General features: G+C 32.5%; 5 protein-coding genes across 8 annotated transcripts in view; 1 reads left to right on the top strand and 4 right to left on the bottom strand.

The window, feature by feature from the left end:
- Positions 1 to 17442: 17442 nt before the first annotated feature.
- Positions 17443 to 27691, bottom strand: LOC145040705 (transportin 1). The gene is made up of 29 exons (XM_078988632.1): positions 27299 to 27691; positions 25385 to 25672; positions 25210 to 25299; positions 25017 to 25094; positions 24843 to 24923; positions 24430 to 24480; positions 24167 to 24252; positions 23268 to 23334; positions 23107 to 23163; positions 22995 to 23024; positions 22841 to 22900; positions 22606 to 22719; positions 22410 to 22523; positions 22078 to 22176; positions 21745 to 21870; positions 21582 to 21656; positions 21424 to 21495; positions 21057 to 21167; positions 19737 to 19820; positions 19546 to 19653; positions 19369 to 19470; positions 19214 to 19276; positions 19056 to 19130; positions 18892 to 18963; positions 18658 to 18782; positions 18526 to 18577; positions 18384 to 18452; positions 18256 to 18315; positions 17443 to 17936 (listed from the first exon to the last, which is right to left on the bottom strand). Exons 1-29 carry the CDS (start codon positions 27479 to 27481, stop codon positions 17853 to 17855), a joined length of 2676 nt encoding a protein of 891 aa, XP_078844758.1. The 5' UTR covers positions 27482 to 27691; the 3' UTR covers positions 17443 to 17852.
- Positions 27692 to 37287: 9596 nt separating this feature from the next.
- On the bottom strand, positions 37288 to 44820 carry LOC145002109 (uncharacterized). Its single transcript, XM_078961405.1, has 19 exons — positions 44689 to 44820; positions 44315 to 44517; positions 44182 to 44224; positions 43318 to 43439; positions 42861 to 42968; positions 42528 to 42672; positions 42343 to 42434; positions 42140 to 42233; positions 41289 to 41769; positions 41063 to 41205; positions 40762 to 40870; positions 40542 to 40662; positions 40259 to 40426; positions 39692 to 39982; positions 38828 to 39271; positions 38680 to 38730; positions 38504 to 38580; positions 37768 to 37873; positions 37288 to 37653 (listed from the first exon to the last, which is right to left on the bottom strand). The coding sequence occupies exons 2-19, from the start codon at positions 44492 to 44494 to the stop codon at positions 37555 to 37557; spliced, it is 2874 nt and encodes a 957-aa protein (XP_078817531.1). The 5' UTR covers positions 44495 to 44517; positions 44689 to 44820; the 3' UTR covers positions 37288 to 37554.
- A 4122-nt stretch (positions 44821 to 48942) lies between these two features.
- PEX1 (peroxisome 1) lies at positions 48943 to 55359 on the bottom strand. 2 transcript variants are annotated; one of them, XM_078988568.1, is made up of 18 exons: positions 55055 to 55359; positions 54384 to 54557; positions 53888 to 53987; positions 53328 to 53744; positions 52487 to 53224; positions 52182 to 52273; positions 51978 to 52051; positions 51677 to 51899; positions 51483 to 51576; positions 51258 to 51412; positions 50922 to 51152; positions 50599 to 50799; positions 50370 to 50495; positions 50226 to 50287; positions 49935 to 50052; positions 49374 to 49658; positions 49195 to 49282; positions 48943 to 49091 (listed from the first exon to the last, which is right to left on the bottom strand). In XM_078988568.1, exons 1-17 carry the CDS (start codon positions 55334 to 55336, stop codon positions 49244 to 49246), a joined length of 3411 nt encoding a protein of 1136 aa, XP_078844694.1. In that variant the 5' UTR covers positions 55337 to 55359; the 3' UTR covers positions 48943 to 49091; positions 49195 to 49243. The 2 variants fall into 2 exon arrangements, with proteins under 2 accessions (XP_078844694.1, XP_078844654.1); XM_078988528.1 differs by lacking the exon at positions 48943 to 49091 and having other exon boundaries at positions 49099 to 49282.
- Positions 55360 to 66612: 11253 nt separating this feature from the next.
- LOC145040507 (putative magnesium transporter NIPA6) lies at positions 66613 to 69970 on the top strand. 2 transcript variants are annotated; one of them, XM_078988445.1, is made up of 9 exons: positions 66613 to 67015; positions 67246 to 67302; positions 67388 to 67499; positions 67595 to 67755; positions 67890 to 68017; positions 68261 to 68398; positions 68659 to 68751; positions 68879 to 68996; positions 69420 to 69970. In XM_078988445.1, the coding sequence occupies exons 1-9, from the start codon at positions 66895 to 66897 to the stop codon at positions 69551 to 69553; spliced, it is 1062 nt and encodes a 353-aa protein (XP_078844571.1). In that variant the 5' UTR covers positions 66613 to 66894; the 3' UTR covers positions 69554 to 69970. The 2 variants fall into 2 exon arrangements, with proteins under 2 accessions (XP_078844571.1, XP_078844604.1); XM_078988478.1 differs by having other exon boundaries at positions 66614 to 67015; positions 67409 to 67499.
- A 1692-nt stretch (positions 69971 to 71662) lies between these two features.
- The window catches only part of LOC145040402 (SH3 domain-containing protein), an 11236-nt gene continuing 10809 nt past the window's right edge, over positions 71663 to 72089 (bottom strand). For both annotated transcript variants that reach the window (XM_078988356.1, XM_078988386.1), the window contains exon 27: positions 71663 to 71998. In XM_078988356.1, the coding sequence (XP_078844482.1) occupies positions 71924 to 71998 (75 nt within the window). In that variant the 3' untranslated portion in view covers positions 71663 to 71923. The remainder of the gene's footprint in view (positions 71999 to 72089) is intronic.

The raw sequence follows: 72089 nt of genomic DNA, 5'->3' as shown, positions 1-72089 counted from the left end.
GGCTAGTGGGAGTATAGTAACTTTTCTGGTGTTATATTTTGATGACAAATTACTCACTGGTAACGACGTTCCGACCTTGAAATATGTTTAGTCTTGGCTCAGAAAGTGTTTCTCCATGAAAGATCTCGGAGAAGTTGTCTATATTCTTGGGATTAGAATATTGAGAGATAGAAAGAAGAGACTAATTGGACTTAGTCAGAGCAAATACTTGGACAAGGTACTAAAGAGGTTTAGTATGGAAAACTACAAGAAGGGAGAGCTACCTATCCAAATCAATACCAATTTGAGTAAGATGCAATGTCAGAGTACAGTTGAGGAAATAGATGACAAGAATCGTGTACCTTATGCTTCCGCTGTCAGATCAATCATGTACGCTATGACATGTATTGGCCCTGATGTGGCCTTTGCTTTGAGCATGGTCAGTCGCTATCAAGAAAATCCAGGTAGAGCTCGTTGGATAGAGGTTAAGAATATACTCAAGTATTTGCGAAGGACAAAGGAATTGGTCCTTGTACTTAGTGGCAATGATACTTTGAGAGTAGATGGTTACAGTGATGCCGGCTTTCAAACAGATAGAGATAACTTCCATTCTCAATCTGGCTGAGTATTTCTATTGAACGGAGAAGCAATTACTTGGAAAAGTTCCAAGAAAGATACAGTGGCTGGTTCTACTTGTGAATCAGAGTACACAGCAGCGAGTAAAGCGTTGAAATAAGAAGCTTGGTTGAGGAACTTCATCGGAGATCTTGGAGTTGTTCCAACCATCCAGGAGCCTATGGAACCATTCTGCGATAATAAAGGAGCAGTTCCCTTAAAAAAGGAACCCATAGATCATGGTAAAACCAGACATATCGACAGAAAGTACCATTTCATAAGACATAGAGTAGAAGGCCATCTTGTTGTAAAGACGGTATCATCTGAGGATAGCCCAGTAGATGCCCTCACAAAGGATCTGAGTAGGGTTAAGCATATTCAGCATGCTCGGAGAATTGGACTGAGAGATGATATTAGTTTTAGTAGTTAGATTAGTTTTATTCTGAAACTTGTTACAAAGTAAATGTAATTGACTTTTAGTGATTAAATAATAAAGTATTATTTATAACTTTTGTTTACTAACTTTTGTCAATTGTTTATTATTGCATTTCATATTTTGCAAGTTTTTACTCCCCGAATAATGTGATTATTCAAACTCCACATTCGATCGTACTTTTAGGAGTAAGTAGTGAATTAAGAGCGTCATGAATTGGATTGCAGATTGTCTAAGGTTAGACATAGAAATAGAATTGTTGTAATGTTCATGAGTACTTAGAAATTGAGATTTGAGTATCAGATAAACCCTCGCTCAGAGTATTACTTCATGGAATTCATCACGAGTAATACTGAGATGATAATATCTTATAATCTTGAAACGGAGAAATATGAGTTGTAATTTACAAGTCGGTCATGAAATGGTGATAGGAAAACGCATCAGTAACTTGGTGTTATAAAATGCATTTCCATGTATGGTTTCATAAGTAAAACATGCAAGCATATGAGTCAAAGTTTATTCATTCCTTTTTCCCTAACGGGAAAAGCGATATATGTGAGCCCCTAGATGATTTAGGGTCAACTTATGTGATGGGCCCAGCCAGGACTAAATTGATATGCTCAATTAGAAGTCTTATATCATCACAAATCAGAAATTAGGAAACATAGATTCTGGACAAATAGATTGATTACATTCCATGTCCTATGTCTAGGGATATCTTGTAGAACGAAGGATTATATGATCACTTATCTTAGGACACGTTACTGACTGGATCAGAGTTCGGCAGCAGCTTTTGGAAGCTATAATTTGCTGGTCAATTTAGAAGTCATACTAGCAATTATAGTTACTGACTTATCCAAGTGGGAGACTTTTGGATTAGGTGTCTAAGCCCATAACTATAATTGGTATATACTTGAATTGATAGCAGCACAGTCATTCTAGGTTGCCCTCAAACCTAGCAACTGGACAGGGAATTTCTGAAAGGAGAGATATTAATTTATTATAAGATTAATAAATTAATATAAATGATTTATTAATATGTTAAAAGATTAATATATTAAAAAGAAATCATAATGTTTAATTAATAGTTAGCCAAAAATTAATTAGAATTGATTTTGGGGTTAATTGTATTAATTATAAAGTGCATGGACTAACTTGCAATTATCTAATAGTTGAGTGGAAGGTTCCAGAACCTCCTTGGAAGGGGGGGAAGAAATCTATAGGGGAAACCCTAATGATTTCGTCTAAGGGGCTTGGATAAGGCCTTTGGATAAGCATAGGCCCTAAGCAAAGGAACATTAGGGTTGTACCTAAACCCTAGTCACCTCAGCTATATAAGGAGGCCTCTGGCTCCCAAAATCGGTCACTCATTCCTTTAAAGAAACCCTAGGATGAAAATTGCATACCCTAGCTTCTCTCCTCATAAGTTTCCTTCTTGCTAGTTCTTGGGTATGATTCCATTAGAGGCATTGCATTTGTGGTGCTAAGCTTCCGAGAAGATCAAGATCAAAAGGATTACCAATTATTTACTATAACAATTGAAAGGTTTTTAACTTTAAAACCCTAACTGGTTAATTTCAAAAATAGCCTCCTCTCTTAGGGTTCTTGTTTTGCAATTCAAAGGTATATGTTCAATAGTTAAAACATAGATCCAAAGTAGGTTGCATGTGAACTTAGGAATTGTTTTTCTAATTTTTTTTTTGTTTTACCCAAAACCTAACAAGAATATCATACAACATACATATAGTTGCCATGGGCTCCCCCCATGGTCTTTACCCGGAATGTCATAGGTTTCCCCCATGGTCTAATATCCAAGTGTCATCGGCTCCCCCCATGGTTTTTTCTTGGAATGTCATGGACTCCCCCACGGTCTAATATCCAAGTGCCCTAGGCTCCCCCATGGTCTTCCATGCAAGTATCATAGAGACAACTACCATTCCACATAACGCTTAAAGGCCCAGCATTGGTGCCTTCGACCCATGGATATAGTGAAAAGGCTCACATCGCACTATTGGATCTCGCAAATAAATATTTGGTTGCTGGCTGACCAAACCCCAAACTATCAATATCAACACAACGACCAATTAACAATCAGGTTCCAATCCATAAGCATAATTCCATACTTGGGTAAAAAGACCGTTTTACCCCTAACCTAGCTTAGTCCAAGACTAAGGCCCAAACTCACAATTTGCAAGACTTAAAGGCCAAATAATCAACCAATGCCCAAATATGGCCCAATAAGCAAATAGGTAAGATCAATATGGGACACGTTGCGGTATGTCAAATAGTAGTCTTTAACAAACTAACTATACGACTTAGTAAGTGGATGAAGAACCAAGACAACAGCCAACTTCCTCGACACAATGACTCTTAACATTCCCAGCATGTCAATATGTGACTTACTCTCCAAGACATGTGCACACACAGACCTTCTATCTTGGTGTTTGCTTGCTAATAGAGTTTGAGTGACCTTGAACTTTTCAAGTCTTTGAACTTGTGGGTCAGGGAGAATTATTGGAGGAGGTGGAGGAAGTGAAGTATGATTTCCATTTCCACAATCCAATCGTGGGACATCATCTTCATAAGAAAAGATTTTCCAAAAGATTCGGGAAGACCATAGTTGTCTGACCTAGACATCTATAATGGGAGAAATTAAAGTTAGTTTATTTAAGTTCTTAATATAACACCCGAAAAGAAATATTAAGGCTAGGACCCAACACAATATTCTACAATTCGAAGGAGGGATGCCGTAATCCAATTGTAAAATATTTGAAGGTAGGTAAATGACGATTTACCAATTTCCACTATGAAAAATGAAAATGAATTGAAACTCCTAGATTCTTTTGAAATTCATTGAAGTTTTCAATGGCATGTTTAAATCTCGATTAATCCCTTCAAGTTTGTGACCCGAATGCCAAGGATCACAAACAAGTTGTGAATAACCATGCAACTTAGCTTGGTACACTTAATGTTACAAATCACATAATCAATGTGTCAGTTAACCACACACGCTCCACTAATCCATGATTAACATCGAGCTACCCATTGCCATCCTTCATTAGTCTCAGATTAGTGTGCCGGTTAACCACACACGCTCCACTAATGACTAATAAGGTGCAATGTGCAATTTCATAGGTTAGCATCAAATTCACATTTTTCCTAAGTAACTAAGATTGGGAATTTATAAAAGTATTTAGTTACTTGGTATTTCATTATACTTTTAATGAGAATTAATGTCTTATCCTATCCATTCGGCTAACGACCCTCCATCAGTCAAGGAACCGGTGGATGAGAGTGGACACCCATTAAACCACCATTTTATAGGCAGTAATCTTATACCCCCTTATAGACCGGCTTCGTGAATGAGGCATACTAACGGTAAGAATGACCTTTTACTTATAAATATATAATATATTAAACTTTTAATTTTATGTTGTATAAGGGTGTATTTTTAATCTTTTAAAATACTAAGCGGCTTAATCTATTAATAAATTATACTCTTAACTTAATTAATCTTAAACCATGTTATTATGGATTTATTAAACTTCTCTTTTAATTAAACACTTTAATTTATGTAATAAAGTCCATAAGGTGTAATTGAACTATTCAAAGTATCTAGTTATTAGAAATTCAAAATTAAAACTAGTAATTAATTTTTAAGTTATGAACCCAAGAGCTGCATCTTTTGAAACCTTTCAATTACTAGATGTTTTAGAATTCAATATTACAAATTAAAACCTTTTAATTAAACTTTTCAAATTCCAAAACTTGAGGGAAAGTTGTGAAACTCTTCAAAACCTTTTGGATTCCAAAACTTGATGACAAGTTTTGTAACCATCCAAGACTCTTGAATTCCATAACGTATGAGTCTAATGTTGTTTTAATGGATGAGACTTTTCATGTTCCATAACTTGAGGACAAGTTATGAAATTCATTAAAAAACATTAGATTAATTTCAACAAATAAATTTATCATATAATTCATGATTGATCTAACTAAACTCATATAGCAAGATAATATCAAATCAACAATTTCCAAGTAACTTTTTTTATCATATAAAGCAACAATTATCTTAAAACTTTGACAATTATCTTTTGATTGGATGAGTATAATCACCACCATATCAGAAAAAATCGATTTTTTATGATTACTAAGCAGTTTGTGGTAATGATCATAATCCAATTCTATCCAAAAACTTGAAATTCTGCAACCAGGAGCCTCTACTCGACGAGTACATGAACAGGACTCGTCGAGTTGCCTTTTTACTGAGTGGACTCGTCGAGTCAGCCAGTGGACTCGGCGAGTTCATCAGTCAAAGGCCAGAAAATCAATTTTTTCAGCTTTGAAAAATAACCAAGCATCAAATATAATAGAAAACTACTTGTCGCTCTGATACCAATGTTAGGTTTTAAGTACTATAACACTCCTATGGTTCACATACAACTCTAATAGCATTGAATCTAAGTTTTCTCAAGTTATACATGCAATAAAATTTTCAAAGCATGAAGCCTACAACTAGCATACAATTATGGTACATGATTCATAAAATCAAATTAGACGAATACGTCTTTATTGTAGCTTGTAGTTTTGGCCTTTCAAGAGCTTAGCGCCTCAAGTGTGATGCCTCAAATGGTTCACAAACACCATGAACAAAGGAGGACTTTGAGAAAGAGGTTAAACACCACTAAACTCGGCTAGGGTTCTCTTAGAACTCATTAGGTCTGATTGTTAGCCCTAGGGAAATACATATATAATGTAGGATTCCAAGAGTCATAGGTAAACCCTAATCCATACACTTAGGTTATGATCCATGTCTCATGTGGGCTAACTCTTCATGGATACTTACATAAACTTAGCCCATCATGGATCAATATCCCAAACATTATATATATATATATATATATATATATATATATATATATATATATATATATATATATATATATATATATATATCACTTATTTACAAAATCAGTCCATATTAATCTAATTAGTCTCTTTTGATCACTAAATTAATTCCAAATTAATTTTTGATCAATACTAATTAAATAATATGATTTAACAATTAATATATTATATTTATAATATATTAATAAATCATAAATAACCTCTTTCTCAAATATCCATCCTATCAAATTGTTTTGTTAAAGGCAACCCAAATGGCCCATGCTACTCTCAGGTCAAGTACATACCAATTATAGTTGTGGGCTTAGACACCTAATCTAACAAGACCTTATATCTCACGTCGTGAGAACGGTCTGAAGCCAAAACCACCTTTTCTAGGTTTTTAATCCATTCAGTCCTTAATTTCACCCTTTCCAGAAGCTAAAGGGGACCTTAATGGTCCATCAAAATGCTTGCTTTATGGACATGAATGCACCATGCAGGTCCCTTCACCATTTTAGGTCTAAAGTGCAAATATGGCCTCAAGTCCTCATGCAAGCTCTAATAATCCACCAAATCCCAGATAAGAATGATATAAGACTCAAAAGACCATTTGAATCCATAAATTTGCCAAGTTTATGGATCTACTCCACTCTAATAAAGCCAAAACATAAGAAAATGGGCCAAAAACCTAGATCTAGCCATGAAATAGAGTAAATCTTGAGTCATGATACTTATAATGGTCCAAACAAGATGAGAGTTGATGATGATGAAGATCCAAAGCAACTTCCTTCCCAAGATGCTTATTCTTCTCTCCTTTTCCTTCCTTTCCACAAGAAAAAAATACCAAAATCTAGGGTTTCCAGAGGCTTAGAGGGTGAGATACGTTCAGGATGGGTAACCCTAGCCTCTCATTGCCTAAAATACCTAAAAATTAGGGTTTGGGGGTCATTAAGCCATGCTCACGTCATGAAACCTTATGTCTCAAGTAGTGAGATTCCAAGAATGTGGGTCAATGGGTCAATGCTCACTCACGAGATGACCCCTAATATCTCATGTCGTAAGGACCCTTAAAATGAAAAAATGAATGAATTTAGTACCTTAGGGTTCCAGATGTTACAATTTAGACCCGTAACCCCCAATATATTGAGCAACAAGTTGTTCCTCTATCTCCTGGATATCATTTTGGGAAATCAATTGGTAGAATTCAGTTGCATAATCGTCAACCAACTTAGAACCCTGCTTTAGGTTCTGCTAACGTTGGTACATCAACCTTTGAAAAGTATGGGGTAGGAATTTGGACCATAACACTTTTCCATCTTCCTCCAAGTCACGACCTTTGACTTTCTAAGCCTATTTCTTGTCAGTTTCAATTGTTGCCACCATGCAGTTTCCCGGCCACGTAGCCTGGTAGCGATCAATGACACTCTTTTGTTCTTAAGAACTTCTTTAAACTCAAAAACTTCCTCAATAATAGACAACCAGTCGATGAAACCCTCCGGATTCAAACTGGCCCCATCGAATGTTGGGATATCAATTCTCATTTCGGCCTCCCAACACCTATTTTCACCCCCATGATCACGCCTTGGCTGCCTTTCCAGATCATCTTTAGAATACAAACCATCACCGTTGTCGAACGGGTTCCCAAACTCATCATCCTCCACTTGCGATTGAGTTCGAGACATTTTCCCTCCTCGATTCATTAGTTTGACCATCCGGACAAGCAATTGATCAACCATCTGATCCATCCTCTCCTCCATTTGGGACATAAGACGTTCTTCCAGTTCTTATTCATAAACGTTGGCGGGTGGCCTATTTCTCCTCGGAGGCATTTTGAACCAGGAATTTGGCTTTGATATCAACTGATGCAACATGCAAAACAGGAAAAAAAAAAAAAAAAAAAAAAAAAAAAAAAAAAAAAGATAAATAAGAGTGATCCTATTGATTATAACAGAATACCAAGTACAATCTCTTAAGAACCACGTTGATTCTACAAATATCGTGGGATTAGCTTCAAATCTGGTCTAACACACACAAAATTTTGGGAGAAAACTGAAAGTTTATAAAACTGATGAATGATCATCCAAATTACATCAGTTACACATAAATAAGGATCAGAATTTAAAACGGGGCTCAAAACAACCATGGGCCAAGCACAAACCAAAAAACAAAACCCAAAAATAATGAAAAAAACCATAAAGTTGTTTATAACTCTATTTAGAAAGAGATTTTTGGACTCAAAATGGGTAAGTCCCCTTTGGTACGTGTCATGACGTGCTCCTTGTTCCAAACTTAGATTTGATTGGTCGTAGGCCCAAAACGAAGTCTCGTGGCCAAAGTTACGGCTATTTTCGTGAAGCCCCTTTAGTCACTCGATTATAGACCTCTGGGAACATAAGGGTCCGATCCTCCACACTAGGGCCTACATCACTATGTGTCACCCCTTTTAAAGCGCCCAGCTTTGGGAGAGCATTCCTAATGTAGCAGTCATATTTGAAATATCACTAGAGATAAAAATAAGCCTTTGATATAATAAAGTGGGCAGCAGAAACCTTGATAGTGACCTTGACATTTTGAATTAAGTTTGTTAGGATAATACATCTATGCCAACTACTTTAACCTTAAAATTTAAATGTTTATGTACTAATAATAACGTTACGATCTAAAACACAAATCCTATAAAAATTTAATTTAGTGGTTGTTCGTTCCTAAACCAAGCTATTGAGATAGTGGCCTTGACTTAACTGGGTTATTGGAATTGGAAAAAAATGACAAAAGTGAAAGGAGGGAGTCTATTCCGTTGATCAGTCCATTTATCTAGGTGCAGCTTCATTCGTTCATCAACCATTGAATTGCTTTAGATTATATCAAAATTGCTTTATGTATGAGTATATCAAGTGTAACCATAACTTAGGTCCTATTTCATGCCTCTCTTCATCACCTATTACATCAATTGCCAAAAAGAAACCAAGAACATAACCGAATAAAATTTTGATTTAATATCGGCAATAATAGCACAGTCGATCCTACTAAAATTGACTTTGATGATAGTTGGTGCATTTTTAGGTGGACAAAATTGCAAAAATGGTCCATGTGGTTGTCAAAATTATGTGGTTTTGATCCAAAAACTTTTGTGGTGCAAAAATTGTCCAATTTTGAATATCTTATGCATTTTTGGTCCAAAATGTTAACATTAACAGCATGACTGTTAACTTTTTTTAAATGATATTTTTACTCTCAGAGACTATTTCTGCAACCAAACTACAATGATTATTTCCGCATCTCTTCTTTTTTTTTATTCAGTTATTATACATTAATTTTTTTTATTTCTTTTTATTGGATTACTTTTTGTTGTATTATTATATATTAACAAATATTATTTTTAATATGTAATATTTATATATTAATAACTATTACTTTATTGGATTATTAGTTACATTTAATTAATTATCTTTTTAATTTCTTTTCTAATTGATTATTTCTTTTCATTTGATTATTATATGTTAATAAATATTGTGTTTATTATATAATATTTATATATTTAAAAAAATCTTTATCGGATTTTTTATGTGATTATAATTTATTAATAATTAATCTTATTAATATATAATACTTATATATTAATAAATATTATTTTATTAGATTTCTATTTTTTTTAATTGTTTTATTTATTCTTCTAAATCAAAAAGCCAAAAAAATAATCCCATCCATCCCACATCTTCTAATTTATTTTAAATATTTGAAATATAACATATTTTGGACAGCAACATCACCATTACCCAATCCAAAAGCGGCAGGATTTGTGAGATTTTTTTTAAATAAATTAGGATAGTGGTGATGTTATCCAAAAAATTAATTAATCCAAACAATATGGTGAGGGTCGTGCAACGAATAACTTTAGAGTATATGTGATGAGGGAGACATATAATGTTGAACAAGAGTCAAACTACTACGACATATGGCAAGAGATCTTAGAAATTGGGTATTATGATCACCAACCCTTGATTGTTGTACTGATTAATTTTAATTGGTTTGATAACAAGACAATGTAATAGTCAACAAAAACAAGTTGATTGGTTTCAAACCTAACTCTCGACTTCAAACTGACGACCCTTTTTGTTTGGCATCACAAGTAGAACAAGTTTTTATACACCATACCCTTCAGTTACAAAAGAGATGAAGATAAGTGGATGGTTATCAAGTAAAAACCAAGATGGGTATTTAAAGTCACTAAAATTGAAATGAAAGCATATGAAACATTTCAAGTTGAAGAGCAATTTAAGTCACCATTTACTATAACTCGTACAAAACGATTGTGCCTGACATCAACTACAAATATATATATATATATATATATATATATATATATATATATATATATATATATATATATATATATATATATATATATATATATATATGACCAAATATTTTACATCAAGAATGAGAGATCTGAAAAAGAAGACGAAGAAGATGAAGATTTTCAAATGATGAAATTAAGTTGTTTTACTTAGACTATTAATTTCTTTTAATTAATTTTTTTTAATTTTATTTTTATCAGATCTTTTTTGAACACCACCATCACAGTCCTAATTTATTTTTAAAAAATCTCACCTATCCCACCACCACCAACTTAATTTATTAATATATGAATATAAATATTATATATTAAAAACAATAGTTATTAATAAATTATAATCCAATAAAAATAAATAATCTAATACAAAAAAAATTAAAAGAGATTAATAATCCAATAAAGTTATACTTTTAATATATATATATATATATATATATATATATATATATATATATATATATATATAATAATCTAATAAAAAATAATCTGTTAAAAAAAATTAAATATAATTAACTAAATGTAGTTAATAATCCAATAAAGTACTATTTATTAATATATATGTATATTATATATTAAAAATAATATGTATTAAATATAATAATATAGTAAAAAAGTAATCCAATAAAAAATTTAAAAAATGATTAAAACAATTAATGTATAATAATTAAATAAAATGAAAAAGAATATATGTATAAATGGTTTTTGTAGCTTGGTTGTAGAAATTGTCCTTAATGTTAAAATTATTATTTTAAAAAAGTTAACAAACAAACTATTAAAGTTAATATTTTTAGACCAAAAACACACAAGGTATCTAAAATTGGACCATTTTTGCACCACAAAATATTTTTAGACAAAAACCATATAATTTTGACAACGACAATGACCATTTTTGCAATTTTATCTTTCACGTGTGATGTTAATACCATATTTATGCTTTGAGTTACCATCTTTTCCATGAGGTTTGTTTTGGAAAGTCCCTTGAAGACAATGGATCTTTGTGTTGTGAGATAAATTATTTTTTTGAACGGTGGACTTCAATAAAAAATCTAGCAAGAAGCTAAAATAAAAACATTATAAAAAACAGTTTAATAAAAGAGCGCAACACTATTGATTCCAATCCAACATATTAAATTTAGACCTATGTTTTATTATTAAAAAAACAATGACAAAGATTGGATGTCATCCACCGTTTTTGTTGAATTACCTTATTATGCTCATTGATATTTTGATGATTATAACAACGTAGTTTGCTTTGCAATGTTTTTCCCCTATATTGAAGTTACACTTAAGAGTTTTTAGATGTTTTTGAGGATTTTAGATTGTGTATGGATTTTATGAGCATCCACATACTATATAGATGTCTAATGCTCACTATATTCCTCAAACCTAACATAACATATTCTTTTGACATGGGTTTAGGTCAGTCACTCATTTAGTATCTTTGGAGATTGATGAACTTAAGAAGTTTTAGAAGATTTGTAGTTTGAAATGGTAATTTCACTTTACATTTGTTCTTATATTGGTTGTAATGTTCTCACATACATTTTGACAAATTATTTCATTATTAAAAGATTTGATATTATTGGATTGGATGTTTTCTGCACAATTTTACTTAAAATAAAACATATAACTGATTTTTCTTCAAATAAAAAACTATTTTTGAATTACTCATAGGAAGATTTGTTTGTATTTTAACCAATATGTGAATTGTGAAATTTCATCATTTATCACAACTACATGGCCAGACACATGAGGGCATCAAACACTTCTATAGGATCAAACATTGATATTCTTTTAACATCATGTGTTAAACTATCATGTAAATAAACAATTGTATCCTATTTGGAAGGGAGGGTAAGAGGTGGAACATTCTAATTCCAATGATAAAGTGAGATGGTCCAAATATCTTTATGCCTAATATCGACAAGGAAGAAGATGCCGATTGCCGAGACATTTTTCCCTTCCATTAAGCTACGAATCATAACCAAATAATATGGAGACGTAATGGATGAATCCATTGACTCCCACATTCATACTCGAAAGGATAACCCCACCATTAATACCAACCACCACTCACTTATTCCCCTTCCCCTATCCTTGTCAATTCTAAAATATACTCGGTGCATTTTTATTTAAAAGTTAAAGATGTTAAATTTATATTTTGAAAAATAAATGTGCCAATGTACCTTAATTATATATATATATATATATATATATATATATATATATATATATATATATATATATATATATATACACACACACACACACACACACACACACACACACACGTAAATGTACCTTAAATTTTAATGTACAATTACAAGTCGGATGATTGTATCGTATTTTACTTGACACTACGTGACATGTCAATTTTTCATATGACAAGAACGCGACATGAAACAATGTCAGGTTTTTCGTTACCAACATTAAACGAGCCAATTAATACACGAAAAATGATCAAGAGTACAAAAACAAAAGGATAAAATAAAATAAACATTTAGTTTATGTAATTCATAATTAATCTTACAAAATAAGACAAACAAATGTTAATATCATATTGAAATTTAAACATGAACACCACACAACATCGTATTTTTTAAACTTGATACGAACACGAATTTAAAAATCAATGTCATCCCAATTTCCTTTCATATTATTTATATTTTTACCCTTAACTAAAATATCAAATATGAAAGCCATATGTTTTAAGATGATTACTCTTTCAACTTCCACAAACTTCACTAAAAAGCTTCCCGTGAATTCGCTATGTTGCTTTTCCACAAAAGTGATATTTTTAGGTATTCACGGCATACATTTACTACGCGAAATTAATTTTATAGCATATCTACTCAACTATCAAATTTATGGCTCACAAACAAAATATTAATTACACCAATTGCAATGCATCAAAAACTAAAAAATCCAAAAGATGAGATCTCACAGCTTTCTTATATATCTTTAATACATTTCAATATTGTTTATCGCCTTTATTCGTGTGTCACGACACATTTTTTGTCCAAAAATGGCCTGAATTCAAGTTTTGAGTTGACCGTTTTATGCAAACTTTTTTTACAGTGTTAATATCTACTTTGAGGATGGAGAAATTGTGTTGGATAAAAATAGGCTACTGCCTTTACGATATTAATCATACAAAATATAAAGTTCATTGATTTCTTTGACATGTTAATAAATCATATTTTATGAAACATCTCTCCTATGGACGAAAAGAAAGGATGTTATCTTTTAAAATATTAAAAGCATTTAAAAAATTATCAATGTAGAATTTGGTCCCAAAAACTTATGTTATAGTTTCAAGTTCAAAAGTTTTAAGTACCATGGTGATTTGATAATTATCATAACAAAAGTTATAAATGAGGCACCACATATTTGAGGCCTTCTAAATGTCCTAACTCCTAAGCTAGATTTGTATCACCAGTTTCCGAGATTATCCAATTGTTTGTTGGAGGATTTCAAGTTTTAGAGGTTTTGGGAAAAGTCTGAAATCATGGGGTGACCTTAGGATAGACACAGCATGAGCTTTAATGAAATTCAAGGCGTGAGTCTTGTGATTTTCGGCACGACCTTGTTGAAATGAGAAATCCTAATTTTCGAGTCTTGTGTCCTATTTAAAGGCACTTATCTCTAGGGTTGCCTCATTTAGACAACCTTCACTATCAAAACGTTCCTCTTTGCAAACAATAGCCTCCCTTTGTGTTCTTGAGTTGATTTCATCCTTTTTGGTGGAGCTTAAATGTGGTGAAGGTGTTCTTTGGTGCAAAAAAGTGTTGTAGAAGTTTAGATCCAACAAGTGCTTCTCATCTTTGGATCTTGGAGGGTATAAAGCTACCACATTTATGTTCTTTATGTTTAGATCTAGCTAGTTTTAGGAGTTTTGTTCCCCTAATCATGTTATTCTTGGAGTTTGAGCAACTCCAAGATCTTGCATCAATTATGAGTTGATTTCTGGACATTTTGGTGTTAGAAAGTTGAGTCGAGACTATTTGGAGTTCTTTTAATTTTAGGGTTTGAGGTTTTGTTCATTTGAGCCCAAGGAATGGATAAAGTTGGAAACTTGATCCATTCAAGCCTTTAGAAGATTCAGATATGAGATTTTAAGCTCTGGAATTAATGGTTTAAGGACTTAAGGAAATGTTGGTCCAGACGAGTTTTTGAGCTATGGACTTAGTCACGACTATTTTGTCTCCTAGTAGTCATGGTGTGACCAAGATTTGCCACAGTGTGAAGACCATTGATCGTTGACTTTTTGACCAATTTGAAATTGGTTAAATTGGGGGGGGGGGGGGGGGGGGGAGTTATAGACTAGGTTTTAGCTTATGATTGGTAAGACGGTTTGTGTAGCTGATTTGTTGGACATCAGGTAGTTAGATCTAGCTCTTTAATTTAGGTGAGTCTTCTCACTATACTATGTAGGACACTAGGTGCAATGGTATGCTAGACTAGTAGGGTCTTGTTGCTTGTTTATATGCTTACATATTTTGTTGGGCAAGGCTTGTTCGGTTAAACGGGCCCATTGAGCGAGTCTCGTTAGGTCGACACAACTTCTCTATCTTAACTTGTGATTATGAAATTAGTATCAAATTCGCCAAACGAAGTTGGTGTACAATATCTAATAGCTTAAGTAGGACTTCTCATCACCAATTCCATTATTAGAGATGGAATAACTCATTCTAATGGTGAAGTGGTGATACATGATGGGTTTCATAGGTTATCAAAATCATGTAAAGCAGAAAATCCTAACACTTAAGTTCACATGCAATCCATAAAGGATCTATATTTTCTCTAATTCATAGCAACATACTATGAATATCAAGAACCCTAATGAAACCCCAATAATTTCAAGAATCATACAAGAGTTAGGGTTACATACCTTTAGATTTATTATAGCAAATAAATATTTGATCCTTTCATTTGTGTCTTTAGAAAGCAAGCATCAAAAGTATGATGCCTCTAATAGCTCTCTAAAGACAATCTCTCTTATTTTGGAAGAACACCCATAATATATACTCTCATACTTTGACATATGACAAAAATAATCCCTTATAAATCATAATTCCAATATTTGACACCATTTCCCCAAATTCTATGCAGACACCAAAATGTTTCACTTATGGTCCTTCTCTAGCACATTCTATGACATTTAGGTTATACTCATTTAATTTAGTCACACACATTCTCTAAATTTTCTAATTATCCAAATATCACTACTCTGATATTTGTTTTTAATTAGGTAGAATTTCATATATACCCTTATCAAAATATCATATTTGTCTAAAGTAATTTCTAAATACCATATTTATTCTTCATAAAATTTTAAAATACTATATATATATATATATATATATATATATATATATATATATATATATATATATATATATAATTCTTAAACATTAAAATATCATATATGCTCTTCATAAATATCAAAATATCAAATGGTAATATCTAAAATATCATCCATCTACAACATGATAATATTCAACAACAACAAAATCTAAGCAATCAATGTATAAATTCCATGAAAAGAGTTGAAAATAAAGTGTTTTGTTTGTCAAGAGAGCAATATTTCGATAATTTAGAAGTAGATGGTACATTATTATAGATGTAGGGATAATATGGTAAAAAAAAATTATTATAATAAATTTAATATATAATGAATGATTATGAACTATTAAAAAACATTGTAACAAAAAGATTTGGACAAATATGATATTTTAAAGACTTATAAAAGGTACATATGGTGTTAAGAAATTAAGTTGGGTAATTATTATTATTATTATTATTATTACTAATTTCACTTGTTTTATTTATTTATTTAAAATAAAATAAATTAACCCTAAAAATAGGATGTTACATTTATGCCCTCCAGTTATTCATATTGTTTTTTATACTAACTTGAATACTTCAGCATCATATTCTAATATGGGAACTTCTAAAATTTTAAATTGATTAAATGGAACTTATTACATGACGGATTCTAATATGGGAACTTCTAAAATTTTAAATTGATTAAATGGAACTTATTACATGACGGGAAGAGGAAATAAAATAAGCAAATTCATGTAGAATAAACGAGATGGTTTCAACTGCAAATCATTAGGATCCTATATAAGATGTTTTTAGCTTTGTAAGATCACACTGTGATCCTAAGATCCTACCAAAAATGACACAATTATAAGTTTAAATAATGAAAAATATATTTTCTTCGTCCATCACAGTAATTTATGTGTAATTGACCATATGAAACTTATAGCATTAAGCAGAAATTAGAACACGGGACTTCAATCTAAATCCTAAAATCCCATAAAACATGACAATTTCAAGTGTAAATGATAAAATAAAAAAAAATAAAAATAAAAATAAAAAATCTTTCATTTGTTGTCTATGGTTAAAACGTTTCAAAAGGGTAACTTCGTTAGAACATAGTGTATGTTATGTTTACTGTAGTTAGCTATCAACACATCTTTGCAAAAAGATATGAATGTGTATAAGAGATATATTTATCATCATAAACGTTTACATCAATGTATATTATGGTGTTGTATCTGCAAAAGCTACATGATATTGTACATATTGATGTTGTATTTTATCCTATGAATTCAATCTTAAAGCTAAGTAAACTCAAAAATCACAGCACTTATGATTCTACTCGTTTACAGACTTGTCTAGAATCCATAATATAATGAATCATTTGATTGGAAATATAAATATAATTATGAAACGCACCTGCTTAGTCAAGATTCCCCTAATAAATATTCAAGTGCATTGCAAAGTTGTACATATATAAATAATTTTCTTTCTTGAGTTATGTTCTGAAGAGAATGAAGAATGAATCTAATAAAGTATTAATATCAACAGAAGATAATGTGGAATTTGTTGTAAATGAATAAAAAGATAATGGATCAGAAGGGTAACCAACTATTACATTTGTTCTCATTTGGTCACTTTCCTTTTTTTGTACTCAATATACCATCAAACTTGTTTGTGTTCACCATAACCCTTTGACCGGCTATCTCAGGTCAAAAGCCGGTCAAAAGAATTAAGTTGAACACGAACAACAAGTTCGATGGTATATTGAAAAAAAAAAAAAAATCAAATGAAAACAAACGCAACAGTTAGTTACCCCGCAAGAGTGACTTACGCTAAGAGCAAATAGAAACCAAACACATCCATTCATAGTACATGTGCCCATAAAACCGGCCATCCCCAAAAATCATTCACAATTACCAAGTGATCAGCTCAACTCAATAGAAGAATTACATTCAAAATACAACTTCAAACTAACTCAGAAGTCCAAGTAGTTCAATTAAAACAAAAAAAATAATAAAAACTAAATCCACGGCAGCAAATTGCAATATATAAAATAGAAAAAAAAAAAAAAAAAAAGAAATAATCCCAAATGCGACGCAATTGCAAGCCCCTGTACACCAAATCTTGTACTGCATCGGGGAAAAGCAAATCTTGACTTTTTTGTCCTCAGGTCAAAGATAGAGAGAGATAATGCACAACACGATCTGAATTCTAAAAGAATGCATGAAAAATCAAATGAACCCAACCAACCAACTATACTTTATACTTTGAGAGCCTCTCTTTTACAGGTGGCTCCAAAGCCGACATACACTGCTCCCATGCTCCATTCTTCAGCATCTGTCGTATATAATAATAAATCAAATTGTTGGAAATAACAACATATTTTAGTCTTTTTACCTAATAATACCAATAAGTAATGTGAAACATGTTAACAGTAATATTTATTCATTTACCCATAATAGTAATATACTTGCATCGTTTTACCATTAATAACAATATGTAACATATAAGTATACATCCCCCGTGTTTGTATAGCCAAAATGTAAGTAAGTTGCTATTAGGTGTAACAAATGTATAGTAAATTGCTGAGATGAGTAGAGAAATGTAAATAGATTAAAAAAAGTATCAGTGAAAAAAGAGAGATGAAAGATCATACCTGTTTATAACCAAGGAGTACCTGTGAAACATCATTGTGTAGCTCCTCGCTTCTAATTTCCTGCAAGTGTAAGTCAAAATAATATAAGTAGATGCATGGTAATGGTTGAAAAAAAAAAAAAAACTCACATGCCAACTAGCAATGGCTCTACACAAGAAAACAAGTGAACTTAAAGCCCCTGATGGGTTCACTTTGACCTGCAAAGCAACCAAACATAAGTAAGTTTCTGCTTCAAAAGAGTCAAAACCAAACAAAAGCAGATATGCATACCATTGCACAGAGACCTCGAAAAGCATCCTCCTTTTCAATATCATCCCGAATCCTGTTGATATAAAGAAATTATTAAATTTATATGATTTTTAAAAGGAAATGAAAGAAATAAATAAATGAGGTTGGACTCACATGGCTAAAGCAATACACCATGCTTGCATGAAATGCTCCATGTGAGGTGATACAAGCTCAGGACAAACCGATGCAAGTCTACCCAGAGTGATTGCACTATTTTCAATCAGTGACTTATTAAGCCCCTGAGAAATAACATCAACAAACACTAGATGATGATGATGATGATTCAGATAATAAACAAAATCATATAGAAATAAAATGAAGCAATAAAACACAAAACAAATAAATCACCTCTGCGTGTTGAAGGATTGGGACTAAGCATGATATTACTGTCATCACCACTGGAGAAATTTCTTGATTAACCTGAAGCAATTTAAATTTAAAGTTTAATTAGAATCAATTGTTTTTTTATTTTATTTTTTTAAAGATATCTGACAATTTGTGTAATGCAGCACCTTAATTGCAAGCTCCCCAATAGCCCAGCATGCATTGTTTGCCACAGAAATGGTTTCCTTCAGCTTGGGTGTATTCTGCAAGATGTGTAAATTGGTTTTTTTTTAAAAGACATTTGACATTTATAAAAAAAAGACATTTTTGACATTTGACACCATACCAGTTGCTTAGCAGAAACCTCAAGAAACTCAGCCAGGCGAGGGCGCAAATGAATTGGACAAACCTAAAAATTTGAAGTCAACTTTTAATGTGATAAAGGCAACATAAATCATTGTTAACAACTAGGCTTAATGAGATCGGAAATTCCCAAATTACCCTTGCAAGATCTCCGAGCAAGGCAAATGCACTTTGACGGATATCAGAAGAATCATCCAAGCAACATTGCAGAAGGAGATCCCTTAAGTTACTTTGTGAAACCTGTAGAAGAAATAAAATGATCAAAATCCTGTAATTTATGAATATCTGAAATTCATTATGGTGAAAAGTGAATACCAGACTCTCGATTCCACTACCAAGACCTTCGGTGAGTCCAGAGAGAAGATCCAATGAACAAACTACAAATTCTTTGTCAAATTGGACTCCAGCTGTAGCAGGATCAACCTGCAAAAACAATACACCAGATTAATCAGAAGCTGTATATGACATGAGTGATTCATAAAACAATAAAACTTTGTATCTACAACCTTGGCAAGCTGTTGAGTATGGATAATGTCTAGGCATCTCTGGAAAACAGGTTGTGAAAACTGTGCAAATCCACTACCCAATGCCTGAAAGACAATGAAACATGTTATTTTTCTAACAATAAATAATCTGATAACATAACGTATACTTGTTTGTTGTCCAATTTGTAGTGTACGGGTTCTAAATATATGCATACACATAAATTTTTTTGCAGTCGCATCTAAGATATAATTATATTTATCTTTCTGTTTTTTAAAGTTTAATTAATATTTTTTTCAACTTAAAATGTTATATAAAGTGTATTTCAGATGTAAATAAACAATGGAGAATTGAGTGTTTTGTAGGGTTTTTTTAGTTTAGTCTTAATTTTTGTATGTATTAAAAATGGTGCCGGAAAAATATGCCGCCACTTCACCACCACAAACCAGCAGTTTGTTTGAGGTATCAACTTCACCAACCACCAAGCATTATTAAGAATCAATCAAACACCATAAAGATTGGTGAAGGTAGGTAGGCAATCAAAATCTGGATAGGTGGATGGTGTAGTGGAAGATGAAAGAGCCATCCATGTTCAACCAATTAAAAGCAAGCAGGTGGATGGATATGAGCCAATCACATGTCAGGGTAGTAAGTAGATCATGGTCTCCAAAATGGTATGGGAGACATGCTCATGTAATGACACCAAATGCATAGTGGAGACAAGTCCTCAGTGGGAGACAAGCATAGACACATGGAAAGCTCCCATTGGTTCAAAATACTAGGCCATTTTAATGGGATGTTAATGGGGCTCAGGTTTTCAGGCCAAATGAAGAGGATCTCATGGGACACGTGGAACCTACCTTTATTCAAATACCTTATATGGATGATATTTTATTGGAAAGAGATTAGTTTCCCCATAGTTAACTATCACATTCGTAATTTATTGATAAACTGTCCTAAAAGATGTCATGATGAAGGATCAAAGCTTTTTCTTTTTCAAGTTTGATGATGAGCAGGGTATGCTGCATGTTTTGGAGACTGGACCTTTTTTTGGACCGGGCCGGGCTTTATCCAAAGGCCTATTATTTTTTGGTTTTTTATTTAAACACAAACAACCGTTGGGTGGAAGAGTTCTTTTTCATATTTCTTTATCTTTGTTTTACTTTTTGTCTTTTCCTATGTTGTCTTTTCTTATTTCCTATGTATATAATATAAAAATAGTTATCCAAGTATACTTTTGTAATTTTTATATTAATTCAAAATATGCATTTTTTGCAACTTTTTTATAAGTTTTTGTAACTTATAATGTTTACAATTAAACTGATAAGAAACAGAAACAATACCTGTGCTATGGATGTAAAGCACTCCAAAAGTGGGAAAAGATCTTTGTCTGAATTTGAAAGTTGCTGCCATTTTGCAATCAATGGTGGCATCAAAATTTCAAGGTATTTAGGCTGCAAATCACAATCATGTTAACCATGTAAATGAAATCCATTCAAGCTTTAAACTCAAGATAAAACAATGAAGTAAAAGATAATATAAAACATAGCCAAGACCATAAGGCTGCATTTGTTAGATAGGACATGAGGAGGGCATTCACGTCTTTTTCCCAGACGAGAAATCAATAGCAGGTCTCTTGTCCAACATTGTTCCATGTTTTCATGTGGAACAAAAAATTTACAACATTTGTCCAACATCAATATGCATTACCTGATTCAATTCCCCTCCAACTGCATCTGCTAAAGTACCAATGGCATCATAAACAATTCTGAGATTCCTCCTCTACATACACCATGAAAAACATGAAACATCAGATAAAGTGAAACAATGTCTTTGTAAGCAAGATCAACACATGACTCTGAATCAACCTGATATTTCCCAAAGGCGCACATTAGGTGCTGCAGTATGATCTCCAGGCGTGGTCCCAATTCATCAGCAGCTTCCTGAAAGTTAATAATATTTTAAATTATATGTTTCATTTTCCGAATTCAGACCATTGAAGTTATGACTTATTGTTTCCTTAATAACCACCTCTTCAAGAGTTGCAAAAGCTGAGCAAGCAGCCTCCTGCACACGTTTGTTATTATCCAAGATTCTTCTTAGAAGACCTGTCAGAACTTTTTCAAACTGTTCATGTCCCTCTGGATGACCAATGCCCTGAAGCAGAAAACCAAATAACTGATCAACATCTGATTTTCAGAGTACATTGTCTCTAAAGACTCCATATGAGAAATTGAAAATAACATGATGAATTACAAATTCAATGATCCATGTTCAGATAATTTTGAAAATAATGTGATCTCATAAAAGCGAGTGATACACTGATACTATAGTTAAGTATATACGAAAGGATCATTATCATACCTGAACAATAAACTTGCTAAAACGCGAAAGTGTCCAACAAGAAATGCTTCTTATCAAAGGAAACTTATCATCCAAAAGGGGGATGAGGAAGGCTACAATCTGCAACAAAATAATTTTTTTAAACATTGTCAATCTTTCAACTTCAAGAGGACACTAAGAACCATAGAAAAATAAGTCAATGAAAATATATCCTCTATCTGACCAAAGAACATTTGTGCTCGAAAAAGTATATAAATTTTATCATAAATCGTAATACTGATATCAGTTTGTTCATGCATTCAACATCATATAATGCCTTGTATAATCTCAGGTTTAGCAACTATGGAGCTTACCTCTGAGAGATGAGGATAAAGACCATTAATGCAACCTTCTGCTATAGCACCAAGAGCTAAAACTGCAGCCTCCCTCTCTTTCCAGCTTTCATCATCTAACTTGGATAACTTAGCCTACACAGACCATAAAGTTGCATGTTTTTTCATGATTAATAAGCAAACCAATTGCAAACAAATAGCTTAATCAAACAGTTACCTGGACAAAAGGCATTAAAGTTGGAAGAATCTCATCTCCAAACACATTAGAGATTATATCCAAGGCAGCAGCACTGCACTTTCGGAGGTTCCATACATTCACTATGTCATCATCCTATAATTGCATGTACAAAAGTGTCATCAATAACCATTCTTAATCAAAAACCATCACATCAGCTGATTGAGTAAAATTTTAAAAAGAAATATCAACTCTCAGAAAGAAAGATGCCACATACATCATCTTCAGCATCATCGGATCCATGAAAACGTGATGAATGAAAACGTGGCTTCAAATCCTGCATAGCTAATGTAAATAAGAAAATTGTTCAAGAATCATATGCTTTAAGAAGCATATCCTAAAGAGGTCTAAATAGAGACAGAAATCAGAACCTGGTCACGATCTGGAAGAGAGCCATCGTCCTGCAATTATAAATTTAAGTTACGATCTGCAAAAAAAGTAGTCATGTATTCATAATTAAGAAATTCAGTGAAAAGAGTTGACCTCTGCATCAAGTAGTGACTCATCATCCTCAGCATAAGCCATGTTTGTCAATAAAACCTACCAATTACCCATATAACCATGAAACACATAGAGCAAAAGGTATAGACAATACACGAAAAAGAAGAAAAAAATTGCTAAAGAAATGAGGAAGGCTAACATACTGGAATCAGACGTGGCAAGAATGCTCTTAAATTCTCAGGTGGCAATGGAGCTTCACAGTATGCAGACCTACCAATTTAGAATTTTAGAAGGCTACCATAGAAAAGATAAGAAGTATAATAGACAAAAGATCATAGCATCATACTTTAACCAAATTAACTGTTTGACATAACGATTGATAGAGATTAAACTTCATCAAACCATAATTTTAATAATAGTATGAAGCTATTTAAGCATTGTTTCACGACATGAAGCCATGAAATTTCATAAAACTGACATATGTAGCAACTACATTTATTTGGAGCTGTTGTAAACATATAAAAATGGTTGCATAAATCATTTTTAGCATACTCATAATAAATAAAACATGAAAAGTCATGAGTATATGATGCATACTTTAAAAAGATTTAAAGACATGCAGATACAAATCATACGATATACCAATAAGAAAACAATAAAGAGAACAGTAGATGAATAAAATAGATTAAAAAAAAAAAATAGAACACAAAATAAAAGACAAAAGACGAGTAAAGCAAAAAACAAAACTTGAATGCAAGGGCATCATGTCCACTCAAAGAGGAAAACTATGTTTATTCCTTTAAATCATACTAGTAGTTAAAAGTTAATCAAATTTTTTATTAGCTTTGCAAGAAGATAGCAACTTAATAAACATTGCTAGGCAGGGATCATAAAGAGAGATATCCATTCATAACATCTGTACAACAGCCAAGTCCAGTTGTCATTTTCCTCGTGTCTTAACATCCCTTCAACAATTGTTTTAGCACCACATCAAGAGATATTGAGAATTCACAGTAAGCACTTCAAATAAGCAATCACAAACACCCCCTAAAAAGAGAAGGAATGATAATGGTTTAGAGGGCTCAAATAGATAACAGGTTACCAAAATTCGCAGGCTTCAAGTGACACTTCCTCATCAGGATCATTGTTCACTTGTAGCATGTATTCAATAACATTACGCAAATGTGGCTGCAGAGCACAAAATCATGTTGAACAATATGAGATAAGAAAGGGAAAGGTGATTCCAGAATTGTACATGAGCAAAAAATAGAAATGTACACTGAAACACTAATGCAACAAAAGAGCAGCAATATGTGTAAATAATGAATATGGGAAGTAAAAAAGAAAATTAAAACAAAATCCCACCTCAAGGAAAGAAGGACGAACTTCAATTAGCTGAACAAAAGCCGAACAAACCTATCCACCATGTGAGTAATTATTATTAATGATGAAAAGCAGCACTTGATAACTCCAATTCGAACAAAAAACAGAACCAAAAACTCATGAAGCTTATGATTGCAAAACTCATTATAAAGAAAAGATGTATGTTCCACAAAACTGCAGGCTGATCACAGCATAATTGTTCAAGTTTAAGACGCAAAGAAAAGTACAATCATCAAAAGAAAGAAAGAAAGAAACAGTTGTTAGTTCACAAAGATTTGGTATATAAGAACAAGAAAAGTGGCAACATCTAAAATGATTAAAAATTTAGTAAATACCCTTCTGAGCATAGGCTAAAAAGGGTAGATGATTTGATGCCAGGGAGCAGAAATATTTACCAATTTCCGTACTTCTGATGATGGATCATTTGCAAGAACAAACAAACCTTGGAGGTAACTGTCCATAGACATGTACAAAACCTGCAAAAAAGTTTAAGTGTCTGCTGCTTAGTATTTTCTGCAGTGGCAATTTAAGTAATTTAGTCAAAAGTTAAATGTCCAAATAACTTTTACCGGTGGCATCAACATAATGTATTGATTTACAGAACCCAACGCAAGCTTTCTAAGTGTGGCATGTGGAGATTGAAACAACTGTACAAAAAAAAAAAAAAAAAGCACCACTTAAGATCATGAGATATTGAAAAAGAACAAATGTTCAAAAAGAAACAAAAACTAAGTAATCATAATAACAAGAAAAAGGTGTTACCTGGAGTAATCTTGGGAGGAATACATCAATGGGCCTTTCAGATGATCCAGGATTTTCTGCATCCAGCACTTGAGGAATATCTTCACAGATCTGAAATTTATAGCAATTTCAATATGAAAGTGAAATCTTTTCAAAAAAAAAATTAAGATGACATGAAGATGTAGACAAGAGATACCTTAGATAAAGCATCCATGGCACCTTCCATATGGGTTAAGTCACTACTATCCAAGCACTTGACAAGGGTATGCAGCAACTCAGGCCATCCTAAAACACCTCCAAGTTGAACAAGAACACTAATGATGGTTCCAGATGTAGATCTGATCTGTCTATCTGATGCTCCTAAACATGGTAACAGCTCAGCTTTTATGTATTCCTGATTTATTGGAGGCATGGACTTGAATGCAGTTTTAAGATTATTTTTCAGAAGCAATCCAGCTGCCTGTCTGACCTCCACTGGTTTACCCTGTAAATTATACATGTCATATCAACCCAAAGAACACGCATATCAAAGAACTTTCCCCTTCACCTAGTCACTCTTGCAAACAAAAAAATAAACACCATCAATATGAAACCAATAAAGTGATATGGAAAAGGATGACAGATTTAAGGAAGACTATCAAGTATTGTATTCTCTACAAATGCATGGGCATAGCTATCTGCTTTTGTGAATTTCAAGCAAAGTGGTATATAAAGAAAACAGCTATCGGTTTTTTGTTTCATGATAAATTCCTAATGAGTAATTACTGCTAACAATTAACTCACGTCTTAGACAAAAATCCATTATAAGTTGCCTTAAACAACTGCTTGTAAGTATAATCAACTCCTAGTAACCAACAGTTTCATGATAAATTCCTAATGAGTAATTACTGCTAACAATTCACTCACGTCTTAGACAAAAATCCATTATAAGTTGCCTTAAACAACTGCTTGTAAGTACAATCAACTCCTAGTAACCAACAGTTTCCCTTTAAGTATAAACCAACCCAATCGACCTAGATTGCATATGAAAATCCTCGATAAAATTATCATTTATAACCATAATATGAAATATCAAATGCTTAGAGTCTAATAATTTACACCATGTTCGGTTGTTGATTTGTAGTTTTCTGACTTTTGCCCATTGCAACTTTTCAACATAAAAAGACTCTATGGCCAACCTAGTTTTCGGAAACAAGTAGGGAAACCTAAAAGTAGAATTGGAACTAGAAGATAACTTCCTAAAGCTCTGATCAACATAAAAGTCACTTCCAACCAGGAGAGAGCAATACCACTTCAACTTTGGATGAATAGACTCCAGGTTTCAAAAGATTTAGACATAAAGATTCAGTCTTGAAAGTGTATATATATATATATATATATATATATATATATATATATATATATATATATATATATATATATCAGCGACTATACAAATTCCAACTTCTGAACTTTAGTGCTGCTTTTCTAAAATGATCAACAATGAGGAGAGTAATTCCAAAAAGCAGCTTCCATGAATGCTTTTCTCAACATCGTTTTATTTAAGTTCAAGAAGTACAACAAGAAACCCTTACCCCAAGCTAGCGCAGATACTAAAAAATGAACTCAAAATATATCATAAGGCTATAAAACCCAAGCTTATCTAGGGTTCCTAAAACATGAACGGCATCCTTGCACACCTATCTAATGCCAACTTTAATTTATTCCACACGCTGAAAACTCTCTTCCCTGCTTTCCCCAATGTCAAACTTTGTCAACACTCTCCTGCCAATCTCCTCTTGCTACAAAACTCTTGCTCCAACTGGTATATTCAGAAGTCTATGTGCTAACACGTCATAAGATTTCAATTATAGAATTCTAGTTTACTTGGAAAAGATATCAAGTTAAGTACTGCAATCTGGACTACAGTACACGTAAAGTCAGTCTCAAATGATCAAGCATCATCTACAACTGATCACATCAACTAAAAACCCCACCGTATAATTAACTGGACCCCACAAAGTCCGAGGTCTCTATGGCGAACTAGGAGCAAAGAGATGTAATTTAACAGTAGCGAACCTAATCAAACCCTTGATATATCACCAAAAAGTACGAACAAAACCGAAATTACCTCAGCGCGTGCTAGGATGAAGGCGAGGTAATTATTGAAATCGGGAAACTGGGAGTAGTGTTGGAGCTGCTGCCATATCTGTGATTTATCGGAAGAAGGAGATATTTGTTGTTCTAGTAACCCACAGATCTCCTTGAACCCTCCTTCTTGAGGTTGCCATGTAGCCGCCGCCGCCGCCGCCATACTTGATGAGCAAAGGGTTTTTCACTTATTAGCAGGTGCTGATGCTAGATTGTGGGGATGGATAAAGGAGGGAAGGGGTTGAATTTGGTTAACAAAGATGTGAAATTTCTTCGTTTCAGAGATGCTGATGACGACTGCGCTCTGTTCAAATCACGAACAGGGGTTTCGGTTTTTGCCCTTTTCGTGGGGCTGTTCCCATTTTCTCCTCTTGTAATTTTCTTTTATTTTGGTAAACCCGTAATTTTAATAACTACACGAAATTTTTAGCCTAATCACTGAATAACCAAAATGGAAGGACAATATTGACTTTTCTTTAACAAGATTTTAGTAATGGATTTAAGAAGAAAAAAATAATTTAATGGTAATTGAAATTTAGGATGATTTAAGTTATCAAACCAATCAATGACCAACTTCATGTATAAAACTTAAGATTGCTTCAGTTGCAAAAGCACAAAACTAGGAATCAAAATCATGTCAAGCAAAAATATTTAAAAATAAACACGAAAATCTAAATATAAATAAATAAATAAGTTAAGTTGAAACGTAAACAGACACGAATTTATATTAATACGTACATAAAAACAATCTAGTAAGTTTTTTTAAAAATTAACGAACAAAAGTTTCAAATTTACATCGAGAAGTTAATCACCTCGAATTTATATCGAAACATACATAAAACAAACACGTAACAAATTAGTTTTTTTTTTTCTTAACCAATTTTATAAAGTTTAAAATTGACGAGTCAAAGTGACATTTTACAAAATCGATAGGTGGTAACTATAGGAGAATCAAATTATGTATATTAATTTATACTATGAAGGTAAACACCAAAGTTTATAGATTGATGGGATAAAAATGGTATTTTAGAAAGTTCAAAGATGAAAGTATAAAATGACATTTTAAAAATTAGAGGGTGGAAATAGAGTGGTGAAAGTGATCTTTTATAAATTTTAAAGTTAAATAAGTAAAAATGATGTTTTATAAAGTTTAGATATGGAAAGTTGTCATTTTACAAAATATAATAGTAGAAAATGTCACTAACTACAAAATAAAGGCATGAGAAAATCGATGGAAAACTCCACTCACTTTGGTTTTTAGACTAGATATAGTTATTGAATCAAATGTTTAGACTAGATATAGTCATTTTACAAAATATAATAGTAGAAAATGTCACTAATTTATTCCACACGCTGGATTAGATGTTTAAGCTTATAACCATTATTGGTATGTATTCGACCAGATAGTAGTATGGTCCATTTGGGTTGCATGGCATCGGAACAGTTGGATAGACGAAATGAGAAAAATGATACTAGTGATTTATATTAATATATTATAAGTTCTAAAATATTAATATGAAATCATATTATTTAATTAGTATTGATTTATAATTAATTTGAAATTAATTTAGTGATCAAAAGGCAACTAATTAAATATTGACTCTTATATATATATATATATATATATATATATATATATATATATATATATATATATATATATATATATATATATATATGGTGGGCCAAGTTCATTTTGGTTGGGCTAAGCTTGAATGGATAGTCCATGGAGTTTTTAACCCATGGATCCTATGGAAATGAAAGATCATGGGTATTAGGGTTTACATGAATGTAACATTAATCCTCCACACTATATAAAGAGGTCTATGGTTCATGAAATGACAATATTGTGTGAGAAAACAATAGTGGGTCAATTTCAAGTGTGGACCTAAGTATCCTTAATCTCAAGTTATTCCAAGTTGTTTTTGGTGTTATGTAATTCTATTTGAGGTGCAACACTTGGGCACTAAGCTCTTAAAGGTTCAAGACTTCAAGATCCATCAAAAGGTATGTCATCTAACTAGACTTTGTAGTATAGTTACTTTATATTATGCTAGTTAGGATTAAAACCTTAGAATGTTAAATATTTGCATATATAATAGAGAAAACATAGATCCAAGGTTTATATGGTTGCATGTACACCATAGGAGTGTTAGAAAGCTCAAAACCCATCAATGGTATCAAAGCATGGGCTTGTTTTCAATTATACTTGCTGACATGGGCTGAAAATCGAAGTTTATATGTTGTATGGTCAGTTGGCTCACCAATTCCATTAAGAGACTCGATGAATCCATGTGTAATTCATCCAACTCGTCGAGTTGGTTCATGTACTCGACGAGTTGGACCCCCTGACAACATATCTTCGAGTTTTAAGGCTGGAATTGGTCTAGAATTATTACCTTAAACTGTTTTGGATTTATAAAACATGTTTTTGATGTGGTAATGATTATGGTAAACCAATTTCAAGGTTATTATCAAAATTAAGTTTATGTGTGTTTATGTAATTCTTGAAATTGTTGATATGATTGTCCATACACTTATGAGTTATGGTAGATCATACGAATTATTTGCAAATTGTTGTTAGTTAATTCTTGATCTAAATGTGATTTAATGGAGTCCATAATTTGTCCTCAAGTTATGGATCACCAAAAATCATTTCTTTTAAAGATCCATCAAAAAGCCATAGGTTACATAATTGAAAAGTCTTTTTCTCATAAATAGTTTTATGGACTCCATAACTTGTCCTCAAGTTATGGATGTTCAAAAGTTTTTTCATTAAAGTTTTTAAAACCCTAATTAAAGTCATAAGTTATGAAAATCCAAAGGTTTTTTGAATTTTTCAAAACTTTTCCTCGAGTTTTGGAATTTGTAAAGTCTCACACACACTTTAATTTCAAACCCTAGAGTTTTAAAAGTTAAAATTCAACCCTTATACTTTATAGTATTATAAGTTTATATATATATATATATATATATATATATATATATATATATATATATATATATATATATCAAGTTAGTCTTACCGTTAGTAGGCCTCATTCATGAAGTCGGTCCATAAAGGGGGTATAAGGTTACTGCCTACAAAAATGGCAATTTAATGGGTGTTCACTCTCACCTACCGCTTCCTTGACTGGTGGAGGGTCGTTAGTCGAACGAGTTTAACAGGACTCTAATTCCCCCTTTATTATAAGTATAATGATAAATATAAAGTAACTAAACCTTTTATAGATTCTCAATCTTAGTTACTTTTAGGAAAATGTGAATTTGGTGTTAACCCATGAAATTACACTTTTCACTTTGCTTAAGTCGTTAGTAGAGTGTGTGGTTAACCGACACATTAACTTGATTTTAACAAGGTTGGCAAAAGGTGGCTTAAGGTTTATCATAGATCGGTGGAGCGCGTGTGGTTAACCGACACATCGATTAAGTGATAAAAATTAAGAGTACCAAGTATATTTGCGTGGTTATTCACACCTTGTTTTGTGATCCTCGGCATCCCAGTCACAAAACTTGAGAAGGCACAATCGAGATTGAAACATGTCATTGAAAAGTTCAATGAATCTCAAAAGATCTAGGAGTTTCAAACTCAATTAAAACCTACTAAATTATTTCGTTTTCTTAGTGGAAATTGGTGAATCGTCATTCGCCTACCTTCAAATATTTTATAGCTTGGATTACGGCATCCCTCTTCCTAGTTATAAAATACTGTGTTGGGTCACAACCTTAATATTTCATATTGGATGTTCTAATAAGGACTTAAATCAACTAACTTGAATTTCTCCCATTGTAGATAAATATAAATAAGAATATTTGTGAAAAGAAACAAGTCTCTATAAGAGCATTGGGGGTATTGATCAACAAATAGACAACGATTTGACTATAAGGGCTGATTTAGAGTTGCAAACTAATATTTATGTTTACAATTATGGATTCAAATGTTTTTCAGGTAGTTATGCTGACAGAATGAAGGGCTAACTTGACTTTAACACATGTGCATCATTGTTGATTTATAAATTAGGTTTACGTTGATTTTATAATACTATTCAAATTTGGAAAACTATGTGTTACAGTGATTGAACGAATGGGTTTTTATGTTATCATTAGAAAATATATTTTTACAATGTTAGACAAATGGATTTTTTTTTTATTATATTTAGGAACGAATTTTGATAGTATACTCTTTTTTGAGAAAGAAAAATTAGGTTTGAAAATGGGACGTTACACATCATTTCTCACATTATATTCTCGCTTTGATATGTCAATTAACCACACATGCTCCATCAACATAACATAACAAAAAAATATGTGTTTGCATGGGCTTAAGACTCATGTTTTTCTATATTAATAAAATGGAAATTTTGTTTTAATATTTCAATTAATACTTTTAACTTGCAAACACTTATCCTATTAAACCCTTTCGCTAACTCCAATCTCAAAATGCAAATAGGCGGCGGAGGCTGTAAACCTAAGGGCTTTTAAAAACCAACATCACTAGGAGTCGAAGAATCCTCCTTAAACATTACATTGGGTCAACCTACTCTTAGCTTGACTGATAATGTTTCTGCTAAACATATGAGGACATATGTTTATAATAATTTCTTATAAATATAACAATCTTATTATAATATGTAGGCAAATTTAAACATTTTAAATTTCATCTTTTCCTTTTTAAATATTCAAATTTAATTCTCTATTTAAATAATATTCATATTTAAATTCCAATTTAAACAATATTAAAATTTTAATTAATTAAATATTCAGATTTAAAATCTTATTTGAATAACATTTAAAACAAGAGACATTATCCTTGAATTCGAAATATACCAAAAAATCTGAAAACTGAAAATCACGAGGATGCATCGCGCTTGCGATTATCATTTTCTAAATTTTGATTTTTTAAGCATTGCTCATAATTAAAACCTAAAGTCTCTGATACTATTATTGGGTTTTTAATACATCTATACACACTAGATTAGCACAGTGAAATAAACAAATTAATCCATATGTGTACATGTACCTTAGGATCTAGGTTTTACTAATTATAACAATCTACTTTCAAATTCAACTAAAGAAAGATAAGAACACTAACCTCTTGATATTTTTCTTGATAAATCTTGTAATAGATGAATGACCTAATCTAGAATCTCTTTAATGTAGTTAGACCCAAGACTCCAAGAAGCAAATAAGAAAACCCTATGAAGCAGATTTCAAATTTTCTATATCCTTAGAGAGAGGATATAAATTTTGAACTAGGAGAATATGGAGAGAGGGGAGAACGAAATTATGAGAGAAAAATGTTGTAGGGTTTATCCCTAACATCCTATTTATAGGCAACAACTTGAATTCTTAAGTTGATAACATGTCAAGGACAATCCTTATCATTATCCAAACCTATCATATACTAGGATATACACTTAATTTTCATCCAGCTCCTCTTCCAAGAGGATTCTACAATATTCTAATTAATCTCAATGAATTAATTTATATTCCACCTATTTAATTAGTTACCAAATAATTTATAATTAATTTGTTAATTCATAACAAATTAACAACTTATTATTCTCCATCTCCTTATTGCTATCTTTGTCATGAAGGTAATCCAAAAGGACTCTATTATTATTTAAGAATATTACCAATAGTTAATGACCTTGAACACTATCTCCAACACTAACATCAAGGCAATCGTTCATGTCTAAACAATTATTGGAAGCGTAATATGCAATCACATGTAACCTTTTCCCAAATTATACAACATAATTGCTTTTAGTAAAATATTGTCATTATAATTTCACATAATCGTTACAATACCATCATCGTACATGTCCCTTGGTAACCAACATTACTACCCAAAAAACATAAACTAACTAAAACAACATACATCAAACTAACATTAACGAAAAGATCAAACTCATATACCTAACCAACCTAGACCTATCGTAATGAAAATAAGAGAGGTACTTTGGTCAATATTACTACCCACCCACTATAATGACTCTAATTAGCACAATTATCAACAATACCAACTTCATCAATCAAAAACATCATCTTATCTCGTTTCTCAATTTGAATTTAGGCATAAACAAATGCATCACTCTTCAAGGACTTATGCATGTCAAACATCATATCATTGTAGTCTTGATTTAAAAATGATTTTTCAAGCCACGAGAAGTAATCACAACATTTTGTTGGATCCTACAAAAGAATGTGACAAGCTCAAGTTAAATTCTAACTAGGGTTGCAAACGAGCCGAGCCGAGCTCGGGCTAGGCTCATTCATATATTTATAGGCTCAAGGTCGAGCTCGGCTCGTTTCGAGCCCGGCTCGTTTCGAGCCTAGTGGTACGAAGCTCGAGATCAGCTCGTTAATAATTTTACGGGCTCAGGCTCGGTTTGGGTTCGACTCGTCTATGGTATACTTTAATTTCCTAAAATGATATTTATAAAATTGTTATTTATTTTAATATATAAAAATAAAAATAATTTTTTTATTATATATGTAGGCTCGTTTAGGCTTGCGAGCCTAATCGAGCCAAGTAACAGAGGCTCAAGCTCGAGCTCGTTTAGTAAACAAGCCTAATATTAAGCTCAAACTCGGCTTGGGCTTGCTTAGAATCGATCTCGAGTAGCTCACGAGTAGCTTGGCTCGTTTGCACCCCTAATTCCAACCAAAATACCATCTTTATGCTATAAAATACCTTATAATCATGCATCTTTTTAACTTCCGTCGAGAGTTATGGACAACCCATAAAGTTGATAAGTTGGCTTTAACACCATAGCCACACTTCAACCCTTGTGTGATTTTGTTCTTTTGAACACATGTCTTTATGTTGGAGGATGTCGATGAACCATCCATTAAGGAAGAAGATGAGTATACAGGAGAGAATTCTAAAGAGAGAGAGAGAGAGAGAGAGAGAGCCGTTGTAGGCATTTTTAATAAGAAGTTCGATAGTATCTAACTCCCCCAAACTCTTTAACATGTTACTTAAGAAATCAAGGAAACCAAATGAGTAGTTGTTTTTGGAAAATCTTAATAAAACGATAGCAATTAGGGAACAATTATTTTTATGGCTAATTGCAAACAAGGATGTATAAATAGCGTCTTTAATTGCATTAACATTATTCATACACTATACATTGTATTATCCCTTACAACCAAAATACATCTGAAAAATACATCTTATATAAAAATATTTTAACCCTTAAAAAAATACAAAAATAGTCATCATGTAACTTTTACTCTTGTCATTAGGATTGATCATGAGTCATTTTGGTGTAAAACCGCACCCAAACCGATAAGTTCGATTTTTGGGTTTTGAATCCTTTTGGGTTTGGTTTTTGGATGAGTCTATTTTTCGGTTTGGTGGGTCGACTTTTCAGTTTTTCGGGGTTCAACCCATGGGTTGATGGGTTTTGGCTTTTAACCTATTTGCAATAGTTCTAAATAAAATAACAAAAATTTAGTCAAATTTAATACCAAGCAAAAACACTAAAATCAACAAACCAATTTAAAGAAACCAAGAAGGATTAAAAACCACCTAGTTAAAGAAACTAAAAAAGAATAAAAATTAAACTTGTTGATAGGCATTAGGATTAAACATATGTGGTTGGGTCAGTTTCTGTACAGTTTTAAAACCATTGGGTTGATTGAGTTTTAGTGGGTTGTTTTTAATGTGTAAACCAAACCTAAATATATTTTCAGTTTTCAAAAATCTAAACTCAAAATTGATGGTTCGGTGTAACACTTATTTTTCGGAATGGATCGATTAGGGCATTAAGGAGTCAAAGCATAGTTTTTTGGGAAAACTTGGTGTTACGAGGTGCCCAAAGGGTGGTCACGACATGACAAGTCAAAGGCGAAGCATGTTTTAGGGAAGCTTGTCATGACGTGACATGTGTATGGTCATGTCGTGAGGAAGGTTGCAACCCAAGCCCATGATCTTTTAGGGTTTTCTTCGTACTTAAACCCCAGTAACTCTATGTTAGGGTTCATTATGCGCCTCCATCTCTCTCAAACCAAACCCTAACCCTAATCCCATTTGGTGGTTCTTGGCTCATTTTGGTGCTTTTGGTAGCTAAAAGAAGAAGAAGAAGAAGAAAAAGGTGTTCTAGTGTATTGATCTAGCAAGGAAACCTCATCACAGTTCTCTTGTACACATTCTAGACCTTTGTAAGTGTCCAAGATTCAAACGTTATGCTTTTAGGTTGCTAGATCTAAGTCCTTGCCCCAAGTTGAAGTGATAAGATTCCATAAAGTTGGCAACTTTATAGATCCTCGAAGCCATTTGAGTGTTATATGGTTCAGATTGGGAATTTAGTTGTGTATTGGACCCTTGCATGGGTTTTGGGTTATTTTCTTGGCTTTTGAGTTTTGATCTAAATTGGATAGAGGACATGCATGGAGCATGCATGTCCATAAATTTGTCATTTTTATGAACATTTGGATTCCCTTAAAATTTTTTGGAAAGCGGGGTTTAAAGACTTAATGGGATTAAGGACTCAAACCATTAGGTTGTTGCCTCAGAATGTAGTTACGATGTGACATTGAGGATGTCACGACGTGACGGTTGAAGTTTCCGCGATTATTTCGTCCAATTGTTCTCACGACGTGACCAAGGAAGGTTCACGTCGTGAGGCTTGTTGAGTGGGTTGTCCATAATCGAGTTGGAGCGTGGCGAGTTGAAATAGGATTGAGTGTGTTCACACGACTTGAGGCTCATTGTTGGTTGTTGACTTTGACTTTAACCATTGACTTGTTACATGAGTTGACTTTTTGTCAAGATTTGTTCGATTTAGTGTGTAGGCTAAGGTTGGACTTTGTATGTTTTGATAGGAGTGCGGTAGCATCTGTTGTGGGGCATTGAGTTGTGATTTAGTCGATTTCGTGAGTTAGATGAGTCTTTTCATTATACTGTTTGTCTTAGTAATACTTACATGGAAGATCGATTAGTGTCCCTTGACATATGTATGAAAGATCAGGTGGTGGCTCATGGCAATTGTTTGCAAGACAAGGGTCTAGCCCCGACAATTATATGTATGTTGCTAGTTGTCTTTGTGATACTTACATGGAAGACCAAGATATGACTTTTGGTACTTGTACATAAAACCAGGATTTGGCTCCTGGTGTGGCAAGGAAAGACAACGATTAGCTCATGGTTGACCCATAACATTCATTATCTGATGTATGGTATGTGGTATTTTAGAAACTCACTATGTTTTGTGAAAAAAAGTTACGACACAACTTATTGCCAGTTTACCCGCTACATCTATGCAAATATTTCTTATGAATTTGGTAATGAAAAAAAAAAAACATTTTTTATGGTTTAAACATTTTCAGGTACTTCCAGTTTCAAAGGAAATGATCCAACTTGACTGCACCGCATCCCTTTATGGTTTTTTTTTTCGCATTGATTACTTTTGATATATTCTAATGTTTGAAAATACATTTTACTCTGTTTGGTTTTGGAGACAATTGGTTGTATGACTCAACGCTTTAATATGAAAAAAAATTATTGACATTTTTGGGATGTTACATTTGGGTTCGGTTTTGGTTTTAGTTTTGCTTAGCCCTACTTGCCATGGTACTATCAAAAAATTTCTTTTCATCCCTTTCTTAATCTTTATCCTAAAAAGCAAATGTTGCCGTTTTTTCTCTCAAAAGCAAATACTTGTCATGAACATGGTGAAGAAAACTTTTTATATTGTTGTATTACGAAAGGTGATTTTGAAAGAGCAATAATATGGTAATATACATGTTTAATCATGGATGAAAGAGAGTTGTGTAGTGGTCCCCATATACTTTATACTTTTACGTGGTAAAAAGTGAAGTTGAAGGTCCATTAGTTTCGTTAGTGCTTGGCACGCATATTACATATACATTGGAAGCGGTCTCAAGTCTCCATCTCCGGTTGTCTAAATCATAATAACATTTGAGATGGTGTTCTTTGCCCCAATTGGCCACGTACAACTGTTAATTCAACTAAAACAAGATGAAAATTATAAAATTGACAATTTAGTGATTTACCACTATACACACGCAATATATTCCCTCCAATCCATAATGAGAAAGAGAAAAACTGATACAAATAGGGTAAAAAGGCATTACTTTTGGCGCGCTAATCTTGAACCTGTAAGTTAACTACTTGTCCAATAATAGACTTGGTTATTTATTTTTATAAATTTTCCAACGGCGCCAGTCATTTTGTTGGGTGATTTTACCAATTTAGCCTTATCTTGGTCAACGGAAAGTGATGGGGTTGGGGGTGAGGCCACTTCGTGTGCGAACTCTGTCTATGATCATCTGCCTTCCGGATAAATCTTCTTCATAACCCACAACCTGCCATTATCATTAATTCATTATGATTTAAGAGTGTATGTAAACTTAATGTTTGTTGGATGCATAAACAATTGAAGCTTTCTGCAAATGCAAGAAAATATAGATAGTAGAAACCTGGGATTCTGTTTGTGTTTCGCTGAAATTTCCATAAATGCCCCCTGTATGTTCTCCTACACCACGGGGGTTGGTAATGTCCTCCTTTTCATTAGAAGACCTGGAACTATTCAATATACATAGCAGTCAAGAAACATGTATAAGCAAGAGGCATGTATTGTCATGTGTGTGTGTGTGTGTGTGTGTGTGTGTGTATATATATATATATATATATATATAAAACATATTTCTTTGCTTCTGTCTAAACTATTTCATCTACAACTATTCTCTAGTAGGTGTTGCAATTTTATTTGTTTAAAATGGAAGCGATCAATAAAATGTAGATTTTAGGATATTTCAGCATTCATTACGCTTTTTACCAAAATAGGCAATGTACTCACATATAACATATTGCTTCTAAAGTATTACAGGTGTATTGATGTTATTAGCATAATAGTATGTTGCTATTATATGAAAAAAAAATTGCATTGGCTATATTGGTAGCAAGAGGCCAAGAGTAAAATACATTGCTGTTTCCTGCAATTTGAACTTAAATTTATGCATCAAAAGATGTAAATATGGGTTTTTCAGTTAGGTAGTTTTTTTTTTCCTGGTCTTTCTTACCAACCCTAAAATTTCATTTTTTTTATAAAAAACAGAAAACCAAAGCATGAGTTTTTTGTTTTTAGGAACCCTAAAGAAGAGAAATGAAAGGCAGAGGAAATGAATAGAGAAAGCAAGATAAGATGCGAGTCACCTCCGTGTCCAGTGCTTAGATATCCCAAATGCAGAATGGGAATCCTCCTGAGAATGAAGATCAGATGTGAACACCTGCTGAATTCATTCCAACAATAAGAAGGATTAATCCCATCCAATACAGATGATAAAAATTCAAAAAAGAAGAAATGATCAGAGCATCAAAGAAAGAGATACCTCGGATGCATTTTTATCAGGTGTTCTCTCAGGTGACATGTGATCGTGAATCTAAAACACAGGAAGGTTAAATATTAACAATCCAATTCTCACAACAGACAAAACACTAAGAGGGAATTGGAATTTTTTTTTTTTTTTTTTTTTTTACCTTACTTGTCTGCTCCAACAAATCCTCAATAGCAGCAGCAACATCAGGGACTGATTTAAAAACTCCGCCTCCACCTCCCCCTCCCAAGTCAATTTCAGTGGCCTTATTTTGAGTAGTAGAGATAATCCTGCAGACAGAATCTAGGACATTTAATCCAGAAGATTCTGTACCACTTTCAGTAGAGAGCTTTGATCTTTTACTCCCCATAACCTTAGATTTAGATTTCACCTCCTTCCTTATGCTTCCTCTTCTGTTATCATCAAGTTGACTTTGACCATGACCATCAATGGTTTTCAGATCCTGAGATTGAGATTGAGATGCACCAGCTGTAGAAACCATTCGAGCTGCCTGAGTTGGATACTGGCTCATGGTGCACATTCCAGCCTCACGTTCACTCGCTGTAGCTTCTTTTGGCAAAAATCCACTCCAATCAACAACTTTGTTCTGACACAAGTATCAAAAACATTTTTTTCATTAACAATTAACAAACATGTATACAAGGGTTAAATACCAATACTTTCATTTATTTGTTTTTTATTATAGCATCCCACTTCATGTCTTCTTATTACAAAACAACATGGTTGATACTTGATATGTGGAAAAATCAACTGAATTACACCAACCTTATCCAAATACAAACCATTTTTCACTGCTATGATTGGTTCAATGTCTTAACAAGAAAAAATAAAATGAAAAGTGCAATGATGTAATTTGGTAGTTTTTTTTGAAGTACATTGCTTTAATAAAAAAATGAAAGTATGATTTTGTAATAAAAAGAAAATAAAGTATTATGCTATAGTACACCAAAAAAATGGAAGTATGTTTCTATTTCTTGCATTTAACACAATAGAAAAATGGGCCAACCTGGTTAACGGACTCCCAAAGCCACTCGATTGTAACTGTATGTATTCCCCATTCACGGGCAGCCTCAAACTTTGGACCTTCAGTGAATTTACATATTAAATAGTTGACCTTTTTAGTAAGCCGTTTGACCAATTTTCCTCCAAGAACATGGCACACATTTCTCAATAGCTCTTTATCCTTATCCTCGTATTGGGATACACAGAATTGAAGCCCAGTAAATCCGGGTAAAGGAATTTTGCATTGTAGTGGAGAGAAGAGAATGTGACTGCTAACATCAAGTAAGCATCCATCCTTTACCACAAATGTTCAACTTTTATTAGCTTTTTTATCAATTGAAATGCATAAAAAGAGAGATAAATGCAAGTATCTGTATGCAGCATAAAACAACATATGTCAACTGAAAGTTCATATATAGAAGCTAAACCCACACAAAAAGAGGAAAGAATGCATTAATGATATTAGAGAAACCCTAACAACTAAGCTAGATAGCAAATGTAGCAAATAGACATATTCTATTGGCGTAATAGAAAATACTAGTGGCTACATTTAATAGATGGATTCAAATACCTGTAGACATGAGCGAATCCAGTGAGAAGATACATTAGTAACACCATTAAACTGGGTTCGACTGCATAGAACACCATGGGCTTCAACAGTGTAATTAACATTCTTCTCTGTCAAAGCATCCACCAACTTCCCACCCCCTTCATGAATCCAGTCAACTATTTCACCTCTCTAAACAAATCAACAATCATTAATACATCGAAAAAAAAACATTCATACAGGTAAAAGATTCAAATAACATAAAGCAAGTGAATCAAATTTATAATTTAAAGAAAGGCAAGCTTACTTGAACATCAGGGAAGGTACTGGAAAAGCGAAATGATCGCCCTCTAAATACACTTGACTTATTGTTCTGCTTTTCATTGTTGATGCCATGCTGCACTTTCTGTTGACCCTTATCCAAACTGCTAATATTTAGAAAACATATGTTGGTTAAACTCATAACCCAAAGCTTCTTGAGAGAGCTTTCATGTGTGTATAAATATATTCATGGTAACTTTGTATACCTTTGACTTTGAGACTGATCATTTTGCAAAGGTGGTTGAACGGTGGAGGTGTTTCCTTGTTTCAGACCAGGAATGGCACTCACAAATCCCTTATTAAAGGGCATGGAATCTACAAATCAGGAAAGGCGTTAGTGAACAAGATACACCAATTGAGATGGAGTTTTCAAGGTTTAGTCAAAATTTGTGACACTGCCATGGTTGTAATGGTGAGAATATGATATAAATGCACATGGCTATTTAGTATATAGGCAAATTTAAGGAACATAAGAGCCCCTTAAGTATTATGAAATGAATACCGCACCTTTTGGGAGGAGCAAATCATAAGCAACGTGTCTCCGAAGGACAGGAAGTTCTTTCTTTTCACGTTCACAATCTTCAAGCCATACTGTTTTTACCACATTGATGACACCCATAGCAGAAAGGCTCCTTACCTCTTTCTTCTCACTGAATTGTTCATAGAAAATGAGTGGCACATAAACAAATTAATAAAATATAAGACAAGTGATTGGCATGAAAAAGATACTTGCGTTTCTGAGGGAGTTCCAACAACAATGTGTGTTAACTGATCATTAAGAGACATATAACGAGAACCACTTCCTCTTCTAACCATGTTCACCAATCGACGCATTTCAGGAGCATCAAAACCAACAAGATGAATTTTGCAATTCAAAAAGTATAAGTCGTTGCCTTCAGATTGAGAATCTTCAGCAACACAACCATCAATGTCCATACAAGTTTTAGGCTGTATGGTAGGAGTTGTCTTCTCCTCACTAATTATACCAGGAATATCTGAGCAAGTAGATGCCATATTCTGTGAGAGAGTTGCTTCCAGGTCAGCATCTGCCATCCCATCACATGAAATCTCTTGATGGGTTATGGAAATTGGAGCACCCTGTGAGTTTCTGATAACTTTCTCTTGGCTGTGTTGCATCTTTAAGGAAGTCCTCTGACTATTCATAGATGTGCCAGGACTTCTCTGGACTGGATATGAATCCTCATTCAAACATGCTATTCATCACAAAAGATAATTCATAGTCAGAAGCCTACAAACTGAAGAAAAGGGTATACATAAGATCTGTTTCTTTTCTAGACTGAATAAAGCATCTGTATGGGGATTAAATGGTCATTTTATCCTTACATTTCGAAAAAAATCACACTACTAATCAATTTTTATGTGAGCAGTTTGGAGAAAAAAGAAGAAGAAGCACAAATAGATAAAGAGGTTGGTGTCTTAATACATTAAGCCAGGTTTTTTTTTGGCTTTACCCACTAAGTTATTCTGTCCAAATTAAGTAAAAAAGAAACAACCATGTATAGCTTTCCAGATTAAGTGCTTAACCCATGAAGCCCATTAACTCAATCCAAGTTTAAGTATTACCTCTTCTAGCAACAGACTGATCAAACCATGTTCTGGTAACAATGCGAATGTGACCCCATCTTTTTGCAACCTTGTATTTGTCACCTTCAGGAGCGTGGGTTAGTGGTTAAGGAGACACTAGTTTTCAAGACAATTTACAAGATGTATTGGGAACAATCCACTTAAGTATGATTAAACATGGTTCACAAAATGATTAAGGATATATCACACACTAGATGAGTACTCTTTTTTGTGAGTTCAGCAGAATATTTGCCCCCATTCTGTATGACAAGCTTTTCTATCTCCTTACGTGCATCTGTGAGAAACAAACATGTTAGCCACACATGAGAGGACCATAAAATGTTAAGAAATTCACAGTTAACATATTTTGATTTTCATGATAGTCAACCTAAAGGCACTTGGGTGACACTAATTGTCAACCCGGAAAATGGAAGAACTCTGTATGAGTCATGAGGAACAACACGGTGCTCTTTCCAGCACTGGTGCAGCCAACTCTCGGAGACAATTGGTTTCTTCAAAGTGTTCAAAGCCCACTGCAAAACATGTAAAGAAAAGCAAATTAGATGACTCAACAAGCTTCAAAATAATGGTTGGTTGAGAGTCTAAAAGTATTGATCAAGACGTGATGAAATTAACAATAATATTCAAACTTGAAAATATGATAAAACAAGAAAGAAAATACATAAGTTATTACCCATGTGAAAATAGAACAGAAGCAAACCTTATATTTTGCAGCTAGTACGTTCTTCACAATGACAAAGTTAATGTCCATTGATGCTTTAGTTTGCAACAAACCTCCCATAGCAGTCACTAACTTGTCAAGCTCATCCTACAACACATTTTTAGAAAATGCAGTTAGCTGGGTAAGAAACAAAGTTGTCTAAAGATATATTTACATATAAATTTTTAAAAATAAGACGAGTCAAGAAACTAGAGATGAAACATCAAACATCCCCTTAAATACTACAACCTGAAACGTTATGAATAAAAAGAACATATATCTTAGATAAAGACAGAAAAATTTTATCTTCACATTTGTAAATTTATCCTTTGTATTGGGCCCATCATAAAAAACTCATCCGATTAAGGAAGAAGGTCAGATATTACTAAAAAGAAAGGGAATACATTATATTCACAACAATACTATTAAAGATAAGTAATAACCACAGGAAAAGAACCTTTCCCTCCTTTTCAAAGCCAGATGTCAGTATATTGACTCCATCCATTGCAAGGCAGCATGTGAATCCTTGTTTTGGCAGCACTCTATTCTCTTTTGCACACGAAAAAATACATTGAGGACCTGGAAAAGGTACAAGTAGCTCATTGTAACACACCAATCTTCTTACCAAACAACTTCTTTGACATGTCATATGCACCTCCTGGTAGGGTAATGGTATCACGCTTAAAAATTTTAACTCATTGTAAACTGACTGACAAGAATCTATATTTAGGTATTACTTATAATGCCAAGGTTTTCCAGCTGAAGAACAAAAATCCCAGGAAAAAGATTACTTTTAATTTTCAAATGCATCAGTTTCTTAAAGATTAAGTACTACAAGGATGTAGGGGTATCACCTGTGGACTCTTTAAAAGGTATTGTACTGATCAGTTCATATTAATAGTCATGTAATTTAAAACACAGGTGAAATGATGTATGTATTTTTACCCCAGCTATCCATTTCAAGAAAAACAGTCTAGAAACTGTTAGTTCATCAGAATGATTTTAAGTGAATACTTTATATATCCGAGGAGATGGATATACTCTTATATATAGTTTGCCTTTGCCATAATAACTCTTAGTTATCAAAACTTACAAAAATCTAATCAACCGTTGCCAACCCAAATTATGTGCCTTCTAAGTAGTTGCAGTATATATCAACTAAGGATACAAAAATTCAAGTAGTTCAGAATAAGATAACATGCATAATGAAATTTACTGTTGATTCTTAATATAAATTTAAAACCTAAACAAAGTGACAGTGAAAGGTCTGAACAAACAAATAAAGATCAAGGAACCTGGAAGGGTAAGCTCACAGCCATACCAATCAAATTACAACCTTTCTGGCGCAGATCATTGAACTTTTCCTGCAAAAATCATTGGAATCAATTGGTAAACTTCAAATTCTTACAAATAAACAGCCAATATCTACCAGTACTAATACAACATGCATATACATGATCTCGAGAGGAGATAATGTGGTAATCATCAGGTCCATTCCGGGAAGGATCACAACACAGGAAGATCTCAGCTCCATTATCTTTCAAAACGTCGTGAAGCGAAGCGAATATCTCAGGCGGCACTAAATTCCTAGACATGAACACATTCGCTCCCTTGAACGTCGTCTTCCTCATCATCTACTCAAACTTTTCTCCGCCTACTAAATAGCAGAGAAAAATATATTATTAGTCAACAAAATTGAATTAAACAGGATCAAGTTACCGTAATCCAGCAAAGTAGCTAGCTTCATATAGCATCGAAGCTTAATTTGAAATACACAAATTGCTACAGGTAATTAGTTACGTGAATCAAGTAGGTAATTATAACGAACCTCTTGGATCTAATTCGAAATCTGTGAAAAAATCGCCAGAAGATAGTGGGTGGATTGGGTGATGTGCTTTTCCTTTGAGTCGTAGGCGGGAAAAGGGTTTTCTTTGCTCGGAAAGAAATAATGAGGTTTTCGTTTTTAGGGGCCAAAATTTTCAAACCCTATAAAAACAAACTTTAACCGCGATATAATTCAGTTTTTGCTGTCTTTTATTCCGATATAATTATCATTTATTTATTTATTACTTTTTTAAACTGAGAAGTATAAATATAATATGATTTATCAAGGTAATTAACTTTTTGGTATGTTGGTAACTATTTTTTTTGTACATATGTAGGTAATAAACTTTTTGGGAGTGTTCACATATGACCATTATGACCTGCTATAACAGGTTAAATCCTAAATGTGAACGCTCTCAGCAAGTTTGTTACCTAGATGTGTAAAAAAAATAGTTACCTAAATATGAACAAAACGAAAAGTAAAAATTAAATTACATGAATGGTCCCTGTAGTTTGGGAGAATTTGTGGTTTTGATCTCTAAGTTATTTTTTTAAACTTAAATGGTTCATATTGTTTATTTTTGTTGCGCGTTTGGTCCCCATCTTATCTAAAAATACTATTGTGCCCTTATTAATTTATTTTTTTAATTAATTTTCTTATATATGTTTATTTTTTACATATTTATAAAAAAATAATATACCACACATATTTGTATCTCCTCGGATGATCCCTACTATTTATTTTTTAATTAATTTAATTTTTTAACTCGGATGGTCCCTACTATTTAATTTTGTTACGAACTTGGTCTCTGTCTTACCTAAAAAGACTATTGTGCCCTTATTATTTTTTTTTAATTAATTTTCTTGTTTATGTACTTATGTTTTATATGTTTAAGAAAAATTAGCAGACCTCACATATCTGTATCTCCTCACCATCTCATCTTTCATCATTCTCAACTTCTATTTATTTTTCATCTTTAGTGATATCGACGTCTTCATCATCACTTCTTTTTTCGGTCCTTCAACTCCATCGAAACAACACCACAACCTACTGAATATGAAGAGACGGTATGTTATGGTGTTGGTTCGCCAGAGTTGAAGTACCAAAAAAAGGACGGTGAAGACGTTGATGTTACTAAAGATGGAAAAGAAATAGAAGATGAGGAGGATCAGAGATGAGATGGTGAATGGTAAGACTCAAATTAAATTTCTCAAATGTGGTTTCAGGTTTACGGTGATAAGATACATATATGTGGGGTATATTAATTTTTTTATAAAAAATAAATACATAAATAAGAAAATTAATTTAAAAATTAATAAGGGCAAAATAGTATTTTTAGATAAGACAGAGACCAAACGCGTAACAAAAATAAACAGTAAGGATCATCCGAGTTAAAAAAAAATTAATTAAAAATAAATAATAGAGATCATCCGAGGAGATACAAATATGTGTGGTCTATTAATTTTTTTAAATATGTATAAAATAAATACACACATAAGAAAATTAATTAAAAAAATAAATTAATAAGGGCACAATAGTAAATTTAGGTAAGATGGGGACCAAACGCGTAACAAAAATAAATAGTAGGGACCATTTAAGTTAAAAAAAATAAATTAGGGATCAAAACCACAAATTCCCCCAAACCACAGGGACCATTCATGTAATTTAATTTTTAATTTTCATTTTGTTCATATTTAGGTAACTATTTTTTTTGTACACATCTAGATAACAAACTTGTTGAAAGCGTTCACATATAGGATTTAACCTGCTATAGCAGGTCATAATGATCATATGTGAACACTTCCAAAAAGTTTGTTACCTACATATGTAAAAAAAAAAGATAGTTACCCAGATGTGAACATACCGAAAAGTTAATTACATTGATAAGTCATATTATCATATATAAACTACTTTTAAACTAAAACTTAATTTTAATTATGTCAATGATGAGATGATACCATTGGGTTGGAATCTCTTTAGTATTTATTTCTTTTTAAATTTTCAATATGAAAACATTACTTTTATAATGAAAATTTATTGCTCGAACTTGTCCTATAAAATGAAATTAAACAATATAATGTATAATGAATAATGTTAGCCTCTCGGATGTCCAAAACTTTCATTACATATCTAACAAAAAAAATGTTAATATTTCTTTTTATTTATACAGGGTCATGTTTTCCACGTTAAGTATTTCATAATTTCTACAAATGTTTTTTTTTTATTTTAAACAAAAAACATACAAAATGGGTCTAGGACTTAACCCATAAGATGATGTGGCAACTAAATCACCGGTGGAACACTATTTCCCGATGGAAGTAAGTAAGTAGTGGTATGAGGAACTTGAAAGTTTAAAAAAATATATTTTCAATGGTTTATGACTTGATATTTTGGATGAGATGGCACATCTTCACAAGTAGACCACTCCCTATAGCCTAAAGGTTTTTTTTTCTCCAAATTTATATCATAGTGGATTGATGATCTTCTCTAATCTATATATTAATTTATTGGCTATTCAACACAACATATTCATGGAAAAATTACAAGTATGAGTTGCAAACCAAAAAACAATGGCTTTTAAGTGAAAAAAGGAAGGAAATGTAAACCTGGTAATGAAGCATATCACATTCAGTTCAATAGAAAGTAGAATTTAAAGTTATTTAAAGTAATGCAAAATAATTGAAAATAAGAAAATATTTCTAGAGTTTTTTTTGGTAACCTTGTTCTCAAGTGTTTCTTTATTAGTAAATTTTTTTATATAAAATATGGTTTACTCATATTGGTTTTTTGCTAAACCATTAGTCTGACATTAACCGATATTCTGAAATCAGTTTTGAATCGGTTTTGTTGAAAATGGTTTTCAATTGGAAACAACCTATCTAGGATAGATTTAAATTGATTAAATATCAGTGAATAGTTGAATATGAGGACTGACCCAAGACCGTCGGTCCATATCAAAACCATTTATTGGTCTTAAGTTGGTTCGAATTAGGTCTTATTTTTCAAAATCCATGTAAATCGATTTTTTCCCACATTTTGTAGCATTGAATGTTATTTTTATTAAAAGTATTATATCAAGAACTGCATATCTATTATTTTAATAATAAAATAATAGTTTTATTATTATTGTTTTAATTTACTAAAATACACCAATATAATTTTATTTAGAGCAAATTACATGTTTGGTTATATTTATAAAATAATATGATTTTAAATTTATTATCATCGAAAATAATTTAGACTAATTTTTATTAACATTTTAATCTCCAATATTAAATATTAAAAATTCATCATGATCATATGATATTTTTATCTTTTTTTTTTTTAACTAGAAATGTAATTGTTTTTATCATTATATATATATATATATATATATATATATATATATATATATATATATATATATATATATATATATATATATATATATATATATATATAAAACGACAAGAGGCATATTTATATTTTCCACTTTGTTTGTAGCATATTATGTCTACAAAAACAAACATTATTGGTGTTATTATGTGTTAAAAAACACATTGTCATAATATCTCATAACTATTTTCTCCAACCATGACGAGAATGCAATCGAACTACTTTTTTTTAGTAACTTAATAAAAATAGATGATAAATTAGTTAATTTTCCTAAAATATTGTTTGTTTGTGACATTTTTATCAATAAATTAGATTCATGGAAACCATGGTTAGTATTTAAAAAATTATTATATTTAAAAAAATGCAAAGTATTTTCAATTGTAAGTAATCCTGAATTAATATGATTTTTAAAAAATAGATACGGTATATTTTGAAAATGTTATTAGAATATGATTTTTTATTTTCAAAATGAAAGTTGATTTGTTAAAATAATAATAATAATAATATAAATCATAGGAATATGACACATGTAAATGATAAATGCTAGAAAATGACATGATATCTTCAGGTTTCATTGGTTAGGACTTAGGATAGATAGAGAAGTCATTGTTGGTATTATTTAATGTTATTCGCTAGGTACATTTTAATTTTATAAATATTACATATGTTAAAAAATTACATAGTAGATTATGGGCTTTATAAAATATTTCACAAAGATAAAAATAAATTCAATTAAGTTTAAATATTTCATTCCGTAGCCCACCGGCTACCATTTGGGGGGGAATTATATTGTCAATTGTATGGGTCAAAAGATTTTGTAAATTCCAATAGGATCAAGTTCCCCGCTGATTTGCAACGTCACACCAATACAATTTTACCATCAGTTAAAACAAGTCTCAATAATATTAGTGAAGTCTCATGTTGAAGCGCCTACATTGGAATAACCTTTACCTCATTTTACTAATAACATACACAATGCAGATTTAAAATTATAAAATCCAACGCCTCTCATGATATTTATGATTACATTTCTGTATAAAAAAATGAGAATCGAAAGTTTATTATGATCTATCAAAGTGCGGTACAATCAATTTGAAAATAAGTATTCATATAATGAAAGAAATCTAATCTTACCTGTACACTGATACACATATAGAAGTCGTAAAGCAAAGCAACCGATTCATTATGCAAGTGTTGCTCTTTTCCCTTTGGCATCTCTCGACTGCATAAAACAAAGGTATACTAATCAACTCATTCACATGCATAAAGCATAATATATCCAACTAACAAGATTTGTGTAGTAAGAGAAAGACCTGTGCAGAAGCAGATCGTTTAGCATCCAAGAATTGGCCATAAATGTTGTATAATCTGTGTTTTTCTGCTTCTGAAACTGAAGGTCGTGCATTGGAGGCAATCGAGTTCAAGAGTGCATTGGTGATCACCGGTTTATTTCCAGGCTTGTGAGCGTCTTCACTCTTGAGAAGATCATGAACAGCTGCCAGCTGTGCATCTGATAACAGAGCTTGGAGATCTGCTCCACTAAATCCTTCTGTTTTTCGAGCTATGCCTTCCAACTTCACATCATTTGCCATCGGTAACTGATATCCAAAAACTCACGTTTCAGATAATGAATCCTTTTGGCCCAATTTGAATTTGTTACACACCGGACAAAATAGGTTGTACTGTGTTTGGTGTGCATTAAGTCAAGGAAACTAAACAACCTTTTTGGATGGGACAAAAATATGCAAATTTTGTCCCATTATCAGTCCCGGTCCCACCTTTTTGAGTGGGACAAAAAATTGAAAATTTTGTCTCAATCCCAATCCAATGCATGTCAATGTCAAACCTGTTATGTCATTATAGGTGATTGTTACCTTTTTAGAAAGAACTTTAAGAATATCCAATCTCTCTTGTGGTGATGGGAAATCACAGAAAAGCAGACGATCTAATCTTCCGGGTCGCAGCAGGGCAGCATCCAGTAGATCAGGTCTACTGTAAATCCAAAAAATTTCATTTTATTTAAACTATTTATTAATAACTTAAGACTTAAGTCCATCTTTTATTTTAAAAAATGTACTTATTATGGGTGAAAAATAAAATATATTGCCTATGTTGGTAAAGTATGTTGATATTTCCTGCATTTGTCATGTCTAAGAATTACTGACCTGGTGGCAGCAAATACAAAAACTCCAGTCAGCACCTCAACGCCATCTAACTCTGTTAGAAACTGGCAAGTTTTGATTACAATAGTGGTCAGAAGGTAGCAGAATTTTTGTACAAAGAGTATATATAAATAATAATAAACTAACTTGATTAACAACTCGATCGGTCACACCAGTGTTATCATGACCCCTTTTTGGAGCAATGGAGTCAAATTCATCAAAAAAGAGGAGGCATGGTGCTGCAGCTGCTGCTTTTGAAAATATATCACGTACCTGCAATTAGATTAGGTGTGTGGATGATTTCAGTGATTTGATCTATGTCTCTGTAAAAAAAATGCATTATAATTTATAAAAACTGCAGTAGATTGTGACTTACAGCTTGCTCAGAAGCACCAATGTATTTATTCAACAGCTCGGGACCTTTGACAGAGATGAAGCGTAGTGAACATGCAGCAGCAGCAGCACCAACAATATGTGTTTTACCACAACCCGGGGGCCCATATAACAGAACATTAGACCTCAACCGTAAAGGAGCTTGTGAAAAGATCATTGGAAACTTTGAAGGTAATTCAATCATCTGACATTCCAAAATTAATATCAAATACTATTAAAAACCTATTCGCTTGGATAACTTCATGTTCTTCAATACTTATTGTGGCTAATAATGTTACAAGAAAAGAAGAGTCAGTATTATAATACCTCTTTGATAGAATTGCGAATTTCAATTAGACCACCAACATCCTGCCAGCCTCCATGCCCTTCTTCAGAAGCAGATTTAGTAATATCACGCATAGCAATAGGCAGAAACCCTTTCATTGCTTGTACAAAATCATCCTTAGTCAAATTAGGGTTTTTCTCGCTCCCAAAAGTCAACCCACGTGACACAAACCGACCAATTGCAGCATGAACTGACCTATCCACCAGGATTTCCTGCAAAAGTTGATCATATGCTTACCACTTTCACTTTCTCTTACAAACTTATTTAATAGTAATCATACATGCAGATGCAGGAGATATGGAAAAAGAACCAAATACCAGATCATACGCATCATATCCATCACATGAGGAAGCTATATCTAACAAAACATCATCAGAACAGGACAAAGAACGCTTTTGAATCTCATATTTAAGTAAAGCCCCACGTTCAGCAGCTGCAGGAGCAGCCAGTTGGACATGAAAGTCAAACCTGCCTGGAATCAAAAGTATTAAAAATCATGAACTCATAATACAAATGTAACAGAAGTATATACAAAAACTCACCAGAGGAACTTAAGGTTTGTGGAATACTGGTTAGGGTCTGAACACAAGCTATGAATGCAATGGGACCAATTCCACATGAATGCTTCCTCTTTACCTGGTAATTGTAATGCAGATATAAATTTATTAGTTAGCAACTTAGCGTTAGCAAGATCAGATAAGATAGATCTACCACAAAACATGCAATGCAACTATACCTCATATTCATCCAAGATGCCTATGAGAAATTCCATGAGCAAAGTAGAAGAAGGTGACGAGTGATTATCTTCTGAGGTATTAGGTGATGCTATAATGCTATCAAGATCATCAAGTACCACAAGGGAAGGAGCATGATCCAAGGCTTCAGATATGTAACTAGAAAGGGCTTGATGGATAGCTTGGGACTTACTCGAAGCAAGTTTAGAACAACCTACATACACTCTATGAAAAGTAACCCTCCATCAAAACAATTTGTCATAATAAAGCAATAGTAGCTAGAGAAGTCATGTGATACCCTACATGTGTGCCAAGACATCTTCATGTTCTTCAATAGTTTTTGCAACAGTTGTGGCTAATAATGTCTTCCCAGAACCCTGACATACAAGATATTTGCATACTTTAAGTAAATGCTACTATGGAAGGTGTAAGTATGAAGAACTCACTTAAAGTAAAATGTTATTTCTTTTTTATTTTTTATGGAAGGAGTAAGTATGGAGAACTCACTGGAGGTCCATAAATCAACACATGCCCAGGGAAAGGAAGATTGTAAGTACTTAAGAATATCCCAGAGGAAGGTGACAGTAACACCATTAACCCTGCAGAAAGGAAGCAAATGCATGTCAGACAATCACAGCTTCATTAAAGTTTAAAGCCAAATATGGGGAATTAATATATGAACAAGTATTCCCATAACTCTATATTTCTGTTTTCTTATTGCACCTATAATATGCATCACTCATGATTACCAAAAAAACAAGTTGGAATGCATATGTTTTAGAAGTGAGAAAATATAAAGCTAAAGTACCTACTATTAGTCACATCAGCAGCTGTTGTGCCCATCCAGCTTAAGGAAGAAATCTCCAAGGTAGAACGCTTGTCAGATATTCTTTCTTTGACTGTATGAAGAGGTAAACCATCACCCTTTTCCAATTTTTGAAGAAAGAAATCTAAGCTTTTCTTATTCATGGTCTTCTTGTTTCCTTCAGAAAACTCAATCTCATAAGCTACTCCACCTTGCATAGAATCCTCGGAAACCGATAGAACATACATGATATCAACTGATGGTTCCCCAGTTTTCTTTTTTACTTCAAAAGAACGATTATGTGATTCATATAGTTTTGCTAAATCATTGAGTTTCACCTGAAAGTGAAGCAACATCTTATTTCCCAAAACCATTGAATTTAGTTCGGTTTTGGAAAAAGACATAATGGCATCAAGTTGAGCCAAAATCCATGCATGCAGAAGAACCAATAACCCTTTATTACTTGTGGGGCTAACAGAAGTTCCTTCATCCTGATGACCTGATGTATCATCTGAAAGAGCTGCAATAACCTTCTCATGGGTTGACCAATCAGACAAGTCATATTGGGTATCTGGATTTGTCTTCAGAAACATTTTCTCTGTGGGATGATTCTTGTGTCCATGAAGATTTCCAAAACCATTACTTTCAGAGACCTTCTTTTTAAACATCTTAAATTGACAAGGAGAAATAACAAACGAAAGAGGATCTTTTTGTAGAACAATATTGCAACTTCTCACATGTACCCCTGGAAGCATTAAAAAACAATGTTAGATGGCTGCATCTAACTTTATGCAGAAAGATAAGAGAAAAGAAAAAGTCATCCTTTTTCTTTCAAAGAGTTAACTTACAAGAATGTAAGCCTGCTCTCAGATAAAATCGTAAGGATTGAGAAAGCATGACATGTCCTTTAGCCACTGAATCTGATATTAGAAGACGAACAACAGCCTGTCTGGCATCCAGCTTGTCAGTTGGAATCACATTGTCAACTTCCTTTGCAGTTGAATTTACTTTCTTCTCCTTCTTAACTAACCTTTGCTCTAAAACTATAGTTTGAAGAGAATCTAGGGAAGAAACTTTAGCTGTTTCTGGATGAATAAAGACAGCAGAAGTAAGAACCACCCCCATCTCAGTATCCTTCACCCGAAGTTTATGAAAAAATCTACTGTCTCCATCTTGGATACGCAGTAATGCCTTTACAACTGAGTTTTCAGATTTTCTGCGTCTCTTTGGAGCAACACATACTTCAGTCCCTGGCACAAGTTGCACTGAACAACATATATTTTATAAGTTACAAACATATAACATATTTTAAAGTTGTATGCATATGATAGAATAAGAACCAAGCATTTAAATCAGCAGCATATACAGGAATATTTATCAAGAATGAAAACATAAGATATCAGCTCACCCATTGGTTCCTGTGGATCAGTTGAGACTACAGAAAATGTAATGGTTGTGTGCCCATGCAACCACAAAGGAAATCTCATGCCTTCATGGACTATTCCAGCCTAAATTCAGTATGTAAACAAATAAAACATGTTATTCTCCACCTATTATAAAAGTGACATATGGACCAACAAAATATGATTACCACATATGAAACGCTAATTGAAGCGTCTGGAATTCTTTTGAGTAGCTATACTATAAGATCACTAAAACTAAAGAAGCTAAATCATAAAAAAGCATAGCCCTTCTAGCAACAGATGGGCTCAATGCTATTAATATGTAATATATATTACTAATCACATAAACACTTTATATTGAAGTATTAGATTTAGTAGATATATTATTTCCATGATAAATAACTCTATAAATAAGGATTAGTAGAGGTTATTTTTAGGCTTGGTTGGATTGTTGAGCTAAAGTTTGAATAAGGATAAATATACAATCTATCGAGTAAGCACCTGCTTCAAGATGGCTGCCTCTGCATGCTCTGCATTTAGCTCTAGAACTTCCCAATCATCCTCAGTATCAGGTTCAATAGTCACACTTTTGGCTTTGGGAAGACTAGGAATTGCTCTCACTCGAACAGTTGTATGATCTGGTAGATGAAGGCATTCTGCAAATTGCTGAGCAATCTACGTAGGTACACAAAATAAAGTGTCAACAATAGAGATAAATTTGAAACAGATTAAGTAAACATCAACGCTAACGTATGTCATAGTAAGTAAATCTTTAATTAGTATGGTTTAAAGAAAATATTGCTGCTTTTTTTTTTGTGGGGCATAAAGATTATCAGGTTTGCATTTAGGCGAAGAAAAACAGTATGAAGTTAGACAAACTTAGGTATTTGAGTATAAGACTGCGCACGCGAATTTGGGAAATCCTACTCCATGGGAGCGCACAATTCGAGGTTAGTTGAACTAATTTTGATCCAATTCCAATTTACAACCTTGAATTTTATCTTCCAAACAATATCATACGGTTCTGATGATCCTTTATATGCATTCGAATTCAGAATCACTTACATAAAGTGCTAAAGTTGTGAACTTAAACCTACAACTTGATTCTGAAAAGCATACACAGCGATTATAACCAAACTAAATTGACATACGAGAGTGGAATAGAGGAATACCTCGATGGCAGAAGAGCTAGAGGATGCCGAACCCGACCAAGCTACGTACCAGACATCATTATTGTTTGCGATTGAACGAAGCTCGAGAGCTAGAAATGAAAACAGAGAACCAGAAGAAGAAGTTGATTGAAGAGTTTGAATCAGATGAAGTGGTAGTGAAACGTAACATCCTTCCAGTCCTGCAACTGCTCTTACCTCCATCTCCATTTCGGAATGCAAAGAGAAGAAGCTTGAGTAGTTTGACAGTTTGACGAGAGGGTGATCCAATGGCACTGATAGCATTGATTACCCCGAGGTGTCCTGTCTATCTACTATTTAGGGTGTTTGGCACTTTTTATTTAGGGTGTTTATTTTTATTTTTTATTTTTACAATAAAGTTTAAATTACCGATAATTTTTGATATTTTTATCTTTTTTCCGTTAGCTGATAATTAAAATTTTTTGTCAAATCGTCAATTATGATTTTACTGTCAAAAAAATAAAATTTAGAATTTTCTTATCAAATCATTGAAAATATTGAAACTTTAGTATATATATATATATATATATATATATATATATATATATATATATATATATATATATATATATATATATATATATATATATATTTACTATATTATTAAGCATATTGGATATTTCTTGAAATTTAAGAGGTACAATTTCTATTAAACGATGTACAATCCTATTATGCTTGTAAATAAATCTACATAATTATGGATGTTTTACGGATGTAACCCCCAAATAGAATTAAAAATGCTCTCTAAACTCACATTTCAAAACACCCCCAATTTACGGCACAAATATTTCATACCCTCTGCAAAACCCTAGGTCATTTGCATTTATGCAGAATCTGACCGCTTCTCCCTCACCACCGTCATCAGTCTCACTGTCATTGAACACCACTGTAGCCGCCATCTATCGTCGTCTTCCTCTCTGCTAACCCTAAGCTGCCACAACCATGACCTTTCTTAACAAATGCAGCCATTTGAAGCAAACGTTCACACGCCTATAAAACTTGTATTGTGGCTTTATTTAGATTCGCTATCAACGGTTTTCGGTCTTCATCTCCGGTCACCACTTGCAACCGCTTCATTCTTTTCTTCCATGCATGTTTCTTCCTTTATTTCGTCATCCATTTTGTTATTTAAACCATTTTTCGTGTCAATTTTGCCCTAAAATTTTCGATTGCAGGTACGTTTCACCACCAAATCCATTTACCATGATACTTACAGTCATGTTCTGCAATTTATTGATCCCCAGGCACGACAATCTACCCTGGAAATGATTCTCTCTCCAATGCAACTATATCATTCAAAAACACCGCCTGGCCATTGTTGTTGATCGAAGAAGGTTATTATTTTTGTCTACATAAACTAATTCATATTTATTTTGATTAAAACATCTAAATTCAAGGTTTTTTATTTTTGATTCTTTAGTTTTTGAAACTAAAAAGGCTACAGGTTACTTCAAGCAAGAACATGAATAGATGATTATGTAAGTTCTTATATCAACTTGTTTGAAATATGTTTTTAATGATTTAGTAATGTTTATTCTTCATGCTACAAATGGATTTTTTTATTAATATTGGTTATTCTTACATCAGGTTTGGAACCCATTGGCTAATGGAGTGGAAATGAAAGAAATCCTTTTTTTGGATTACCACCCATTGTGTAACATGATATTAATGACACAACGACATTCTTCCATACTTTATTCTGCTTGGCAACTTGCATAATCAATGCGTCATACTTTTTAGTATATTCTTCCACTTGATTATGATCTGGGTATGATGTGATAGGGTTGAATATAGGTTAACAGTTTGATATCTTGCAAAGGGCTGCTGAAGTTGGCTGTTTGATAGTAGGATAATGGTAAGTACGCATTGATAAGAGCTTTTAAAGTTGTAAACCATTTATGCTTCAGATGCTTTCTATATGCATTGATACTTGTGATAGTTTCTATGTGTCGTAAATTATGTTTAAATGAATATGATGTTTTCTTAATCTTAAATATTTATAGGTTTTGTTGTCTGGTAGCATAAAGAGAAATATTTTTATTAGGGATGGAGATCACATTCAACAGTTATGTGAGAACAAAAAGAGATCCCGTGTATTTAACCTGATATGGGGTTTTGTATAGAATACATGTTAATCTTTAATTGAATGTGACTAGACAAGCATCCATTTTGACAATAAGGTATTGTCCGTCTACATAATAAGCATATAAGTTGATCAAGCGAAATTAAGTTGAGATGACATAATGAATGTGAGATAAGATTAGTGGCTTACTTAACATGAAGCATGAATATATTAATCAAATAAATTTATTGTTAGATTTGCAAGTTTCATTTTTATGTTTGATTATTATTTTAGATTTTCTGCTAAGATGGATACATGCTTCAACTTTTCTTCTATATTTTATGGTAATGTCTATACACGGTTCCATATATCAACCTTTCTTTTTAATCTTTTTTTTTATTTATCGAATGAGATCTAATGTTTTTATCCTTTATTTTCCTTTTTAATATTATTGGTTTTATTGATATCAGGTTCGTTTCAATGGATAGAGAATATTTGGAGGTATTACTTAGGATTAATAATTAAAGGTAGATCTTAGATTCTGCTTTCTAGATAGTTCGAACAAATAAACTGGGTCACACGAGTCTATATGTGGCTCTCTTTTTCTCAGTCTTACAGTTTATTTCTTTTCTTCCGCACTTTTTCATTTATTTTATGAGGTTATATGTATTTCCCTGGATATTTCAGTGTATTTGCATTCTTTTAATCTTTTCAGTTTTATATTATCAAAGTGCCGATGATCTTTAAAGGAAGCATTTTCCAACATTGGGGATGTCATTTAAGGTAAAAATAGCCTGTAAATTGTGTGTATTTGTGTATATTTTTGTGATTTTGTGTGTATTTAGTGTATCTGTGGGCCTGAATGTCTATGTGTGGGTATCTTCTGTTCTACTCTTATTAACAAACTAAAAATGTTTCTTTTTTGTTTCTTAAAATTATAGGGAAGATTCTCATCCAACACAACCTACTGTCTCATTAGCTTTGTATGATTCTGAATTTTACAGATCTCATCTACTAGAGATGCATAACAGATTGTTATCATCTATTACCTTTATAAAGCATACATAAATGTAGGACCCTAAAAAAATGAAGAGAGTTGTCTTTAACTGAAGGAAATGAAATCTATGCCCTTAAATATTTTTTGGGCCTGAAGCATGCAAGAAATTGCCATCTCTATGTTTCAGAAGAAAGATACAAACTAAAATGATATATATGATTGGAATCGATTGTTATGGTTTGTGCTTCTATTTGTTTTCAAGCTTAATTAGTAACATCTTTGTTGTATGTAACATATTTTTCTATGTTTTTGTTCAGGATGGTTGATATATTGGGTGTGAATATCCTTCTCTATGGCACTTATATGATCTTTATTGAGTGCACAGTGAAGTATTTAAAGATTGGCTGGCAAGTGGTTTTTGAGAGTATTCTGAGTGCAACGAGTGGCAAATCATAAAAAACTAATTAGCCAATATATTTCATCCAAAAATCGGATAAATTGCAACTGCAAATCCTACAATAGTAATTTTGAGCACAACAGCTCACTTCTTTATTTTAAATCAGCCCAAAGTGTTGAGATTTGAGCCAATTATGACAGCCAAAACTGAGTTGTTAAGCAAGTTTCTTGGAATGACCATGTTTCTATTACATTTATGAAGATAAGAGAGGTAAAAGCTTTAGCTATCTTTTCAAGTTTTTATGAACCACCAATGCTTTAACGAAAGTTTGTTTCTTGATCAGGTTCGTAATCTTGAAGGAAGTACTACATATTCTTCAAATCTTAAAAGCACAAACCGCCCAAAGATAATTTTTAGTGTTTTAAATACTTTTAGTTTAAAGTTCTTTTTAGTTAGGGATTGGAGTTCTTTGTTCTTAACAGTGGATGTACCTTTCCTAGATTCATGTTGGTGTTCATTTATGTTTTTTATTCATATTTGGCAGTTCCAAAAAGAAAAAAGTTGTAAATATAATTTAAGAAGCAATTTTGTTGTGCTCTTATTTTATATCTCTTGGAGAAGATAAGAGAGATTGAAAGTTCTAAGAAGCAAAGTACTTGGGGGTTTTTGCTAACTATTTTACCAAATATCAAATTGTTTCTTTTAAAAGGCATAGACATAGTATTGGTTGTTACCACTTTCATATTCCAATAGTTTCATCTAAAGAGCATTTAGTTTTTTATTTTTTATGTTTTTCCACATACGAATATGAAGGACACAACTGAGAGACATACTTTCATATTTCATGACAAAGTAACCAATAACAACATTGTAATTTTTTTTTCAAAAATTAACCGGTTATAACTTTCACTTTCAATTTTCTTTGAAAAATAACCAATAATAACATTGCACTATCTTTAAAAAAAAACTAATCGGCTATAGCATTGGATTTTTAATTTTATTGAAAAAACTACCCAGTAATCGCATTGCATTACTTTTAAAAAACTAACGTGTTATAGCATATCACTTTCACTTTTTTCTCATAAACTAACCAATAATAACATTGCATTTCCATTCATTTGAAAAACTAATTGGTTGTAGTTTTGCACTTTCAACTATCTTAAAAAACTAACAATAATGGCATTACACTTTTATTTTTTTTAAAAACTTGTCGGTTATAACTTTGCACACTCAATTTTCTTGAAAAACTAGCAAATAATAGCATTGCACTTCTATTATTTTTTTAAACTAACTAGCTATACCATTGTGATTTTTTTTTGAAAGACTCAAATTATATCATATTGCACTTTCAAGTTATTTATTTATTATTATCTTCATAAAAACTAACCATATATAACATTGACGTTGGATATTTTTTAAGAACTAATCGGTTATAACATTGTATTTTTTTTAAACTAACAAATAATAGTGTTGCACTTTTTTGTTGAAAAACTAACCAGTTTTAGAATTGCACATTCAATATTCTTGAGAAACTACCCAATAAGAGCATTGCACTTTCATTTTATTAAATTAACCATGGTCAAACTTCAAAGTTATATATTACTTCAAAGGCACGTAATTCAATTGGCTTAGCTCATCAAAGTTCGTTGGCTAATTTAGAAGTCTTGATGCATTGCCATGTTATTATTGGATTAGTTGTCTTCTTTCTGTTGTAATTAGATGTTTGTTTAGATGTGTCTTGGCGCAAATTATATTAATAAGAATTTTGTTTTATTTAGTGAATAGAAACTGTTTTCTGTCACGAATCTATTAATCAAAATAGAATTATTTGCCGCTTAGAAGTTGTTCGTCGCCGCTGTATCGCGCGGGTATCCTACTAGTATATATATATATATATATATATATATATATATATATATATATATATATATATATATATATATATCCATTTTTTGGTTAGAAATTTAATGGTATGATGCTCTTTAAACATAAGAGTTATTGAAACCTTCTCTAGTCAGGTAGATCCTATTGAAATCCTGAACGTCTGTTTCTTGTTAAATTATTTTTTTAATCTCAACAAACTGACAATAAAAAAAATGAGATAATCAAGAAAGAAAGAAATAAAAAACTAGGGTTGTGTTGGCTTTTTGCAGTCCTAAAAATGGAGAAATAAGAAACCGAAAAAAAAAAATAATGAAATTGCCCTTCTTTCTCTTCTCCACACTCACACCTTTTTGACTAAGCATGTGTTGTTTATGTTTGTATAGTCTGTCACCACTTTTTAGTTCAAGATTTGGCGGCGAAGCATGAAAAAAGTTTTACAAGTCTTTTCACCTTTCCCACTCTCTCTTTTGCATATGTTTCTCCTGATCGTGATTGTGTCCGGGCAAAGATGATGATGATAAGAAAAACAGTGGTGCTGCAACAAAAGTCACAATTAAAAGTTATTGGGTTATGAAAATATACTAAAGTCCCAATATTTTCAACGATTTAACAAGAATGTCCTAAACTTTATTTTTTTGACAGTCTAAACAGTGGGAATCTGGAACCAGAGTATTGGGCCTACTGGGCCAAGATTGGACCCTTGGAATTATTATATTTTGGACTTGGAACGTTTTGGGCCCATTTGGGGGATAAGGCCCAATTCAGAAATTGGGCAATTAGTGGGCCCTTAGGGAGTCTTTGATGGGCCATATGAGGGTTGGGCTTAATAAGCTAACATTAGGCCTTATGAATGTGCCAATTGGATCAAGGGGTAAAATGTTCATTTTATCCTCAGTAATGTTATAGACTTTGATTGAGTGTTAATGTGATTGTGATAGCAGGGAGTCATCGAAGTAGCAGTTAGAGACTACTTTCCGCGAGATTCGACACATAGTTTTACGAGGTGAGTTACCTTTCAGTAGAAATGGTTCTAAGACACTAAGGCTGACCCATTAATAAGAGAATGTAGTAAAGATGATTGTCTTTGTGATAATTATCTGGTATGTTGATATTTGTTATAGTTATATGCTAGGATGCTATGATATATATATATATATATATATATATATATATATATATAGTAGTTGTTGGGGTGAAATAGTCCTCGATTACCGGTTGAAAGATACCGAAGGGGTAGATAGTACCCATGCATGCCTAGCGGTATTATCATGATACATTATTACGTGATAATGGTAGGGGTGAAATAGTTCCCAGTTCCCGGTTGAAAGATATCGAATGAGAGGTTAGCTCCCGATTACCGGTTAAAAGATACTGAATGAGAGGTTAGCTTCCGGTTACCGGTTGAAAGATACCGAATGAGAGGTTAGCTCTCAATTATCGGTTGAAAGATATCGAATGAGAAGGTTAGCTCTCAATTATCGGTTAAAAGATACCGAATGGGATGTTAGTTCCCGCTTACCGGTTGAAAGATACCGAGGAATAGGCATTATGTGATATGGGGTATGATGGGGGAACTCACTAAGCTTCATGCTTACAATTTTCAGTTTTGTTTCAGGTACCTCTTTGTCGAAGGGGAAGAAGTCGACGCGGTAGCAGCGCATCACACACACCCACAGGATTCCACATTTTGAGATTTATGGGATTGTACTATGATTTTATTAATATTTGATGATATGATTTTGAGACACGTTTATTATGGTTTTTATGAATTAATATGATATCGACAATGTTTCTGGTAAAAGATTTTATAAGCTAGTTAAAAATGATTTTTTTGGCCTTGAAAATTAGGATGTTACAATCTTTAACCCACCTTATGCATTCTTCATCTTCGACCCACTATCATTCACGTATTGTTCTTTCTTTTCACAACTTGATAAAAAAAAAACCCAAAATATCAAAACTTACCTAAATGTCAGACAGTAATGAACACAATTTTGGAATCGAAATCGAAATCTCGTGTCGAAGATCATAATCAAAAAGTTAAAGCGAGATCCGAAATGAAGTCGAGATTCGACTTTTTTTCGTAATATATTATGGAATTTGAAATTCAAATCCAAGGTATGAAATACGTACGAATACTCTAGAGTGACAATTCCAAAGGAAAAATAATGCTACGGCCCACCACAAAAAGAGTCTACAATTATTTTCGGAATGGATCATTACAGAGAAAATGAAATGATTGTTTTGCAAAAATTAATTTAAATGGGTTATTAAAAAAAAAACACATAAAAATGGTTAGTTACTCGATATCCCTTTTCTAGTGTTGTGTAATGGTTTTGATTGTTTATATATATATATATATATATATATATATATATATATATATATATATATATATATATATATATATATATATATATATATATATATGTTTAGGTACTATGGAAAACAAAAAACCCTAAAAATCATAAAAATATATAAAAAAATACTTAGAGATCACAATTTTTTTTTGACTTTATATTCTTTAAAACCGCACATTTTTATATAAATTCGCTAAAACTTTTTTTTTTTTTGATAAAAAAACAATAAAAATAAAAAACAATAAAAATAAAAAACAATAAGTAAATAAAAAAATAAAAAATCGATTTTTAAATTTTTTTCAGTGTAATTATAAAAAAGCTGAGATTTTTAAGAATATAAAGTAAAAAAAAAAAAAAATTTGTGATCTCTACGCATTTTTTTATGTATTTTTATGATTATTAGGATATTTTTTTATTTTCCATATTATCATTCCCTCTTTCTCTCTTTTTATATATATATATATATATATATATATATATATATATATATATATATATATATATATATATATATATATATATATATATATATATATTGCTTTTGTCAAACTCATAAATTTTAATGTTTGCTTTACGGAGGATGTAATTTGTAAATTTTCTATTAAACAGAGACAATTTCTTAAATTAATTTAAACATAGTGACCATTTGCTATAAAAAAATCAGTGCATTGACATTTTTGTAATTAATTTTCTACAAATCGTCAATATACGAAAGTCTTATGGTCAAAGTTTCAAACCCAAAAAATATACTATTTAAACACATGAACCATGTTTGTAAAAAAATTAAATCATAGTGACTTTTAATGGGACAACTTTCGTAATTTATTTTCTACATGATGATCAAACATGACAACATAAAAAGTTACACATGGACATTTTTTTGTAATTTATAGGGATAATTTTTATAATTTATTTTTAACATAGGGACTAAACCTATCAGCATATAAAAATATTATGGCTAAAGTCTAAAGTCCATAACTATTGTAGCCAATGTTTAAAATCCAAAATTTTGATATCGATAAAGTAATGTTTTTATCATATATAATAATATGATTAAGTTGGTGGGTGTCATACCATACTTTTCTACTGTTATGTTTTTTTTTGACATGCCCCACAAAACTGATGGGTATCATACCACATTTTACCATACTTTTTTTTTTAATTGAACAAAATTTAATTAATTAAAAATCATTTTTCCTTTTTTTAGTTGATTAACATGTAATTAGCTAAAAAAACTTCATTAATTTAATTGAAATTATTACATTACTAAAAATGACAAAAAAAAACATAAATAAGGCCCTGTTTGATATATGTCTGACATTTTCGGCTGACTCGGTCAGCTGAAATTGTTTGATAAACAAAATTTAGGTGGCTGACTCGATTAGGAAGATCTGAGTGAGAAAGAGGTCAGGAGTTAGTTGACTGAGAAATGGAGAAAGACATTCCAAACTTACCCATGGGCTTTAAAAATGTGACAGTGGAAAATAGGGTGATGGGAATCGAACATATATTGTATAACACTGATTATTATTATTATTATTATTATTATTATTATTATTATTATTATTATTATTATTATTATTGCATAGAAACGTATAAAGCATTAGGGTGAAATGGTCATTTTGTATCAATCAACATATTCAGTTAGATGTATAATCAAACAACATGATTTCTTACTCAATCATAATTTCTTACTGAGACAGAAATTTCTCAGTCAACACTTTCTCAGTCAGCAACTATCAAACGGGACCTAAGATTATTATTCTAAAAACAACAGAAAAAAAACATAAAATGAAAAATGAATACATTCCTAAAACCGACAAAAAAATAAACACACTACTTATAATATTTGCCATAATATCTGTTCTAGCCTTCAAAACCATATCGAGCTCGTCTCCGGTGAGGTGATCGTAAGTTTTACTTAAAAATTATATATTTTGAATTTTTTCCTTCTCCTCTCAAGCTCGTTGCTTTTCCTCTCTTTATATTTTTTTATCTTCTAATTCTCCTTTTCAAAACTCAAACGAATCTGAAAATTCAAATTATAAACTTCCAAACTAGTAGCAACTCTATGTATTTCATCTCTCCTTCCCGTTCACAATGTATTCGACGATGATCCTCCTTTTTTTGCCCTATCTCAACCCATCGGTCGAACCACTTCTTCAAGCTCGAGCTTATTCACTTTGTTCAAATCAACCCCAACATGTGCATCCGATGAAGCAGTGTAAGATATTTCGGAAACTTTTGTTCTTTTCGAACTATCTTCTTCACTACCATACTCTTTTATCCATTTCGGGAGTTGGATAAAAATCTCCAAACATCAAGAAACTTGAACGACTTCTTATTACTATCAACAAGATAAATTTAGTGCGGTACTCTACACGATTCATGACTTTAATTAAGAAAATGCTCATTTATGTGTCGCCAAAAATGATCATCTTTTTGCACATTTCCTTTTTTGGAATCATCTGAAATATTAACCCATGATTGCGCTAAAACAATCTCTTTGTCTGGTTGTCATTGTTGAGACGCCATCTTCTCTTTTTTTGAACCGGTGCTTTTGTTTTTCCGCGTTTTCTGGGGGTTAGATAATTCGGATTGGGTTTCCTGAACAATTTTTGGATCGGGCTCGACTACTGGTTCGGAATCAGGTTGAGTTTTTCGGACAAATTCGACTTCCAGTACGTGAACGTATTCGGGGAGCGAGGATTTTTTTTGAAATGTGGTTGGGCTAAGAGGTTGCATCTTGTTAATTGTTGTGATATTTGTTGATAGAAAAATTGTTGCGGTCGGGGCGAGATTGAAGACGGATGCATTTGTGGTCGGTAAACTGATGGTTTAATCGGACAAACATTTGCATGCGATTTGCTATGAGCGGTAAATTGAGGGTCGTCTGGATTCATTTTTGGAATGTAAAAAGGTTCAAAAGTTGTGTAGAAGATAGGTTGTGTATGAAAAAATGGAATAGATTGTATTTATAGTGTTTTTTTGAATAAAAAATAATAAATACAAATCTCTAGTCATTGGCAACGGCTAGAAACAGCTACATTCTCATTTCTTGTGTGGCAAATCATACCACATTTAAGCCATACCGCAATTTCTTTTGCACCTCGGTAGGGTGTTTACTGCATCTTATCGCGGTATGTGGTATAAGGTGCACCGAGTGGTCTTATATCCTTAATATCCAAACGCGATGTGAAAACTCCGTAGGCAATTACACGAGAAAAGACTTATGCTTGTATCTACATATTGCAACCAAAGTCAAGTATTCGTTTTCACATGGTTTGCTTGAGGATCACATCAGTTATTCGTCGTAGGTGTACATGTTATAATATTTATTTATTTATCTAGAGCACCAATTCTTTTATTTAATTTCACGTTTTTTATATTTATTTGTTCGATTTGTTTTAAAATATTTTAGTATTTAGTATGATGGGCTCAGGCTAAGCTCATACTATTTTGTTTATGTTTGAATTGATAGTAGATGGGGTTGCATACTTGCATGTGAATCGGGCCAGCCTTTTTTTAGCAATATTATATTTATAATACTTTTTTTTTTTTTTGTGTGTCAAACTGTTAAAAAATAGTTAACATTTCCGAAGAATGCACACATCCCATTTTGATTATCAAGTATCAACAGAGGGATTATATTGATTTAAGTGTCGATTTTTATTGATTATTGATTATAGTCTATAAAGTTTTTCATTTTTTTTTTCTATTAAATTGTGTTAAAGTCAAATAATGCTGTTAAATTAATATTAAAAAAAAATATTGTTTTTAGTACAGCATGTTGCATTTACATTACACGTTATTGGTCAGTTTATTACCAATTGTTTTACAAGTGGTCGCCCTTGTTGAAAAAGAACAAATAACTACGTAAAACAAAGCCGATGTCGTCCGATTGCATCTGCAAGATTCCAATTCCAGTTACAATTCACGCGATACGTTCTCCACAAACCAAAAACATCGATTGGATGACAATATACCAATTTGCCAGTTTATAGTTTTGAATTTCTCTCACGACAACAGATCCCTGACGATTTTTCAGATGAAACTTTCATTTCTAAGTGGTCGTCGATTTCGTCAATTTCTAGATTTCTTGCTGTCGTCGTCATCATCATCATGTATACTGGTAATCTGCTAGGGTTCGGTCTCGCCGTCTCTTCTAGTGCATTCATCGGATCGAGTTTCATTATAAAAAAGAAAGGTCTCCAAAGGGCTGGTGCTTCTGGTGCTCGCGCGGGTAAGTTTCCGGTGACTTTGTAGAATATGTTGATTAGTTCAATATAATTGGCATAAATGAATCACTGATGATATATAGTTACCTAATAACATCACAGAAACGAAATTTTGGTATAACTGTTTACCTGTACATCGTGACAATCGAGTTCAATTTTTCTTATTACAAGTTGAGGGGTTCTTTTGATTAATTTAAGTCTTGTTTGTTTTGATTGCTTCTGACTTGTAAAAAAGGCTCAGGAGGCTACGGTTATCTGCTGGAGCCACTATGGTGGATTGGCATGTTCACTAGTAAGTTTTTTCATTTCTTTTATCCTTAGATCGATATCTTGATATGATTCTTTTACTTCTCTGTACTATTTATCTGAAACATAAGCGAATTTCTTGAAATTGACAGTGGTTGTTGGAGAATTTGCCAATTTTGTAGCTTACATCTATGCTCCAGCAGTGCTTGTGACTCCACTAGGAGCATTGAGTATTATTGTGAGGTGAATACTGATTACTTATTATATGAGAGTGATTAAACTAATGTTAAGTGTTGTGTACTGTTGTAACTTAAGTGTATTTTGAAATGATTTGGCAGTGCTGTTCTAGCACATTTTTTACTGAATGAGAAACTGAGGAAAGTGGGAGTACTGGGGTGTGTGCTTTGCATCATGGGTTCCACTGTTATTGTGCTTCATGCCCCTGCTGAACATGCCATAAGCTCTGTGGAAGAAATTTGGGACTTAGCAACACAACCAAGTGAGTCATTCAAAATGCAATCTCATTACTCATTTGTTGATGTTTGTTTTACTTATATAAAATATATGTGTATGTGAATAGTGAATGAATAATAATAGATTGTTTTTGTTGATTCTGTTGTGTTGTTGGTCCAGCTTTTCTTTTGTATACAGCATCAGCAATAGCTGTGGTGTTGGTATTGGTGCTGTACTGTGAACCACGCTATGGGCAGACTAATATGATGGTGTATATTGGCGTATGTTCCATAAATGGTTCAATAACGGTCAGTCTATTATTATTATTATAGTTTTTTATTTACTAAAATGATATTTTATATTTGGTAAACACTGGGGGAATAGTGGAGTATATGTTTTTCTTGTCTAGTGGCATGACTCATGTAATACCATATATATAATTCTATTTCTATCTGAATTGTGAAAAACTGAATGGGTTTTTTTTTTTGGAAGATGCAGATGCTCCTTTTTTGTAGGACCTACATTTGAAATAATGTGTTTATAAATGGCAGGTTATGAGTGTGAAGGCAATAGGTATTGCGATAAAACTTACATTAGAAGGCTCAAGCCAGGTGGCAAGCTACCAAACATGGATTTTTGTAATGGTTGCTGTTACATGCATAATCACTCAGTTGAATTACTTAAACAAGGTTGGCCATCATTTTCATTTTCAGATTTCATTTGTTCTGGGAGTTGCTGAATCTAATAGATCTTAATACGAAACACAACACTTCTTGTGAGCCCACTTTACATATTAGCCCTTGTACTTTCATCATTCTGTCGATTTAGCCAATTAACTATTATCTGACCTGTAGTGATGAAGCCATTATACTTTGTTTGACTTTGACCACTAAACTACTATTTTTTTACTGAAGTATTATTTTAATAATCATGATTTTTTTTATATCAGGCTTTGGACACATTTAATACAGCAGTGGTTTCACCAATCTATTATGCCATGTTCACATCATTCACAATTCTCGCAAGTGCTATCATGTTCAAGGTATATATTTTGTATTGCATGATGCATTTAATTGCATTATATCAAAAAGGCTTTCCAATATCACTTTTGAATTACACCTCATTATTTTATTTTAACATTTTTTTTTCCGTATAATAATAATTAATAGGATTGGTCTGGTCAAAGTGCTAGCACCATTATTTCGGTGCTTTGTGGGTTCATGACTGTACTTTCTGGTACCATGATTTTGCACACTACAAGAGAACCTGATCAACCACCTGTTTCAGGTAATAACCCAATTACAGACAAAATTAGATATTGTGTTGCATTAGGGTTAAATGCAAGTTTCATTTATTTATTTCTTTGTTATATTATAGCATCTATTACAACATCTTACTTTAAAAACGTGACACAATTATAGCATTCTCATCCAAATATTAACCAGTTTTCCTTTCAGTGCTATAATTGACTTTATTATTTCAAGTACAGTGTCCTAATGAAGAAAAAATTAGAAGTACAAGACTTGCATTCTTGTATACTATAGTATTCCTAATTTCCTATGTATCTCTTAGATTAGATGCCTATGGGAAAGACTTGCATTCTTCCTTAAAAAGGGAATGCTATGCATAATGTAAAATGTAAATGTGGGATATAAATTATTTGTGATGCAAGTAATATAAATTTTGATTTGAGAGTTGGCTACCTTGCAGACATGTATTCATCACTTTCTCCTCAAATATCATGGATTGTGCATGCAAATGGGGAAATATGGAAGCACAAGGATAATGAAGAATCATGCCCCCCTGAAGTTGTTGCAATAATTCAACCAGATCATTTCAAATGACATACTTATAGAATGCATACACATTACTGACTTCGATTAAGAATTAAGAATATGCAGAATTAAGAATGCCTCAAAAGTCAAATATGATGTTGATGCCATCACCCGATGCAAGGAGAGAAGGAAGTATTCTTGGCTTTCTGAAAGATATTCATCTAACATGGTGACGTGATCTTTATTTTTCTTTTTCCTTTTTTTCTTTTTTCATCTGTGAAAATAGAAGAAACTTATATTTGTGTTTGGGATCTTCATCTCATTATAGGCCCCAAAACCGAAAGTAGTATAATATTTATTATTATTTCTTCTGTATTACAATTTAGTAGCGTATGTAGGTGGTGTTATGTTTTGTAAATGCTTAACAAAGACAGACAGTGTATACCGTTGTTTTCAGTTTTCAAAAAGAGTTAAGATTTAGCTTCATGCATCTTGTAATGCAAACTTTGATCATGTTGATGAGTTTTAGCATGTCACTTTGGGGTGTGATGTGAATCTGATCAACAACAAATATAGTTTGCACATAATACTCGTCAAATCATTCCTCTTAAACAACATCTGCGTAGTTATTGAACAATCCCTCTATGAAATATCATGTCATCACCAACAAAAACATGCATATCCTTTCAAAATATTACTTTTTTACTTCTTGTTCTAAACCCAGTTAGGCGTTGCCTTGACCACTTACATTTGGAAATTGCAATTGGTCTTAACCGTTTATATACTACGGGGTCGTTTGATTTAGCTTCTAATTGGGTCCAAAGAGGGACCGGGTCCAAAAGACATAATTTAGCATGTTTGATTTGAATTTTAGAGTCAAGGACTCCACTCAGTACGAGTTAAGCTCCGACTCACATTTTTTGACCGAGTCACGTGTAAAAGCGAGTTACACTACCGAGTCGACTCTTTTATGGTATACAATGACTTAATTCGTACGAGTTGACTCATGACTCTTATGAGTTTGACAACTATGTCTCCGTTGGTGATGGTTTGACAATCATCAAACCACCATCGGTGACTCGTGATCTCTGAATCAGATAGGGCTGAAAGAGGGTTCACACATTCCTCGTGCGTTTTCCTCAAAGTGTTAGCATGGAAAGCTTTTGACTTTTGTAGCCACCAACACACATTATTCATAATTTAAGGTCTTTAGCATTCTAATGACATGCCCATAAGATATGCCAGATAGTTGCCACTTCCTACATATGCAACTCTATTCATTAAAATCAAAGATGTCATCCCATTTTAAGTCATGAACCTCAAATCTTCTATTTGTGATTAGGTGCACCGTCTTGTTACTAATTGGATTTTTTTTTTCACACCTTGTCATCGACCCTTTGTTGAGTGTTATTTCCGCTACTAACATTAACACACAACACAGTTAAGCTCAAATATCGGAAAGCATCGTAATTAATCTAACTTATACAAGTAAAATTACAATGTTCAAAATACGACAATTGCACGAAAGAAGTCAATTAACATCAACTCTAACATCCCCCTTGAATATCTGGATAATGCATTTATGGACTCAGAAGTTTTGGATGTCATAAGATTGTACCAACTACCATTAGAATACGCCATACGTCATAGACCATTTATATGCATCTTTCAGGAAGGGCCTCACTTTGCTTACCTCCCCAAGTGATGACCAACCCCTCTTTGGTGTGGAGGGACATGGGTGATATGGCCATAAGATCTGGCATGCCCATACCACACAACCTCACATTATTGCTTCTTTGTTTTTACAAAGAAACAATCTATTCTTATCGTCATGTATAATAATGTATGTTACACAAAATTATGTCAAAACCATTAAAGTATATATATTTTTTTACACTTTCTTGGAATAATTACATAAATACATGATTTAGGATAGTTTTGTTGCCGAAGTACATGAAATTCACAGAAGTTGCATGAGTTTGGATTTGTATCAGATTAACATGAATAAGAATATGAATGGTTCGATCGGACAATGACAGATCTGTTTCTTAAAAGAAATAAACATCCTTCAATTTAAAGAAAAGGCTGAAACTTAACAGGGAAGGAACAGCAAAGCAAGACGGGTTGTACATTTAGAAGAGCAATTAATCGGAAAGTTTTAACAAATTGGTAACTGTATGTAGTTAAAAATGTCTAAAATTATAATTAATATATTTTTCGTCGAGGAAAACAACATTCTCATCTCACACTTGAACATGAAATATATATAATACATATGTATGGAACAATGAATCAAATCACACAACTGCTGACTTGTTGTTCTACACATAATGCACAACATCATGCCTGCCCCCGCCTATCACATGAATATGCTATGCATATACCAAAAAACCAATCCAATCCAATCCCTCATTCCTCAACACTCAAAAAAGTTTGAATTCATGACTGGCTAACATACAGAACAGGGACTAGCCCAGCTATTTTTCCATCCCGACCAGCTCGTTTTTTCTTCACCTGCAGTCAGTCAAAGTAACTCAGTCAGGTGGTAGGTTTTCAACATTATTTAATTCTATCATACATATTCATACAACATCACTAACTTAAT

The sequence above is a fragment of the Lactuca saligna genome, chromosome 1, assembly GCF_052625555.1.
Source record: "Lactuca saligna cultivar CGN05327 chromosome 1, ASM5262555v1, whole genome shotgun sequence".
Classification (NCBI taxonomy): domain Eukaryota; kingdom Viridiplantae; phylum Streptophyta; class Magnoliopsida; order Asterales; family Asteraceae; genus Lactuca; species Lactuca saligna.
Note: the sequence above shows the minus strand (reverse complement) of the source record. Positions and strands in the feature narration are given on the sequence as shown.

Bases quoted from the DNA above. Each gene is read 5' to 3' on its own strand.
- LOC145040705 (XM_078988632.1), bottom strand. From the start codon at position 27,481: ATGGCGGCGGCGGCGGCGGCTACATGGCAACCTCAAGAAGGAGGGTTC. The intron at 25,673-27,298 runs GTAATTTCGGTT...TATAATTTACAG, and splicing joins TCATCCTAGCACGCGCTGAG to GGTAAACCAGTGGAGGTCAG. The intron at 23,335-24,166 runs GTAACCTGTTAT...CTAAATTGGTAG, and splicing joins CTTGAAGCCTGCGAATTTTG to GTCTGCATACTGTGAAGCTC.
- LOC145040507 (XM_078988445.1), top strand. From the start codon at position 66,895: ATGTATACTGGTAATCTGCTAGGGTTCGGTCTCGCCGTCTCTTCTAGT. The intron at 67,303-67,387 runs GTAAGTTTTTTC...CTGAAACATAAG, and splicing joins GTGGATTGGCATGTTCACTA to CGAATTTCTTGAAATTGACA. The intron at 68,018-68,260 runs GTCAGTCTATTA...TATAAATGGCAG, and splicing joins CCATAAATGGTTCAATAACG to GTTATGAGTGTGAAGGCAAT.
- PEX1 (XM_078988568.1), bottom strand. From the start codon at position 55,336: ATGCTATCAGTGCCATTGGATCACCCTCTCGTCAAACTGTCAAACTAC. The intron at 51,577-51,676 runs GTATAGTTGCAT...TACAATTACCAG, and splicing joins GCATCTTGGATGAATATGAG to GTAAAGAGGAAGCATTCATG. The intron at 49,659-49,934 runs GTAACAATCACC...TTTGGATATCAG, and splicing joins TTAAAGTTCTTTCTAAAAAG to TTACCGATGGCAAATGATGT.
- LOC145002109 (XM_078961405.1), bottom strand. From the start codon at position 44,494: ATGATGAGGAAGACGACGTTCAAGGGAGCGAATGTGTTCATGTCTAGG. The intron at 39,272-39,691 runs GTTGGCCCATTT...TACTTGTGTCAG, and splicing joins TTTGGGAGTCCGTTAACCAG to AACAAAGTTGTTGATTGGAG. The intron at 38,731-38,827 runs GTAAAAAAAAAA...CCTGTGTTTTAG, and splicing joins TGTTGGAGCAGACAAGTAAG to ATTCACGATCACATGTCACC.